The sequence below is a fragment of the Thalassophryne amazonica genome, chromosome 20 (assembly GCF_902500255.1).
Source record: "Thalassophryne amazonica chromosome 20, fThaAma1.1, whole genome shotgun sequence".
Taxonomy (NCBI): domain Eukaryota; kingdom Metazoa; phylum Chordata; class Actinopteri; order Batrachoidiformes; family Batrachoididae; genus Thalassophryne; species Thalassophryne amazonica.
Window position 1 is genome coordinate 58,558,883 of NC_047122.1, and position 72,089 is coordinate 58,630,971.

Genomic DNA, 72,089 nt, shown 5'->3' on the forward strand with positions numbered 1-72,089 from the left:
TGAAAAAATTCTGATGGAACAAAGCCCAAATCATTCCGCCATTTCCTCGCAATAAAAAAATGACGAGAGGGGTGGACCAGTGCTCACTCAAAGCCTGCCCACAGGCGAATGACGCAACCGACAGGAGTGAAAAAACTCACGCATGCGCACGAAGGTTCAAGCTTGGCTGACGTAAAAACATATGAATCAAATCCATATATTTTTTGCATATAATAAAAAGGTTGGATACTTTTCTCACAGACCTCGTAAAATACATTAATGACCACATCGGAACTTGATACGCGGTGGTGAGGCACTGCAACTGTTTGGATGACTTATTTTAAAAAAGCAATCAACACACATTGGATGTATCAGTGCAGACTTTTCTTATTGATTTTTTGACGGAACCTTGTATATTTTGCAGTATCCCTCTGGAATTTAGAAAACAGCAGCTGTAGCATAAAATGGCTTAATTTACATACAGATGAATACAGCATTCATAAATTGAAATGGCACAACTGATAAAGTCGTTTAAGGAGCAAGTGGCCATGAAATGTGGTTTGCTTTGTAAGTAGCAGAAAAGTCTGTATTTTGTTGAAGTGGATTTCAGAGGGAGTTTTATTGCACATACATTGAAAACTCCTGTATTTGAACTGTGCTGGTGGACAATGCAGACAGACTCTGAGCACATACATTTTAGTCAGTGTAAAGCCTTGAAATATAAAGCTTTGAGTACAGAAAAAAATGGCAGTATTGTTGTGTTGCAAATGTGTAATAAAACATCTGAAACATAAAAAAAAAAAACAATAACTCCAAAAGATATTCCAAGAGAAAAATACATATGCCACCAATAGGACCACAGCGGGGAAGACGGATAATAGAATAACTGAAGTACTTTTTTATTTTAGCACCCACATGGTTTGCTTCTTATCCACTCGATATTCTAAGGTGCCACAACTCTTTGAGACCTTGCTGCCTTGCTTCCTATAGTAGAGATGCTTTTTGATGTTGATTTCATACTGGATGCAACTCTGGTTGTACATTAAGAGAGTTATTCATCCTATTGATGTATCCCCTAATCCCATGACTGATGGCAACTGCGAATGAATATTATACTAAAACCTCAATTCCTCAATACAATGTTTACTGAAACATTGTACAAATAGTGGAAAATTTGTTGGCGTTATCAAAAAATGGATTTTAGCTAATATCTCCTGTGTTGTCAACATAAATTCAGTCACAAGGAACACTGACAGCATGCCTTTCACAGTAAAAGTATTTGCTGGGATGCTGACATTGAATGTTTCATTGTGAAACAATGCAAGCAACATTAACTATCTGATGTTGTTTCACTTTGCTACCAGTAACATCAGCTAGTCACGCCATCTTGGAAGTACAAATGTTACAATGTTAATCAAAATAAAGGTTTAAAAATAAAGGTTTCGAAAAGTAATCCCTAAAATTTTCATGGATGCAAATCATCGTGCCATGTGCAAGCCATATTCCAAAGCTGAGGTCAATCTGGCAAACATATAGCCTTTATTGTCATTTGAAAAGAGAGTTCAAGAGGACGTGAAACCGTTGAGAGGTAAACGGGTGATGTCCGCGCAGTCCGCCCGGGGGATTCAACACGGCAAGCCAGGGGTGGCCACATGGTGCTATACATGCCTACGTACAATGAAATTTTCCTCTTGATTTAACCCATCCTACAGTTAGACATAATCCAACCAGGAGCAATTGCCAGCCACAGTCCGGCGATGGACGACCAACTCCAGATGTAGAGCCGCTGCCTTTATTAGGGGCAGGGAAAGGAGCAGACCTTAATTAAGCATGTTCTTGACTGTGGGAGGAAACTGGAGTGCCTAACTCCAGAAAGAAAGGGCAGGAAGCCATCCCATGACCTTCTTGCTGTGAGGCATTAGTGCTGACCACTAAGCCACCGTGACACAACAAGAATAATATTCCACCAGAATAAGTGCTGGTGTGTAGCCACCTGCAAAAAAGTTAAATTACACCTCTACGTCTGACATGTTAAGGCTTGAGAGACACAATGCTTCAAAGGGGGAGCTGAAGACATCATCAAGGCATCGTCATCTGTTACAACATTGAGTTACCACCCTTGACTTCACTCGCTACACCCCCTTTTCCTAGCCAATAGGACTGACAAAATCATTTGCCAGTATTAAAGGTAGGAAATGCGATAACAAGAACTTAAATCAGTTATAACAAACCCATCATGCTCATCCTTAATAAATGGCCACTGTGGTTCAGTGGACCCAGACAACAAATGACGCCAGCTCCTCTACTGGCATCATTTGATACACTTCACGGACATTGATGTATCTTAATTATCTAGACAATGGAGTGAGGAGCAAGCAAGCTAATGGGGAAAATACTAGCCGGCCAGGTTAATTTGGGCTTCATTGATGACCCTGCACATGGCCTGGAGGGAAGAGAGGGAAAGCAAGAGTTGTCAGCTGAATACACCTACAGACATTCGGGCAGAAAAGAGAGAGGTCAAGCATCAACGCAGACAAAAAGTGGCGTTCAGAGACAAAACACCGGATAAAGGGATGGCAACAGTAGGGTTTGATCCAAAGGGTAACGTGGGAGGAGGCAGGGAACAAGATTAGGAATTGACAAGGAATGAAAAACTGCCAGAGGGGGAGAAGAAGTGAGCAAGGGTGAGACAGATTTCACTGCACCCCATTTCTCTCTGACATCCTTCAGCCCTTCGCCCGAGCCCATCCATCTTGGATGACAATAGCAATCCTGATTTGCATACCAAAAACGTTTTTCGATATGGGTCTTCGAAGCTGTGGCAAGAGATTAGAAAATATTGACAATTATTGACAAAAAAAAAACGCAAAGTCAGGACAACATTCCATCCACAGTATTGCATCTATCATTTTATTCCCTTATTTGCTTTTTTCCACCTTCTTACGCCAGCACATTATTGACTCCAACACCTGATTGCTTTTGCCGCGGCTCACGAGCACATTTGTTTGTTGGTTATGGAAGGCGGTGTTGCTTCAAATGGGAGATTGTGTCGTGATTGCTTGTTTGTTCACATTTCTCAATGACACAGACTTTAATTACAATAATCATCACTGTGACACCCCCTCTCGCCGCACCCCCCGGCACACCCGACTCCCCATGTAGCTCTACAGTGGAGGTTATCCAGATTATAGCCTGGCGTATGTGATCGGTTATCGTGCTCATGGGCGAACGTTCTGATTACGGTGATAAATATGTGACATAAAAGACAGGATGGGGATGGAGTAGCTGCGGTGCACGCCAAAATTAAAGGGTGGAGCAACTGTTGAGATATTAAGGAGCGTCGTTAGCCCAGAATTCATTCAAAGAGGCGAGGGAAATGAATGTCATTAATTGAAAAAGACAGACACCACAACGCAAGTTGGTTATTAAAATCAACTCCTAAAACATTATCGGCAACATGGGGGCAAAGCGTGTCGTCAGCATATGGCACCAATTAGGAGAATTAATTTCCTGAGGTAATACAATGCATCCGGTACTGCAAAAAGGTTTCAAAGAGGTCATCCCTCCAGATGAGGTTGCACTTATGAATAGAAATGGCACAGACCTGAATCGTAAATTTCCTTAATGTTCCTCCTGAGTGGCTTTAAAGTCACCCCGGGCTTCTCTCTGGAGGGCAAAAATCTTGTTTAGAGATAGAAGATCACGTCCGCGCTACAACACAGCAATTGTTCTGGCTATTTGTTTTTGCTTAATGAGAATGCCGGACACCCCTTTTCTTGTGTCCCATGCAGTAATTAAGGGACTTTTAGAAGAGGAGGAAGCAGGAAACAGGCAAAGGAACTTATCTTCTCTCGTGACCTGCCGGTTGCCCTGAGACCTCCCTCTCCATCACTCGCCTGTCTTTGTATTCCGATCTTGACTTGCTGAGCTTTTTTTTTTTTTTCCAAGTGAGCTGTTTGACAAGCTGCCAGTTCTAATGCCCTCAGTGTAATGTCCCTTGTCAGCTCCCATAAACTCTTAGATCTATCAGTGCTGTTGCTTAACCACAAAGGAACTTCCATTATCAAAGTGATTAAAAATGATTTTTAATTTCAGATGTGGAGGCAAGAACAATAACGTTCCAAAAACTTTATTTTCTTCTGAAATGGTTGTACTTTGTCTGTTTTTGTAATGTGTATTGAGGCTTTTTGTCCATCTTGTTGTATTTTTCTCTGCATCAATAACAAGTGTTAGGTATTAGTCATAGTGCATTTGAGTCAATTTTATGTAAACACTGTTTGATAGTGGAGGTAGCTCAGTAGGATAAGGGAGCTGGACTACCAATATGTAGACCTGACTTTGATTCCTGGTCATGCTACCTGTCTGTGTCTTTGGGCAACCCTTCATCTGCATTGTCCTAGTCCACCTAGCTGGAAATGCGTACCAGCCTGGGCTGTGGAAGTAATCTGGCATCCTATCCAAGGGGATTATTCCATTTGTGCAAGGGAATCCAGGGGTTAACAAGCTGAGCCCGAAGGTTATTTTCCTGATTTTTCCATGCCTTAAGGAATTCACCTTGTAATGTATTTTAGTATAATGCCCATGTATTGCATATCAAATTGTTCAGAACAATCTCAGCTTTTCAAATCTTTTTTCTTTTTTGAAGCTTTGTCTAGAACACTGTGTAAATATATGATTTATAAACAAAAATATGATGAAAAGTTGAGCAGGATGCATGAGAGTTTGGGTCAGGACCAGAACCAACAGACTTTACAGGCAATATAGTTAGATTAGATAGCACTATAACATTAGATAGCACTGTTAGATAGCAGCTTACATTAAAATACATCACATGGATTTATCAATAATAGCAAAAAAAAAGGTTCTGCTCAAGATATAATATAGCCTTGTTTTTACATGTATAATTCATAATATATGTTTCTTGTACAGGTAATGAAGACAGTTTGGAATTAGTAATAACTACAAGGCTTTAGAAAAAAAAAACATTGACATGCACTATGTAAAATGCACTGACGTGAACATTTAGATAGAGTACAAGGATGAATTTTAACATTCATTATCGCATTTAACAGCCAGTGGAGTTTTTTTTTTTTTTTTTTTTTGTCAATTTAATAGCCTCTTTTTGTTTGTTTATTTTTGTTGACAACTCAGGGGATGGGTACAAGAACATTTCCTAGTCACTGACTATGTCTTGGACTTCATTCACATTAATCATTAAGAAATGCAAACAGTATGGTACTGTATGGCAAATATGTCTGGAGTAGGCAGATCTCAAAAACTGAGTCACTGTGCAAGAAAGAGACAAGTGAGGGAAGCCACCAAACACATGCATGACAACCTAGAATGAGGTCATGCTGGCAAAGTGTATAATGTAACCATTCAGAGCTTCACTGTGACCAGTTTTAACACGAAAAGAGCTCACATCTAAGCTTGAATCTTGTATCTGACTTTTGACAGACTGTAGCTGAAATTTGTAGCCTCTGTTTAAGTAAATCCTTCTTTTCTTTCCCTTCCTTCTCTTTGGAAAATCCTTCTAAAGTGGAAATAACATAGTCACAACATAGATATCTGATGTCTGGGTCTGTTAGTGATGCTTAGGGCTAGGAGCCAGGGGTCACCTTTGGTATTTCAGACACAAAGGGTCACCCCTTTGAGTCTGGTCTGCTTGAGGCTTCTTCCTCAGTATCATCAGAGGGAGTTTTTCCTTACCACTGTCACCTGTGTGCTTGCTCTAGGGGTTGTAAGGTTAAACCTTACTTGTGTGAAGTGCCTTGAGGCAGTGTTGTTGTGATTTGGTGCTATATAAACTAAATAAATTGAAACTGAATTGTCACAAGTCAAAATAAAACCCTGATGAAGGGACTTTGTATAATTTTATCCAAAGCAGACATATATTGGGTGTCCCAAAAAATATGCAACATTTTATCAGCAAAGAAAATGGTCAAAGCATATGTCTAGGAAATAAATTCTTGGCTGGATAGAAAGCTGAAAAGTTGAAGTTTTCATACCAATGTCAATATTGGCCCTGCATTTTGTCAGTCTCTTAGACAACATGTTCAGTGTAGGCCCCGCGTTGGCCAATTACGGCCTGAAAACGCTTTGGGGAAAGTGTCCTGAGGAATGTTTCGGATTTCTTGGCAGATGTTTTCCTTCAATGCATCGATGCTTGGCATCAACATAAACTTCAGGGTTTCTGCAAGTAAAAAGAAACATACGTGATTAGGTTTGTAGCATTTAAGGGTCAAACTAAGTGTTTTAAATGTTGTATATTTTTGGGACACCCTATATAAGCAAGAAATGTGAACCTACTCATGTTTTCAGGATCATTGCAGGTGGCATCTTTGTTGCTGGATGACATGATGTCAAACAAACATGGGTTTTTTTGCAGTATGGAACTGTCAGAAAATATTTGAGGCATACAACTTCAATGGATTGACAATTTTGGAACTGGTGCTCAACTGGAACCAGTTCTTGATTCCCACCCCTACTACTTACCATGCATATATATATATATATATATATATACACACACAGACACACACACACACACACAGTTGCAGTATATATGCAGGCTGACAGCCCAGGGCAAGGAGCGACAAAGACTGATCCAGGAGGAAGCCTGTGCTGGCATGGAAGAAGTTCGAGCCAACAGGATGGTTGGACTTGGGCAGCAAGGCGCATGGACAAAATGGGACAATGTTCTCCAGCGGTGGATCACATGGTCTGACATCTGGCGAGCAGACTACCATCGAATAAGGTTCTTGGTCCAAGCGGCATATGACATCTTACCGAGTCCAGCAAACCTCCATGTCTGGGGCAAGAGTGACACTCCCGCCTGCCCCCAGTGTTCGGGAAGAGGCTCCCTGGAAGATCTCATCAGCAGCTGCCTGAAGGCCCTGGGAGATGGCCATTATCGCTGGTGCCGTGACCAGGTCCTAAAAGCAATAGCTGACAGCATAGCCACAGCCATCCACAGGGTTGGGGAGGATTACTTTGAAAGTATACATGTGGATTACAGGTATGTGTGTACATACATTTGGATTACATTTCAAAGTAATCCTACCCAACCTTGCCATATCAACAAAGGCCACCACCGATTGGAAAGAATCACCTTCATAGGAGCTGGTGAGAAGCCACTTTCTCAACCAAGTCACAAGGCAGGTCTTCTCACTACTGCCACCGACTGGCACTTGGATGTTGACCTCGGCAAACAGCTGAAATTCCCAGCCCAGATAGTACAATCATGTCTGCGGCCAGACATGATCGTTATTTCCTTCTCCACCAACAGCTGATCATGTTGGAACTGACTGATCCCTGGGAAGAATGGATGGACAAGGCCAACGAGAGGAAGCGTGCAAAGTACCACGAGCTGGTGGAACAGTGCCAAAGACAAGGCTGGAGGGCACGTTGCGAACCAGTGGAGGTCAGTTGCAGAGGTTTTGCAGGGCTTTCCCTCTGAAGAATATTTACGATACTGGGGATCACGGGCCAGGCTAAGAGAATTGCCTTGAGAAAAGCAACTGAAGCCACAGAAAAAGATGGCTTGGATGAAGAGGGCAGATCCATGGACTGCTGCTGCTGGGACGCAACCTGGGGTCTGATCAACCCTGGCTGGGTCACCTGGGCGAGGGTGTCTGATGTTGAACGAACCAAAACACTCAATGACCCCAGGTTACATCACAACTGCATCTGGGTCAGAAACATGTTTTGGACATATCAAGTCTAAAACTGTCAGCCGCCATGTAATGGAAACATAAAATTACATTTAACAAAAATGATTTGTGGGCTTCGATTATTGCGGTATAAAAAAAAAGATTGAGTGATGCAATTATTTAAACCTCCAATCAATGTTAGACAAAACAGCGAGGGAATAAATTTGATATAGTAGAGTGAATAAAAGTGGTGATGGTTAAATGCATTTGAATTTAACTCTGTCATGCATCAAAAGTACACGCTGTCAAACTTGCTAATTTAATCACCTAAATTGCACTGGGGATTTTGGATGGCAGAAGAGCGAGACGATCACTCTGCCAGTGAAGGCCACCTTGATGTCACCGGGCTCCTCTCGTTTTCACTCCTGCACAGACACAATGCCAGATCCTTCATAAGCACTGCTTCAATTACATTTCCAAGGGGGTGGTAATAAAGGGTGCGTAGTGGAAAGAACACACGCTGGTTGAGCTAAGTGATCAGGGTCAAAGCCAGAGGGAAGGAAAATAGTTGCCTCGATGTGGAAAGGTTTCGGGCAGCTGATTGAAATGCTGGAAATAAACATGCGAGAATGAGCTTTGTTAAGACTGTCAAAGGGTGGGGTCATCTGGGGTTTGGTGGATTGTTTTTTTTTTTCATCACATCAGTATGATTAAAACCAGCAGCCTGAGGATCGCTTATATTTAATGTCTGTAATCCCCAATTGCTCCCGGTGTGTAATGAGCGCCTTGTACGGCAGCACCCTCACATCAGGGTGAATGTGAGGCATTATTTCTAAAGTGCTTTGAGCATCTGATGCAGATGGAAAGGCGTAATATAAATGCAGTCCATTTACCATTTAATGTTGAAAAATTGCTTGAGGTTGGAACTGTGAGGTAGCCTCTGACAAGTAATGTGTTCTTAGCACAGGATAAACAAGAGTAATCCAGAACTGGATCTGGATCAGCTCCAACATTCAGTGGAGTCTTCCATGCCCTAGTATCTATTTGTGGTGACAGTTTGATGAGAATCCATGAAGTAGTTCTGAAGAAATCCTTCAAGGCCAACATAAAAGTGAAATCTTGATCCAGAATCCGGAACTGGATCCGGATCACCTCCAAAATTCAGTGGAGACTTCCATTCCCTAATATCTATTTGTGGTGACAGTTTGGTGAGAATCCGTGAAGTAGTTTTGAAGAAATCCTTCAAAGTCAACATAAAATGGAAATCTTGATCCAGAATCCAGCACTGGATCACCTCCAAAATTCAGTGGGGTCTTCCATGCCCTAATATCTATTTGTGGCGACAGTTTGGTGAGAATCCGTGAAGTAGTTTTAAAGAAATGCTTCAAAGCCAACATAAAAGGGAAATCTTGATCCAGAATCCAGAACTGTCTCCGGATCACCACCAACATTCAGTGGAGTCTTCCATGCCCTAATATCTATTTGTGGTGACAGTTTGGTGAAAATCTGTGAAGACGTTTTGAAGAAATCCTTCAAAGCCAACATAAAACGGAAATCTTGACCCAGAATCCGGAAGTGGATCCGTATCACCTCCAAAAATTCAGTGGAGTCTTCCGTGTCCTAATATCTATCTGTGGTTAAAATTTGGTAAGAATCCATGAAGTAGCTTTGACGTAATCCTTCAAAACCTATATAAAGTGATCTAGATCTGGATCACCTTCAAAATTTAATGGAGATTTCCATGACCTAATATGTATCTGTGTTGAAAATTTCATCAAAATCTGTGCAGTAGTTTTGGTATAACCCTGCTAAAAGACAGACAGACAGACAGACAAATAAATAAATAAAGGCTGATGATTTTATTACATCCTTGGCGGACGTAATAAATCACTCTTTTTCAGGGGGCCGTTCATTTAGGGATTGAGTCAAGCAGATAAAAATACAAAGTAGGATGTTTGAGGCAAGCAGCAGAAGGATGGCAAAATATTTTTTTTAAAACTCTAAGCAGACCATTTGAAGCACAGAAGCTGCAAAGTTGTCTTGGACATTAATTGAACCCAAATGTCAACTTTTAAATCAACAGCCACTGGTTTCAGCTCATGAAAGTGCTCCAGTTTGAGAAGAACCAATCACGATTACATCAGCCTTTTTTCCATTTTGGTTTTGGAACCTATTAACACCGCTGAACTTATTTATAAGACATTTTACGTAGGTTAGCATGATGACGTCCCTTCCTGGTTTATCTACTTGCTAACTGCTTCATTTCTGGTATCTTATGTAAAAGGTCGTGAGAAATAAACATTTCTAAAACCAAAAACGCTGCTCTTGTAACCTGATAACACCCCTCGCGTCATTTACAAGACATTTTGTGGATGTTAGCTTGCATGCTAACTTTTGCTAACTCAAAGCTAACGTTCTATGGAGTTAGATTTGTCTCATTATTAATTTGTGCTAATACACAGAGGGTGATCTATAAATATTCCTTGATTTCCACAACATGAACACATGATGATTTGATTTGAACATGTACAAATTGTACTTAAGACAACAGGATCTTAATAATTAATTAAACTGCAAATTCTAAAGAACACAATGCTCATATGGCTGAGTTTTTAGCTTTACATTATATTTAAAGTTTTAAACACTGCTCAGTCATATTTCTATGTAGAAAAAACACTGTTGAATATGATAAATCTAACTACTACTGTACATGCAATACTCCAAACTGCAGAGTCAATGAAGGAGAAGAAGAAAATAAAAACATAATGCATTTGCACTGCTTTTCTTTTTTTATCCCCACCCAGGAGAAATGCCCATATTATGAAACTGGTGGTTTCTTTTTGTGCCTCAGGGCTGCACTCGTCTCAGTAAGTGAACTTCCGTGTCTCCTGTCAGCGGTCCTGCCGCCAGAACGCGAGAGCAACAACACGATTTGGCACACAAGAAAATAATCCCGCAGACACAATGAAGCACGTCAGAGAACGGAGAGCAGGTGGAAAGTGACACACACATACACACACACACAAAAGTCTCGCCGGGAGAAAGACGAAGCCAGAGGAACAGCAGAAAAACGAGGAAATGAAGGATGCCCGAGTTGGCGAAGAGAGTCGAAAGGTAGCAGGGAAATACATAGACTGTGTAGAAGAAAAAGAAGTTGTGTAACAACTCGGGGCGGTGGGGGGGGGGGGGGGGGGTGACCATATAACATCACTACAAATCAGTTGGACGGGGTTCACAGGTCTGAATACTACGTCGGAGACAAAGCTATTGAGTGGCTCAGCTGTATTGTTTGGCTTGCTACTGAACGCTACCCCTCTGTAGAGGACAGTGAGGTGCGGTTACAGCTCCCGGTGATGGGCTTTACAGCATAACAATCATAACAATTCCCATCCATCTATCCGCGAACTCGGACTGTTCTGCTTTGAGGCACTGACTCAACAATTAATGTACAAGACAGATTTGAGATTGCTGTGTGTCAGTGGTGGCAACAAGGACATACAGCACATGCTGACACGCACTTACATAAACCTTGGTTTAAAGAAGATCCAAACTTCAAACAGCATCTTTGTTAAGTCGGTTATAACATCTGCTTTTTTTTTAGGCATGATCCCATCAAAGTCCTTAATACTGAGAATCTGCCTTTACCGAATTCTGGTGTGATACTTGTATTTTCTTAGTCAATGCATTCTAATTTATCATGGAAAGTTCTGCAGAAATGCGGCATGGAAATGTCTGCGGCAGCTAAGGAAGTTCAACCTGCAAAATACAATGATGGTAAACTTGTACACTGCTATCACTAAGTCCATCCTCTCCACCTCTGTCACCGTCTGGTACACTGATGCCACTGCTAAGGACAGGAGCAGACTGCAGCGTATCATCCACGCAGCAGAGAAGCTGATCGACTGCAATCTGCTATCCATACAGGACCTGTAGACCTCCATAGCCCTGAGGCGAGCAAGGAAGATTGTGGCTGATCCCTTTCACCCAGGATGCAAACTTTTTGTTACCCTCCCCTTTGGCAGACAGCTGAGGTCCATCAGGACTAAAACCTCAAGACACAAAACAGCTTCTTTCCATCCAGAGCTAGACTTAGAAATGATGTTATTTACCCTGCCCCCTACCAGTCCCACAAAGTACAGACTGATCATCGTTGTACTGTTCATCTGAATGCCTGCACAGCCCCATTCCACCATATCTATTTGACAGTAAACTTAGTTTTGCCCATTTGTCTATTAGACTCCTTTGCTTCTTACAGAAGTATTTTTCCTTTTCTTTTTACTGTTGCTCATGCACCTATTACTTCTTACAGAAGTGTTTTCTTTTATTGTTGTTTATGCACCAATGACACTAGATCAAATTCCTTGTATGTGAGAACTTATTTGACAATAAATTCAATTCTGAATAAAGCAAATGCAGTGTATAAGTTTGACAATACTACACTTAAGAGTCTTTCTGCGGAACCAATGTTCCCCCCCCCCACACCAAAGTATGAATGTGTGTGTGTGTGTGTGTGTGTGTGTGGGGGGGGGCAACAAATCTTTCCCTCACCAAACAAGGAAATCTAAATTGAATAACTTTTGTTCTCCAGGTCCACCAGAAGTTCTGAATCAAAACTAAGGAATTGAACAAAGTGTTGGAGGCACCAGATAGAAATGGGACATCATCCCGCGTTCCAACACCATGTCGTAAAAGGCTGTCAACCATACCCTAAAATCAACACAAAAATAAATAAATGTACTTGACAATAGTTTAGAGCTGTCAAAATTCCTCAGTGTTAATTTGGACATTCATCCTGAATGACAAAGACAGATGCTTGTCGCACCATGAACATTTTCAGGGAGACTTCACTTGCAGATCCCCCAATTGTGGATATTTCATCTCTGGATGCCTTGGCATCAAATTATGCCTGCCCATCATTCAGAAGCTTGTACAAGCAATTTAATACATTTTTGGAATCTTTCTAGCTGTTTAAATGTGCCTAAATTACATTTTACACTGTTAAGATATCCTGTTAAGAGATTTTGTCTGTGTTTGAGCATATAGCTCTGTATAGCTGTATAGCTGTAATAAATAAAAAAAATGGTACATGGCAGCGATTTTCCAATGTTCAAAAATCATATTTAGAGACTAAAAAGGCACACCCATCCATCCATTTTCCGTACCCACGTACACCAATCAAGGGTCACGGGGGTGCTTCAGCCTATCACAGCAGTCATAGGACATGAGGCAGGGTACAGCATAGACTCTACGCTAATCTGTCACAGCTAAAAAAAGGCCTCTGTCCAGGAATGTGTCAAAGTAGAATCCATATATCTCTGTTTGTTCCCACGGAGAGAGTTATTAGACCTGATAAAATGCAACAATTGACACCTGTTGAGCTCGGTGTGGAAGAAGGCAAAAGTAGTGCAACATTAACTGGAAGAAAAACTATTGTTCAACAACATTAAAGAGGTATTCATCTTGTTGTAGTGTGTAACGTCCAGATGTGGAAGGATGGGATGTGGTCCATTAACTAGGCAGGGTTTGTTCACACGGCGTTGAGGAAATAAACAGGCAAAACAAAGGCAGAGTCAAGAAACTGGCCGAGTTCAGGGTAATGGCGAGGCGGATGTCAGAGTACACAAGCAAGGTCAAAAAATACTAGAGAGCAAACGACGTGAACAAGAGGCAAGAGAGTGAACAAAGTCAACAATCAGGCAGTGTGCTGTGGAACGGTGAGGGCTTAAATAAGGAGCAAACTAATCAAGGTGATGTGAAGCAGCCGTGTGGAAGGTTCTGGAAAAAGGTATGGATTTGTGAATCAAAGAAGAGGGAAGAAAGCCAAGAGAGTGCGGGTGTGAAAAACAAAGCGGTGCAAAGCAAGAGAAGTAAGTGACAGAAAAACTAACTGTGAATAATGTGACGTGTTCCAGACAAACAATAATGCATGAGCAAAACCAAAGGGGCAAAACTAAGAAACAATAACTAGTCTAAAAACAATAAACCTAATAATCAACCAAACTAGGACAGAACTGATACTGGCTGAGACATAAAAGAGAATATAATAAATGATGAAGGCAAAACAAACTACTGGTTAAACAGAGATTTAACAAAACCGGTGACTACAGAATAATGAAATAAATAAAACAAGATAACTGATAAACAGAGAATGCCATAAATAATGAACGGAACATAATCTGATAAGAAACACTGAAGATTAATAATAACCAAAACCTGTGACTAAAGTGTAACACAAAAAAAAAGCAATAAACAGAACCACACTAAGATTTACATGACAAAGTAAAAACCTATGAAAAGTAAAACTGGAAAATCACAGAGGAAATTACACCAAGAATCCAGACATAAACCCCGAGTCAGGGCCGAGCAAGTAAGTCACTGTCAAGTCACTCTCGAGTCATGAATCAGCAAGTCCCAAGTTAAGTCTCAAACAGCTGGTGGTCATGATGACTTGAGACTTGACTTGGGACTTGCTGATTCATGACTTGATGGTGACTCACTCCCACCTCTGGCATAAACACTGAAATATATCTATCTTGTACAATAAATTAGCCAATCTAAATGATATAATGTGCATTGGTTTGAATAACAAGGTGTGTTTGCAGTAGGAAAAAAATTACTTCCAATTCTTTTTTTAGCCACGGTGTTTGTTAACTCTAAATTTAACATTTTTATATGACATTCAGTACTTATATATCTGTCATGTAGTGAACATTGTGCACAGCTGAATAAATCAAGAACGGCGGCAGCGAAATCTATTTGTAGCGTGTTTTTTTGTTTGTTTGTTTTTTCCTGCAATCCGTATTTGTCCTCGGCTCCTTTGTCAATGACCTACACATTTTCTAATTATCTGATTCAAAAAGGACATCAGGGCCTCAAATTGCCACGCACAATGCCCATTATTTGTCCATAAGATGTCACGTTTTTAATGGGAAGTATTATCTCATTGATCACAGCTGCTGTTGTTGTGACTGTAATTACCACTACAGGGTCATTTAAAAGGTAATGTGTGTGTTTATTGCCAAACTTTGAGCTGTTCGTCGTGTTTATGACGCTGTATGGCAGCGCCTCGTGCTCTTTAAGTTATGATGAATGTTCCGATGAATTGTGGAAGTCACTGTACAAGCTTTGGTGACACTACTAAGACTTTAAAACAAGCTGACAATTTGTTGAATGTTTTGTGTGTTTCTGCAGCCACACAGAGAAGAAAATGAAGTCACTTAAAGGGTAGTTAATGAGCTTGAAATATGGAATATTATTTAGTTGAGTTAAAATGAGTAAAATGATGTCAATACTCAAATGTTGGGTGTGTGCAGTGGTGGGCACAGATAACCAAAAAATTAACTTCGATAACAGATAATAAGATAACTGAAAAGTTATCTTTGATAAAGATAAACCACCCAAAAATGTATCAGAAGTCACAGATAATCAATAAACGATAAATTCCGGTGTTGTCTATGGGACATTTGCAGTTACTAAAGAGCTGAAATTGATTTTTAACACAATTGCTTTTGAAAGCATCAAAAGCGGTAAAAGACCTAAAGAACAAGCACGAATGTTTGACCATGCTGCCTCCTGCAGGAAGCAGCACAAACAAATCCTGAGAGCACCCACGAAACCAACTCTTTACTAATCATAATCATTTTTCTTTCAACATTCTGCCCCTGCTGGAAACTCTTGTTTACAATAAGAAAAAGGGCAACCATAAGACCCACTCGCTATCAATTTTACCACTCCGGTCAGGCAGAGGTCTTGAAAAATAAAGTCATACTAACTTATGGTTTTTTGAAAATACTGATAGAATAACTCCATTAATGTCAATTCTGTCATTTGTACAGAGTTAAAATATAACATACATCTTTTAATGTTGAATAAGGCACTAATTCTGAGGTTTTGTAACAAACACAGACCGCAAAGCATTCTGGGTAAAAGTGCTAAACAGTGATTGGTTCAGTAATCCATTATGTAAACCAACACGTTAATGTGATGTGTGTCGTGTGTTGGTTTAAAGATAAATGTGCTTTTGTAAAATATTCCATTTTTATTTGTAAAAACAGGCATTTTTAAAACTTTTATGATGTTGTAAAACGTGCACTCAGTATTAGTAAGTAAGTAAATTTATTTATATAGTGCCTTACTACGTCGTTTAAAAAAAAAAATCCATCCACATCGAACCGTATAAATGTGTTGTAATTAGTCTGCCAAACCTTTGGGTGGCGGTACTGATTAAAATTCTATCCAATCAGGAGCCTTATTCTCTTGTCGTCACTTCCACAAAAACTAAAAACATGGCGCCAACCTCCTTCGTGTGGACCGATAAGGAGTCAGAATTACTTCTAACCGTAGTTTTAAAATACAAAGTTAACATATAAGCACATAAAAAGCGCCTGGACAATGGACAATACCAACACTTTGAGAGAAGCCATGTACCCAGACGTTTAATACTGCCATGAACACTCCTGGCCAGTAGATGGCAGTAGCGGCCTTGAAAAAAATGTAAAAAAATTCCAGATAATCCGTGTCTGCTACATTTAAAATGCGTGGAATTTAACAAACACAAATACACTAACATCTATAAACCCAGAGAATATATTCATGAGAGTTTTAGGCACTAGAGTTTAATGCTGTTATCTGTGGACCCTGAACAGAGTGTCTGAAATGCATTTGTCCTGTCGTGAAAGTCTGAGATTACCTTATGCTACCCATAATGCATTGCTGCCTGGAACAGCATGTGCTCACAAAATTTTAAAAAATTAGCACATTACTTTAAAACAAAAACATATATCTGATATTTTCACTTTATAAACTTCAGACATGACAATAATTTTAAATAACTTGTCTAAAATTTGAACCATAAGTTAAACATGTATGCCTCTGGATGACTTGGTGACATTGCGATTATATTAGTATAGTGTTAAAGGAAATGACTTTTTTTTTTGTTCACGGGTTCTTCTTTGTTTGAGAGGTTTCTGTTTGTAGAGGGTAGAACAACATGTCTATTAGGAAACTTTTAACAGGTAGGTTTTAACAGTTTTAAAAATAAAGGTTATCGGACGGTAATTCATCGGAAGATAATTAGTCTGATGATGGTTTTTAAATTTATCTAAAAAGATAATCCAATAAGGGAAACATTATCTTCAATAATTATCTATTATCGGAAGTGTGCCCACCACTGGGTGTGTGCTGATACCAGTACCAATTAGAAAAATTTCTTCCCAGTCTTTAAACAACTACGACATTAATACAAATAACCATCTAACAAAACAACTCAAACTGTAAAATAAATATTTTAATTATCAAATCTAATATGTTTGTTAGCAGATTAGCTTTTCAGAAAACCTTTAAAACCATCATTGGACCAATTATCCTCTGATAAATTTAGTTCTGATAACTTTCAGTCCGATAACATTTTTTTCCTGGTAAAGTGAGCAAAGTTTTACGGTCAAAAACGTTTGTAAACCCTAAAATCAAACATTTTAATCCCTGTCCTGTGTAGATCAGTGGTTTTTGGCACGGAAATAGAGACCTGGAATGGATGTCACGTGACTAGTGACGTGCCGCGCGGCAGCCATTGCTAAGGGTGGACAGAGTGCCTTGAGCCAGTTAAGGCACCTGTTAAACAGAAGCGAAATGAGAGGAAAAAAGGCAGCCAGTGCTTCACCATCAACTGCACCAACTACAAAAACAAATTCTCGAATACTAAAATGAACTGTACAAGAGCCTTAATGTGATTATGTAAAATAAATGTCTATTTTAACGTTATGTCGCAATTTAATATTGATATACTGAGACTGTAATTCAGCGCCATAAGTTCTTTTCATTAAGTTGCATTCACATGCATACAAATACGGAAACGAAAATGTTTAAACATATTTGTCTATATATATATATACTTGCAGTTGTTTAATATATGTACATGATGGTCACAGGCAGCATTTAAATTTTAACAGTGTGGTTGGAGGGGATGAGGAGGTACTTTTTACCCTGACTGAGGGTCAAAAGTCATAAATTCTGAATGGCCTTATATCTACTTGTAATAAAATGTTAGTAAAAATCATATACGAGGTATGTGATAAAAGTAACGGACCTTATTATTTTTTTCAAAACCATATGGATTTGAATCATGTGTGATTACATCAGACATGCTTGAACCCTCGTGGGCATGCGAGAGTTTTTTCACGCCTGTCAGTTACGTCATTCGCCTGTGGGCAGTCTTTGAGTGAGGAGTGGCCCACCCTCTCGTCGTTTTTTCATTGTTTAGGAATGGCTCAGAGACTGCTGCTTTGTTTGATAAAAATTTTTTCAAAAACTGTAAGGCACAACTGAGTGAACACCATTCGATAAATTCAGCTGGTTTTCGGTAAAAATTTTAACGGCTGATGAGAGATTTTGGTCTGGTAGTGTCGCTTTAATGACGGCCCCCGGCGCCTGACGGCGATCTGCGCTTCGAGGCGGCAGCGTCTCGCCGTTTCAAGTTGACTTGCGGCGAGTCAACTTTCAGAAGAAGTCGGCATGAGGAGTTTATTTGGGCATTCCATTGTTAACGGACATTTTGTAATGAAAGAACGTGCGGGCAGAGTCGCATGTCAGGCCGGACCCGACCGCGGGGGGTCGCGACAGGAAAAGCACCTCCGTTGGAAATCTTAACGGGCAAGTTGGAACATGCCCAAGCTGTTAAACAATTTCTCAGTTACTCACTTGTTGAAAGCCATCAAAAGCCGCCTGAATTTTACAAATGGTTTTCAACACGGAGGTGTGTTTCCTGTCGCGGCGCACACAGATTTGCCGAGTCATTTCCGTGATGACTCTGCGAATTTGCGCGCACGTCTTTCATTACAAAATGTCCTTAAACAGTGGAATGTCCGCATAAAGTCCTCATGCCGGCCTCTTCTGAATCTTCTCTGTTCTCTCACGACAACCTGGGTGAATTAAGCCTTAAATTAGAATGTTTTCAGCTCAAAACAGGCCGACGATGGCGTCTGGAAGCGCTGCGCGACATCCCGCTCTGTGGGAAGTCCTTACACCGACAGAAACACCCCATAATCTCTCATCAGCCATTAAACTTTTCACCGAAAACCAGCTTAATTTTTCGAATAGTGTCCACTCGAATATCCCTCACAGGTCCAGAAAAAATGTTGATAAAGCAACGCGCGGCGTCCGCAGCGGCTATTCAGACAAAGAGATTCCGACGGTCGGGGTGGAGCACTCCTCACTCAAGGCCTGCCCACAGGCGAATGACGTCACCGATGCGTGAAAAAACTCACGCATGCGCACGAGTGTTCAAGCTTGTCTGATGTAAAAACATATGAATCAAATCCATTTATTTTTTGAAAAAATAAAAAGGACTGCTTTTTTAATCACAGACCTCGTATATGTTGTTATTAAAAGACTAGCAATAATATTACAGTGGAAAAAGCAGCAAGGTAAATGAGCACAATGGCAAGGCATACTTCAGATTTATATTTTAATACATAAGAATTTTTTATCCAGGCATGTATGGGTTCATTAGAGCTTTTAATCAGCTTGAATACAACTTACAAGGCCTTATTTATAACAATCCATCAAGAATTATGATGACAGGAAAAAATGTCACAGTAAATGAACAGAATGGCATATTTTCCCCAAATTTCCACACTTTACATAAAACTTTTTTTTACCCAGACATGTATGGGTTCATTAGAAAGAGCAATTAAAGGGCTTTAAAACAAGCCTACCTTTTTAAAATCTATTAACAAATAGCAACAATAGAGAGAGAAAAGCAGCACTGTTTGTCACCAATTTTCTGCATTTTACATAAAAGTTTTTTTTTTCACCCACACATGCATAGGTTCATTGGAAAGAGCTTTCAAAGGACTTTAAAACAAGCCTACATTTATTAAAATCCGTTAAGAAATAGTGGCGCTAGTGCAAAAAAAGCTGTCAGTTTATTATTGATGATCTGCACATCTCCACCCTTAGCAATGGCGCCTTCCTGTCCTGAGCGACGGCGCGCACGTCCATTCCAGGTCTGTATTTCCATGGTTTTAGGCAGACTGGCTGTTGCTTGCTGATGACATCATCATTAAGAGCAAAACTTGATTGGCCGGTCGACGCAGGGAGCATTGTGGGTAGTGTAGTTCAGCTTCACTTTGGACGTAACAGTGTTATCGCCTGCTCAACACAAAAACAAAAACAAAACGGACTAATTTCAACATTATACGGACTAATTATGGACTAATTTTAACATTGCAGTTCTCAATGTTACTGAGATTTCGCAGTGCGGTGACCTCTCCGAGGTTTTGAGGGAATTTGAAACCTGAAAAGGGCAGATAGGTAAAATTACCTTGTTCATATAATTTATGCAACATTCAGAGAGTGCATTTCTATATGATGATAGCAACAGCCATTTAATAACAACTAGAGCAACAACGATTATTAATTGACTATTTTATTAATTAACAGCCATTTTGACACTTGAATAATCATTTGACCTCATTATTTTCTTTCAAATTCTTTCATTTCAGTATCTTAATTGTGCACACCTGCTCTAGTACCCCTCCCACCTGCCAGCAATCAACCTCAGCCGTATTTAAACCCTGGTCCTGCCTCTCCACTCAGCTTTGCAGTGGTACCTGGCCTCATTTCATCTCTCCGGTGATGCACTATTTTGGCTGTGTTTTCTGGTTTCTTTGACCACTTTTTCCTTGTGTCCTCAGCATTCCTGCCACCTGTCAGCTCCGTCGTGGCCGCCCTGTACCATGAACTGCGTGTCAGTTTGTTTGTAATATATGAGAAGGGTGTTATATTTAGCCAAAAATGAACCAAATTTAGCAGCTAGCGACAGTAGGAAGTGACGTCACCACACTAACGTCTGTGAGATCATACCATAAAAATAGGAACAGGATGTGACTTTTTAACCTCTTACAATACGTCAAGGTTAGCTATCTTTGAACTTGTCCAAGGTCTGTGTCCCAAGAATGTTCCCTGTCAATTTGAAGACTCTGGCAGTAATAGGACTGGAGTTATGCTTAGCATGGATGGACGGATGCAAAGCCTTCGCAATACCCGAAGTTGATTTTAATGTGAAACGGTGCAAGCAATATAAATTATCTGATGTTTAACTTTTCTACCAGTAACATCAGTGAGTCACCATCACCAAAGTTGATTAAAAAATGTCAGGAAACATGTTTGCAAATGTTATTAGTCAAAACTATAAAAGTGATTTTTGCAAAAATTAATGCACAGTTAGCTCACAGTTTATTCATTAGCTTAAAGGGCAAAGATGGATTTATTCATGAGCTCATAGGTAGCACTAGCAGTTGAAACTAAACCTTTGATAACATGCTTGGTTTGTCAAAGTTTCCCCCTGTGGGAATACAGATCATCGGTGAACCTTGCTTTCTATTTTTTTTCCTCCTGGCACATGCTTTTTAACAAGTCAGATGGCATCCAGACTGGAGACAGATATGAATGATAGCGAGGCCGCCCCCTCAAGCAGTGTGGCAGATCACATATCAAGACAACCTAATTCAGATTTGAGGACATCCAGGCCGTCTGCTAATGTTACCTGGGAAGATCATACATCACGAAGGAGCTATGTCATATGCTGTGATATAATGTCCAACACCCGAGATCCTCCACCCATCACCTTGTGTGAGTTCCATTTTTACTTTTTCTGCTCTTATGCATGTGCCAATGCACTCACTGCTCATGTTTGATTAAGGTACCAGGTGTTTGGCGCTAAGTGATGGGATTGTGTGATCAATCCTCCCACAAATGTCTTTTTCACAAGATTAAAATGTCTGCACCCCTCACATCGCTCCTTCCCCATTCCGTGGGAGCACAGGCACACACATATGCTGATGCGTTTTATCACAGTGCGTGCTATTTCGGACATTTTGCACAGAAGTTATTCGAAAGAAACGGATGTCGTTATCAGAGCTAAGGAATCATTACGTTGACATTTTGTACAAACAGCCATTGCCCCCTCAAGTGTGGAAGACAAATGACAGGGTGGAGTCTAACAATTTTGCAAATGTGCTAATGTGCATTGAAGGTTTTTACAATGCGGTCGTTATTTTTGGATTGTTGGGATAATCGGGGTTGGCGGAATCCGTCATGCAGTTGGAAGCATGTCCTTGGCAGTGATGGCCACAGAGGCTGGGTGGGGGGTGGGGGGGGGGGGGTGTTAGAAGAATGAGAGCAAGTGCAGATCAAGTCTATGGTGCATTGGGTCATCAAGAAAGACTTCCAAGCCTTTACAACATTTTCCATCTCTCATCTTATCAGTACTTTTGATACATTTTGCACGTGTAACCAATGTTCATTACCCTTTAGGAAAAATACATAGAAAATTTTCACCCTAAGAAGATTTGGATGGGTCACATTTCATTTTAATTATTCTCTACCTCTTATCCAGGTGACACTGGCAGTTGTTCTGAGGTATTCCCATGCCAGCTGGGAGATTTAATCCCTCCAGCATCTCCTGGGTCTTCTCCAGGGCCTCCTCCCAGTTGGACATGCCTGGAAGACATGACTAAGGAGATGACTAGGGAGCATCCTAATCAGATGCCTGAATCACCTCAACTGTATCCTTTCAATGTGAAGAAGCAGCGGCTCTACTCAGAGTCCCTCCTGTATATTTCAGGTTGTCACCCTGTCTCTGAGTGTAAGACCAGATACCCAACAGAGGAAACTCATTTCGACTGCTTGTATCTCTAATCGTGTTTCGGTCCTTACCCAAAGTTCATTACAATAAACAGAGCCAACAGAGATACAATAGAGATACAGCCCCAGTCCATCTATCGATCTCATGCTCAATCTGGCCTCCACTCATTAACAAGACCCCAAGAATCTTGAACTCCTCCACTTGGGGCAATAACTCTCTTTTGATGCAGAAGGAACAATCCACCCTCTTCTGACAGAGGATTATGGTCGTCATCCCAGTCCATTCACACTCGGCCTGAAAACTGACCACTACACATCGGAGGTCACCCCAAGCTCATCGCAATAAATGCCTCTTATCGAGTTTTTTTTTTTTTTTTTTTTTTGCTGCAGATAGTAAAGCTAAATATGTAAAGCTGCTGTTGATGCCTCTTCACTAAACATAAAAGCAGTGGTAGCCACACAACAAAGACATCGCAACATCACCTCATTGCACCACCACTGGGAAATTAACAGAGCTTAGATGGTGTTAGCTAAGGTTTTCCTAAACCAAGCATTTAAACAAACAGCACTTTGTCTCTGAGTATTTATGGAAAAGTTGCAAGTCTGAATTAGATTCTGTCACAGATGACAAGGCATGATGAATAAGAGCAACCCAAAGGCCTCATGAACTTAACTCTGGCGCCCACTTCCTGACAAACAAGGCAAGAAACAATGTTTTTGACCAAACCCAAAGGCAATCCACAAACCATAAACATAAATATGAAAAAATTTTCATAACGTGTTAGATATAATTGCTTACCGTTAAAAAAATCACCTCATCTTGTGTGAAATTATTGATAACATAAGTTTAGCATATTTATTGCCAACATTGCTGTATTACTACTATGTTTAATTTCCATTTTAAAATGTTGATGCATTTTTACCATTTTTAGATGTCTGACTCACCTCATTATTTTTTGGGTGTTTGTGCACATAATCGTTAAACTCTTGATGATTGTTGATATCCCCAGAATTACTTTTTTTCTGACAACACATTAAAAATCACATTCAAATGTGCAAGGCAACACCAGCCTGGTGTAACAAATACCAAGGCAAATCCAGCATTTACACTGAGAATGAATTAAAAAGACAACCGTGTGGTTAGAGATACACAGGAGTGTATCTTGTATATCCAAAATGTAATTTAATTTCACATTATTTGACATCTGTCTATAAAGCAAAAACGTGTGTGTGTGTGTGTGTGTGTGTGTGTGTGTGTGTGTGTGTGTGTGTGTGTGTGTGTGTGTGTGTGTGTGTGTGTGTGTGTGTGTGTGTGGCTCGCATATCTCTCTGACTGTTTGTTAGATCGACCTCAGCTTTCGGATATGGCTTGCACATTGCACAATGATGTGTATCCTTTATTCTGAAAATTTTGTGGATTAATTTTCAAACCCTTTATTTTGAAAACTTTATTTTTTTATATATTTATGATTAACATTATAACATTTGTACTAGGGATGAGCGAGTACACCACTATCTGTATCTGTATAGCTGTACTCGTAGTGGGTGGAGCCTAAACTAGAAGTAGGCGTGGTTTAACCCGTAATGCTTGGGGCTTAAATCAGTACATTTTAATTCTGAAATTGATATGGATTGATCAGAAGTTGCTGTATTTATTGTTTATTTGAAAACTATGTACAGAACAGTCTCAAAATTGAGATTCAAATCAATGTTTTTGTTCACAAAAGTAAGAGAACTATTTACACAACATTTTTATGAACTCAGAACATGAATGTTCTTAAGTGTATGAATGAATATTTACAGAACAGCTTCAGAACTGAGATTCAACGTTTTTGATCACAATTGTATAAAGAACTATTTTACAGAACATGTTTTTATGAACTCAGAACATGAATATTCTTAAGTGTATGAATGAATATTTACAGAACAGCCTCAGAACTGAGATTCAACGTTTTTGATCACAATTGTATAAAGAACTATTTTACAGAACATGTTTTTATGAACATGAATATTCTTAAGTGTATGAATGAACAACATAACAGCCTCAGAACTGACATTCAGTGTACTTGTAGTAGGAAATTATGAACTACTAAGTATGCATGAACAAGAGTTGTCATACTCAACACAACTTTCTTTCTTTTTTTAATTTTTAATCTTCCTATTATTTACTTATTTTTACTACCTAATGTTCTTGGCATTTTTCCACACAAAGTTAAACAATATTAAGGTATCTGCATGTGTGTCTGTGTGTGTGACTGAGTGAGAGGTTGTTCGACTGACCAATTTATTTTCATGAACTGCAGTGAAAAAGTGTCAAAACACTGCATGCAGCCATATTCAATAAAAATATTAATATAGGCTACTTTGTGTGTTCAGCTATATGTATGTATGTGTGTAAGTGGTCTGTAAGACTGTTTATTTTTGAATGATCTGTGTGAACTTGGTGATTCATCCAAACATCCAGTGATGGCAAACTGGGAAATAATATGTCAGCCTTGTTCACTGTATTCTTCTCAAAAGCATCTCTTTCAGTTGGAGCAAAGTTTTCCAACTGACTTTATATCACCCAACAAAATGAAAAGCAAGCAAATGGTTAAAAAAAATCCATCCATCCATCCATCCATTTTCTTCCGTTTTATCCAGAGTCGGGTCGCGGGGGCAGCAGCTCAAGCAAAGCCGCCCAGACCTTCCGATCCACACACACCTCTACCAGCTCGTCTGGGGGAACCCCAAGGTGTTCCCAAGCCATTCGAGAGACGTAGTCCCTCCAGCGTGTCCTGGGTCTTCCCCGGGGCCTCCTCCCGATGGGACATGCCCGGAACACCTCTCCAGTGAGGCGTCCAGGGGGCATCCGGAAAAGATGCCCAAGCCACCTCAACCGGCTCCTTTTGATGTGGAGGAGCAGCGGCTCAACTCCGAGCTCCTCCCGAGTGACCGAGCTCCTCACCCTATCTCTAAGGGAGCGCCCAGCCACCCTGCGGAGGAAACTCATCTCAACCGCTTGTACTCATCATCTGGTTAAAAAAAATAGATTAATTATTAAAAAACCCGACCAGAGTGGAGGCAGTGACCGACGCAACACGAGCCTTTATCAGCTCTGTCTTGTAAAAGCACCACGTACGATCTAAAAAAAGTTCACCAACTAACTTTAAATATCAAACTGAAAAAAAAAGGTGAGCTGAAGAAAACTGTCTGACTGACAGAGCAATGTGAGGTCGAATCAAGCCAAGCACAGAGAGAGATCCTGTCTGTGTGTGTATAGCTCTGCGAGAGTGCGAGACAGGTCAGAGCGGCTGCAGAGAGACATGTCTGTGTACGGAGGGGCAGGCGCTGTGTGACTAGCCAATCACAAAGCGTGAAGACAGTCAATCAGCCAATGAGAATTTTCCTTCAGCATGAGCACAGATATTGATGAGTTTTATTCATTTCATACTCGTACTCATCAAAAATGCTTTATCCATACCGTATACTCGTCTGAAATGAGTATCCGACTCAAACCTAACTCATACTTCCAAGGTGGCGTGACTCGCTGATGTTACTGGTAGAAGTGTTAAACATCAGATAGTTTATGTTGCTCGCACCGTTTCACATTAAAACATTTAATGCCAGCATCTCAGCAAATACTTTTACTGTGAAAGGCATATAGTCAGTGTTCCTTGTTGTGACTGAATTTAACTTGACAACACTGAGGAGACTAGCTAAAATATAAAAAGCTCAAATATTCTAAATGTTCTGTTTAATTTTGTCTGACTTAATGGGAATTTAATGGGAATGGGTTTAATGGGAATCCTTTTATTTTGCTATAAATGATAATAAAACTGATTTTTTAAAACAATATGAAGTACCATATTCAAATAATAATAATATAACATAAGTACACCTCTTTCTACATCCCACCTTCAAACACAGCCTCATACAACCATCCATGGGAAATCTACTTACTTTTCTAAGGGTATACAAACTTCCTACAGGCACTGCACAAATGATTTATAGATGATGATATATTAAGACTACGAGATACTGCTACTAATAAATTGGACTGTTGACTGTACCATGTTGTCAGCATGGGAAAAATGTTTTTTTTCCTCATAGCAAACTGAACTTTAAAAATAAAATCTGGAGGTATTTAAAACTCAGTAGTGATTTCATAACCACAACAGCAAAGTTCTGTTTACAGAAAATCTGAGTTTTTGGGACAAAGCAAAAAAAAGAAAAAGATGCATTAACAATTAAACTTGTATGAGTAATATTTAATATTAATATGCAAGGTGATATATTCACATACTGGAATACATCTTTGAGACACAAACATCAGTGGCATGCAAAAGTTTGGGAACCTTGGGGCTTTTGCATATAGAAAATCTTTATGACACTTCTTTAAAAAAATAATACAGTGCTGTATTTTAAAATTTCTAAAAATAAACTATGCTCTTTAAATTCACAGAGAAAACAACTCCATGCAACCAAGTAAGTCTGATACAGTCTTTGGGGGCCAATGGGCCAGGGTTGATCCTTATACCCACAGCATGAAGAGGTGGTGTCTGTGACAATCGCTGGGCAGAACTCCAGTCCACCACAGGTTGCACAACACATTTTCCAGAAAGTGTGGCCTCGGTGGGGGTATGCACTCTCTGAGTGCCTTCTTGTTCTTGGACTTGATCTTGCAGTCATTCATTCATTCAATCAAGTGTCATGGGGTAGTTTGAGCCTATCTCAGCAGTCATAGGGTGAGAGGCGAGGTACACCTTGGAGACGATATCAGTCTGTTGCAGAGCCACATATGGACAGACAACCACATTCACACTTGCATGAACACCTACGGTCAATTTAGAGTCACCAATTCACCTAACCTGCATGTCTTTGGAAATGGGAAGAAGCTAGAACACCCAAATGGGGAGAACACGCAAACTCCACACAGAAAGGACCAGGCAGAAATCAATCATATCAATGAACAAACATACACACACACACACACACACACACATATATATATATATATATATATATATGTCAATGTCAAATTTATTTATATAGCACATTTAATACAGGAAAAACTTGCCCAAAGTGCTGGACACACACAAATCAAATCAATTTATTTATACATCGCCAAATCACAACAAACAGTTGCCCCAAGGCACTTTATATTGTAAGGCAAAGCCATACAATAATTACAGAAAAACACCAACGGTCAAAACGACCCCCTGTGAGCAAGCACTTGGCGACAGTGGGAAGGAAAAACTCCCTTTTAACAGGAAGAAACCTCCAGCAGAACCAGGCTCAGGGAGGGACAGTCTTCTGCTGCTGGGACTGGTTGGGGCTGAGGGAGAGAACCAGGAAAAAGACATGCTGTGGAGGGGAGCAGAGATCAATCACTAATGATTAAATGCAGAGTGGTGCATACAGAGCAAAAAGAGAAGGAAACACTCAGTGCATCATGGGAACCCCCCAGCAGTCTAAGTCTATAGCAGCATAACTAAGGGATGGTTCAGGGTCACCTGATCCAGCCCTAACTGTTGTGTGCGCCGCCAGAAGAGGAGGTACTGCTGGCCCACCACCAGAGGGCGCCCTGTCTGGAGTGCGGGCTCCAGGCACCAGAGGGCGCAGCCGCCTCACAGGAGCAGCCAGGGTGACAGCTGTCAGCATCACCTGCAACAGCTGTTACCAATCACCTGATCAGCAGGGGTACATCAGCAGGACAACGTCTCCACCTCTTTGCCGAGATATCGTTCTACCTGGAAGGTAACGTTCTCAGCTGACCGTGAGATCTTTTCAGTAACCTTTTGTGACTTTTGTGCATTATATAGCAGACTCTTTCCAACGAGAGGTGGAGGTAGTTTCCCTGCCGTGTGGATTGCTGGGTGTAAACGCGCCCACATTTAATTGTTTTTTTTTTGTTCCTCGCCAGCAGTACCAGGTCCGACACGCGGAGGCAGTGGCCACCTGGGAGTTCGGGACTTGGCGGCTCCAGTATTCCCAGGGTCTGGTGGCAGAGGAAATCGTGTGGTTCCGGTTCTGCTTTGGGCAGACGTCTTCTATCTTCGAGCCTGCCCACACGACACCTTCTGTGATTTGACTTGTTGTCTATTGTTGTAATCTGTTGTGTTTGTTGTGCTTCTTCACAACAGTAAAGTGTTGTTATTTGACTTCCTCCATTGTCCGTTCATTTGCGCCCCCTGTTGTGGGTCCGTGTACCTACACTTTCCCAACACTAACTATAAGCTTTAGCAAAAAGGAAAGTTTTAAGCCTAATCTTAAAAGTAGAGAGGGTGTCTGTCTCCCTAATCCGAATTGGGAGCTGGTTCCACAGGAGAGGAGCCTGAAAGCTGAAGGCTCTGCCTCTCATTCTACTCTTACAAACCCTAGGAACTACAAGTAAGCCTGCAGTGTGAGAGCGAAGAGCTCTATTGGGGTGATATGGTACTATGAGGTCCCTAAGATAAAATGGGACCTGATTATTCAAAACCTTATAAGTAAGAAGAAGAATTTTAAATTATATTCTAGAATTAACAGGAAGCCATTGAAGAGAGGCCAATATGGGTGAGATATGCTCTCTCCTTCTAGTCCCTGTCAGTACTCTAGCTGCAGCATTTTGAATTAACTGAAGGCTTTTCAGGGAACTTTTAGGACAACCTGATAATATTGAATTACAATAGTCCAGCCTAGAGGAAATAAATGCATGAATTAGTTTTTCAGCATCACTCTGAGACAAGACCTTTCTAATTTTAGAGATATTGCACAAATGCAAAAAAGCAGTCCTACATATTTGTTTAATATGTGCATTGAATGACATATCCTGATCAAAAATGACTCCAAGATTTCTCACAGTATTACTAGAGGTCAGGGTAATGCCATCCAGAGTAAGGATCTGGTTAGACACCATGTTTCTAAGATTTGTGGGGCCAAGTACAATAACTTCGGTTTTATCTGAGTTTAAATGCAGGAAATTAGAGGTCATCCATGTCTTTATGTCTGTAAGACAATCATGCAGTTTAGCTAATTGGTGTGTGTCCTCTGGCTTCATGGATAGATAAAGCTGGGTGTCATCTGCATAACAATGAAAATTTAAGCAATGCTGTCTAATAATACTGCCTAAGGGAAGCATGTATAAAGTGAATAAAATTGGTCCTAGCACAGAACCTTGTGGAACTCCATAATTAACCTTAGTCTGTGAAGAAGATTCCCCATTTACATGAACAAATTGTAATCTATTAGACAAATATGATTCAAACCACCGCAGCGCAGTGCCTTTAATACCTATGGCATGCTCTAATCTCTCTAATAAAATTTTATGGTCAACAGTATCAAAAGCAGCACTGAGGTCTAACAGAACAAGCACAGAGATGAGTCCACTGTCTGAGGCCATAAGAAGACAATTTGTAACCTTCACTAATGCTGTTTCTGTACTATGATGAATTCTAAACCCTGACTGAAACTCTTCAAATAGACCATTCCTCTGCAGATGATCAGTTAGCTGTTTTACAACTACCCTTTCAAGAATTTTTGAGAGAAAAGGAAGGTTGGAGATTGGCCTATAATTAGCTAAGATAGCTGGGTCAAGTGATGGCTTTTTAAGAAATGGTTTAATTACTGCCACCTTAAAAGCCTGTGGTACATAACCAACTAATAAAGACAGATTGATCATATTTAAGATCGAAGCATTAGTTAATGGTAGGGCTTCCTTGAGCAACCTGGTAGGAATGGGGTGTAATAGACATGTTGATGGTTTGGAGGAAGTAACTAACGAAAATAACTCAGACAGAACAATCGGAGAGAAAGAGTCTAACCAAATACCGGCATCACTGAGAGCAGCCAAAGAGAACGATATGTCTTTGGGATGGTTATGAGTAATTTTTTCTCTAATAGTTAAACTTTTATTAGCAAAGAAAGTCATGAAGTCATTACTAGTTAAAGTTAAAGGAATACTCGGCTCAATAGAGCCCTGACTCTTTGTCAGCCTGGCTACAGTGCTGAAAAGAAACCTGGGGTTGTTCTTATTTTCTTCAATTAGTGATGAGTAGTAAGATGTCCTACCTTTACAGAGGGCTTTTTTATAGAGCAACAGACTCTTTTTCCAGGCTAAGTGAAGATCTTCTAAATTAGTGAGACGCCATTTCCTCTCCAACTTACGGGTTATCTGCTTTAAGCTGCGAGTTTGTGAGTTATACCACGGAGTCAGGCACTTCTGATTTAAGGCTCTCTTTTTCAGAGGAGCTACAGCATCCAAAGTTGTCCTCAATGAGGATATAAAACTACTGATGAGATCATCTATCTCACTCACACGAGTTTAGGTAGCTAATCTGCCCTGTGTTGGTATATGGCATTGGAGAACATAAAGAAGGAATCATATCCTTAAACCTAGTTACAGCACTTTCTGAAAGACTTCTACTCTAAATAATAATAATAATAATAATAATAATAATAATAATAAAAACACAGCAGGAACAAAATGGCTAAAATGATAATCACAACCAAATCAGGAATCGGCTAGCTTGAGTCGAAAGCCAGAGCAAACAAATGAGTTTTTAACTTGTCCTCTAACACTCCGTAACGGAGGTGTTCCATTGTCTCGCTTCATCAGCGAATCGGTCGTGACACGCGAAGCCTCCGCGCGGCTTTCCATGATAAAATGGCTGATGTCCAGCTCTTGTGATAACCAGAGAAAGAGCACACGACAGTCTCGTATCCACAGAGCCATCAGCTTAGAAATGATCCAGTGGTTTGTGCCGCGTCATCGCAGCTCAGAGTGTGGCGCACCGACCGTCCTTAAAGGGGTCCTTAAAGCTGTAGTTAAAGTCCTTATTCTCTGTGAAGCCCGTAAAATTTTCACTGAAAGCCAGATACATTTTTCAAATGGTTTCCAGGTGCCAATCTCTAACAGCTTCTGAAAAAATTCTGATGGAAAAAAAGTCCTTTTCGTTCCGCCATTTCCAGACAATGAAAATCCGACGAGGGGGCAGGACCACTCCTTCCCAAGGCGTGCTCACAGGCGAATGACGTCACTGACAGGCGTGGAAAAATTCACGCATGCGCATGAGGGTTCAAGCATGTCTGACGTAAAAACATATGAATGAAATCCATATAGTTTTTGAAAAAAATAAAAAGGTACGATACTTTATGGACAGACCTCGTACAGAGAAAACAACAAAGGGCCCAAAATGGAACCCTGTGATACTCCGCATTTTAGTGGGGCAACGTCAGACGAATAAGGGCCAAGGTGTACAGCAAATGACCGATTTTCCAAATAGGATGTAAACCAACGTTTTCAAGGCGCGACAACAGAATTTTATGGTCAACTGTGTCAAACGCCGCTGTTAAATCTAAACGAATTAAAACAATAGAATGACCAGAATCAACAGTTAAAATTAAATCATTAAAAACTCTTAAAAGTGCAGTTTCAGTGCTATGGCGCAACTTAAAACCAGATTGAAATTTTTCAAAAATGCCATTAGCCTCCAAGTAAGTTTGAATTTATTTAAAAACCAAATTTTCCAATATTTTGGACAGAAAAGGCAACTTAGAAATTGGCCTATAATTTGCAAGGACTTCAGAGTCCAAATTTTGCTTTTTAAGCAAGGGCTGAACAACTGCATACTTAAAAGAACTAGGGACACAACCAGAAGTCAGCGACAGATTCATGATCTTCAGTAAATAAGGGCCAACCACATCAAATGCATATTTGAGCAGTTTGGGAGGACGACAATCAAGTGGACAGTTAGAGGGTCGGAGCAACAGACAGATCACTGAGAGTAATTTGCTCAAAACGCTCAAAAGCCGTAGAACAGACTATGTTCATGGAGGGATTTGTCTCAAAAGAGCCAGAGGTTGAAGCCCTGATGGCAGATATTTTATCAATAAAAAAGTTAAGAAAGCTATCACACAATGCTTGAGAGTAAACAACACTGTTTAACTCCACAGGATTCACTAATTTGTTTAAAACATTAAACAGGACCTGGGGTCTCTTAATATTTGACACAATTAAATTTGACATGTAATCAGCTTTCGCAGATTTGACTGTTCTCTGATAATTTGACAAACAGTCCCTTAAAATGTCCAATGACACACGAAGCTTATCCTTTTTCCACCTCCTTTCAGCCCTTCTACATTCTCACCTCAGTGCACAAGTGGTGTCATTTAACCAAGGCTCAGCTGCAGACTTAGCCTTTTGGATTTTCAAAGGTGCAAGCAAATCCAAATAGAGATGCAAGTTGAATTAAACATTTCCATAGTCTCTTCAACTGAGCTAGTTGACAAATCCAAAGTCAGCACCAGGGAAATAAATGCGCTCGAGAATTTCTCTGCCGTTGAAGAGTTAATTACGCACTGCATACGCGTCAGGGCGCACGGCATCGATGGAGCACAAGGCAATTTTACCGAAAATAAAACAGGAAAGTGGTCTGAAATCTGCGTTGTACAGAGGTCCTCAATATAAACATTCATGCCATAAGACAGAACAAGATCAAGAGAGTGCCCCTATATATATATATATATATATATATATATATATATATATGTGTGTGTGTGTGTGTGTGTATTGAATAACAACCCCAACACTGCTGTCCACCCATTAAAAAAACAGACACACATACAACATTACATCCTGTAAGCCACTGTATGTACTGTACATAGTGACAAGACCTTAAAATAAAAAGTTAAAAAAATAATACTGTCCTGATGCTTTCCGATTGTGCTGTGCAAAACCATAATGTACTGCGAAATATCCACTGACTTGATCTAATTGGGCTAACAAAGCTATATTAGTAATGTCATGCCAAATTCCTGCCTATCTCCTCTTCCACCACGGTGAATTATATCAGTGTGCTAATAAAATTCTGATTAGGAAGCATACAATTACTTCATTATAGTGAAATCAGTTACAGGCCAAAAGATGATGATGGATCGGAGATTTTTGCAAAATGCATTTCCTTCGTTACGCAACTGTTCCCAGACATGCGTTTTGAATGTGATTATGTCGACCTGGTTCCAGGAACTGCATGCATTATCTCAGATTCATCTGTTTTAACTGCCGTCCAAAGGAGGTAAATGCCTCTTATGCTGGGGAATGGGGCAGCACGCGTGCACATATTGAAAATGGCAATATCTGGGTTCGTTGTGCTGCCATAATGTCTCCAGCGAGACCTTGATGAGCAAAAAGGAATTGGATCAACTTGATAATTGTGCTGGGATTTGGTGGTAATTCTGTTCCATTTGAATTACAGATGCCAGGCTGAGGTCTGCTGTTGTTTTACGGTGGAAACCAAGAGTGCAGTTTTTTTTTTTGTTTTTTTTTCATTCGCAATGTGGGACAAAATGTGAGAAAGCCAAATGTTAAGTCCAAATAGTTTATCAAATATATGATTTTACAATGCAGCATAGCAGTGATGGGCACAATTCAGCTAGCAGTTAGTTGATTCATCGACAGCTAACTTTGAAAAGCATTTACGGATTAATTTAACTTTCTCTAAATTTACTTCCACAAACTTTCAGTCAGCTAACATTTTTTTAATAGAGCTAAATGGTCAAATATGTTTGTGAACCATAAAATCATATGTCCCCGTTGGAGCTAATATGCTAATCCAGTTAGCGTAGACAACAAGCATCACCTGTATTTTGATTTCTTCACATTTCAATTTGTTAAATGCCTTCTACACTGTGACAAAACTGTATGTTACTACTGTTTGTTTGTTTGTTTGTTTGTTATCATCTTGATCATCATCTGACTTTGGCATTCTAAATGTTTTTGGGAACCACCCCAGATTGACAATACAACTTATTAAAATTCCAACTTTTTTGGTCTGCTTCGGGGATTTCAAACTGAAAACCAAAGTTAAAGCTAAACTCACTTCATAAAAGTTAGCAGGTATCTGTAGCTTTGGCTAAATGTTTCAGGGCTACTCCACAGAGTACTCTGTTCCTTCCTATTTCGTCCTTTAGACTTAGAAGATGCAAACATCATAACTGTATCTGTATGTGATGAAAATGTCAAACTTGGAGAGATAATCACTTGTTTCAGTAGTGACATTGATGTGAGACCTTGTGAAGAGCTTATTCACGGTTTTACAGTATCCCAGAATCCTCTGCGCACTGGGGAGGGAGGCTTGGTCATGGCTCATCTTAACGCTAACTTTAACATCGAAAATGCCATAGACATGCTAACGCATTAGCATCAGTCCCGTTTTAAAGTTATAAAATACATCGGTCAACTGTTTCAGAAGACTATACAGGTCGGTTTAACATAAAAAAGGTAAATATTACTCACAATAATATGCCCTTTAGGGTTTCAGCAGGGAAAAATTAAGATAAAGCAAAATAAAACAAAGAACCAACAAAGCAGCAGATTGAAGATCGAAGCACTGCTTCATTGGTTCAAGGTTCAAAGCAAAGCCGCGCTGCAGAAACGGGTGATTACAGACCCTGCAGCGGGTCTGTAATCAATGTAGAGAAATTATCATTTTCCTGACAAACACCCCCAAAAACACCGGCCACTCTGAAGGACCGATAAGGGAATCATTAAGCAAAAAGGCTATTGACACTGATGGACCGAATCATTTCTTAAGGATACCCAGAAAGAACCGGTTCCCGACACACAACCCTAAGAACAACACACTTTTTTTTTTGTATTATACGAGGTCTGTCAATAAAGTATAGGTCCTTTTTATTTTTTTCAAAAACTATATGGATTTCATTCATATGTTTTTACATCAGACATGCTTGAACCCTCGTGCGCATGCGTGAGTTTTTCCACGCCTGTCGGTGACGTCATTCACCTGTGAGCACTCCTTGTGGGAGGAGTCGTCCAGCCCCTCGTCGGAATTCCTTTGTCTGAGAAGTTGCTGAGAGACTGGCGCTTTGTTTGATCAAATTTTTTTCTAAACCTGTGAGACACATCGAAGTGGACACGGTTCGAAAAATTAAGCTGGTTTTCAGTGAAAATTTTAACGGCTGATGAGAGATTTTGAGGTGATACTGTCGCTTTAAGGACTTCCCACGGTGCGAGACGTCGCGCAGCGCTCTCAGGCGCCGTCATCAGCCTGTTTCAAGCTGAAAACCTCCACATTTCAGGCTCTATTGATCCAGGATGTCGTGAGAGAACAGAGAAGTTTCAGAAGAAGTCGGTTTCAGCATTTTATCCGGATATTCCACTGTTAAAGGAGATTTCGCCATTTCCCGTCTTGCTTCCGCGTAAAATCAACCGAGTACTCCATCAAGCATCCGTCTATCATAAGTTTCAAAGTTGGGCGCATGTCCCTTTTCAGTGACGTACTTGCGAAACAGGTTGGCTGCTGACTTTGTATTTCTGCGGGTGTTCTTCGCATCTTTTTCCTGTAAAATTCGTTTTAAGTCAGTGTCGCTGACAGACGCTAACCTGTCTTCTGGCATCTTGTCAACAAACTGACAGGCAAAGTAGGTGTTGTATCACGTTATCTGATTGGTTGTTATCGCTAGAAGGCGTCGCTCAATTAGCTAGCGCTATGCTGCACACGAGGTGTACTCGTTTCACACGCGTGGTCTACTCAGCTCCACCAGCGGTCAACTCAGAATGTGGTACAGTTCAGAAATGTTATGTGTCGGACGCAGCCCGGAGAACCGACCAGCATTTGAAGGACCCAGTCTAAAATAAGCAGAGCACGGTACAAAGGATAACAGAGTTTAATAAACATAACAGTGATGTGATAAATATACAAACAAATAAGTGCGCGGTCTGGCGAGGTGGTAAACGGTGCGCTCCCAGCAGCACAAAACGGTCCGGAGCTAGAACCAGTTCGGACCCAAGGACCCCGCCGACACCCCTCAGGTGGCCGCGACAAACCGAGTCTGTGAATGAAGAAATCATCTTGTGAGTCCACACTCAACACACAGAGAGAATGCTCAAAGGTGTACAAACAGCAAACACTTCCTGGCTTAATTACTAATCAGCTTCCCACCCTGCAGGCATGGAACATCCTGTTCACAAACTCACTGCAGTGGAAGCTGATTAAAAAGGACTAACATAACAGCTCAATATAACAAGGTGTGAGGGACACCACATATACTGACTGTATAAATGTTAGTCACAAAATCTAACGTACCTCAGGAAGTGTGCTGACGAGCGTGAGACCTCACCCCCTCCTCTTTCACAGACCATGCATCAAACCTGGACGTTCTCTGCATCCACTGATGATGAGATGGCTCTTGAGATGATGATCTCACCCGTCTGGTCACAAGGTCGAGTCTCTGGCAAATACACACTGTGTACTCCAGTCTTAAATGCCACCATGTTCCAATCCATGTAGATGCACCACAGCTGTGAGTCCTGACGAGCCGCAGGTGATCAGCCTCAGGTGATCAGGGTGAGGTCCTGATAAACTCAGCTACACAGCCACTCAGTCCCAAATGCAAGCCACCTGGAAGGAAAAACAAAAGACAGAAACAAAAAGGCAGCCAGGCCCCCCCCCCAGCCATACAACAGTACCCCACCCTCACGGGAAGCCTCCCGGCGACCACACGAACCTGGCCCAGGAGAAACACCCCCCTCCAGGGACCATGGCTGGAAACCGTATCCGCATTCATTTTCCAACATAATCTTCATCTTAACAGAACGGTAGATGTCTTCTCCTCTGGCTGCATCTTTGCCCTTGTTCCTATCAGTCAATTAGCACAGGTGTGGCCAGGAGTTCTTGAACCTGTGCGGTCAGCCTTTGTCCAACCATGTTCACAGTCTGATTAGTCATAAAACAAAAAAGACAAACACAAACAACCAAAACACCCCCCCCTCCCCAGAGGCCCGTTCCATCAAACCCCGGGAAGGGGAGAAAAGAAAAACAACCCAAACTTAAGCTTGCAAATAAAAATGCTAACACCCCCCCCCCCTCCCCAGAGGACCGTTCCATCAAACCCCGGGAAGGGGAGAAAAGAAAACCCCAAACTCAAGCTAGCAAATAAAAACACTAACACCCCCCCCCCCTAACGACATGTAGGGACCAACACCCCCCAGAGGACATCCCGCCAGCTCCAGGAGTAATAACCACAGCCGAGGTCCCTCTGGGATCCAATGTCACCCACGGGGACTCCCAGCGCCTCCCAGAGGACCATTCCATCAACCCCAGGAGACGCCTCCCCTCATGACCAACGGACCCAGCCCCGGCCGTCTATGGCTAGATGGACCCACAGCCCTTTCCCCCCCAGAGGACACCACAGTCAAACCCTGAGGGCGGAAACTGGGGGGAAAACAAAAGGAGAAAAAAAAACATACAAACAAAACAACCCCACCCCCTTGGTGCAGTGGAAACTGGAAGCACGTCCAGTGTCACCAACCGTGACTATACCCCAGAAGCCAACCGGGAGGAGTGGAACAGCGGTTATGGCAGACGGCACAAAACGGCGCCACTCCTCCGACTTCCAAACCAGCCACCCGCTGCGGGTATATCCCACTGCCCCAAATCACAGCCACGCCGATGGCAGACAGCTCAAAGGCGCGCTGAAGCCGGAGGTGGAACAGGGAATCAACAAACAAAAACACCCCCCCCCCCAGGCGCAGAGGTTACCTGGGAAACGCCCAGCATAACCAAACTGCACCACTCCAGCAACGCCGACACTACGGCTCACACGGCTGGAGCCAGAGGAGAAGAGAGGGCATAACAAAAAACAAAACAAAAAAAAAGAAAAAAGAAAAAACAACCCAATTACCCCCCCCATGACCCCCCAGGGGACCGTCCCATCAAACCCTGGGAGGTGAAACTGAAAGAAATAAAAAGAAAGACTAACAGACTAACATAAATTTGCTTGGGTCCTTTTTTTTTTTTTGCTCCAGACAGAACTGCAGGGTCACGACCCCAGACACTAAATAGTGTACAAAAAAAAACCCCACACAAAAACCAACTCAAAAAACACCCACACAAAACTAATAAGTGATTTATACCGTCAAGCTCAAACAAATGGAACACACCTGTTCCAACTTAAGAGCTTGACGGTAATGTGACTCAGTCACCACAAGAGGGAGCCAGAGTGCTAAAAATGAAAAACCCCCTTTGGTGACAGAGAAAACAAACGAGCTGCTTTTCTGTGCGCAACACACAACCAAATATGTGATTCAACTAAATAACGCCGGAGCTGACACAACAGACGCAGTAGCTATATTCATCCGGGGAAACGGGGCTACAACTGTAACACGGGAAGCTCAGCAACCCGTGCCACAGAGCTCCGCCGTGCGCGTTCACCCATTACAGACACACTCTTGCAGCTCCCGTTTAAACCTCTTATCCGGTCGGAGCGTGACGCGAAGCCGTCGCTGGTCACACTCCACCACGTCCCACGGATAAGGCACAAACACAGGAAACACGGCTGCAAGAGAGCACGAATCAGTATTCAGTAATGGGTTCTCCAACGCGCACCATCCGGGCGGAGAGCACCCGCAACTGATCCGGATAACTTCTGAACGTCTGCTGCCGCCTTCCCGGCGCGTTACCATCTCTGCTACCGCTGGGTCCGTGATGTTTGGCCAGAGACTACTGTTATGTGTCGGACGCAGCCCGGAGAACCGACCAGCGTTTGAAGGACCCAGTCTAAAATAAGCAGAGCACGGTACAAAGGATAACAGAGTTTAATAAACATAACAGTGATGTGATAAATATACAAACAAATAAGTGCGCGGTCTGGCGAGGTGGTAAACGGTGCGCTCCCAGCAGCACAAAACAGTCCGGAGCCAGAACCAGTTCGGACCCAAGGACCCCGCCGACACCCCCCAGGTGGCCGTGACAAACCGAGTCTGTGAATGAAGAAATCATCTTGTGAGTCCACACTCAACACACAGAGAGAACGCTCAAAGGTGTACAAACAGCAAACACTTCCTGGCTTAATTACTAATCAGCTTCCCACCCTGCAGGCATGGAACATCCTGTTCACAAACTCACTGCAGTGGAAGCTGATTAAAAAGGACTAACATAACAGCTCAATATAACAAGGTGTGAGGGACACCACATATACTGACTGTATAAATGTTAGTCACAAAATCTAACGTACCTCAGGAAGTGTGCTGACGAGCGTGAGACCTCACCCCCTCCTCTTTCACAGACCATGCATCAAACCTGGACGTTCTCTGCATCCACTGATGATGAGATGGCTCTTGAGACGACGATCTCACCCGTCTGGTCACAAGGTCGAGTCTCTGGCAAATACACACTGTGTACTCCAGTCTTAAATGCCACCATGTTCCAATCCATGTAGATGCACGAGCCGCAGGTGATCAGCCTCAGGTGATCAGGGTGAGGTCCTGATAAACTCAGCTACACAGCCACTCAGTCCCAAATGCAAGCCACCTGGAAGGAAAAACAAAAGACAGAAACAAAAAGGCAGCCAGGCCCCCCCCAGCCATACAACAAGAAAGTTGCGAATGGGCCAATCAGAAGTTGACAAAATCCCATACCATATAATGCTCTTAGTTAAACAACTAAATACATATTTTGGTTGAACTCACCTCCATAACGACGCAGTGTTGCAAACAAGTTGCTTGTTGCTTGTCTAAACGCTGGTTTACACTGACAACGAAATCTCGGCCTCCCCAGCGAGAACGTGATTACGTGCGAGATTTGACACCGTAAAGGCATCAATAGACTAATGAGCAGTGGTGGGCACAGATTACCAAAAAATTAACTTTGATAACAGATAATCAGATAACTGAAAAGTTATCTTTGATAAAGATAAACCAAAACCACTCAAAAATGTATCGGAAGTTACAGATAACCGATAAATTCCAGTATTACATCTGGTACATTTGCACCTACTAACAAGCTGAATTTGAGTTTTAACACCACAATCGCTTTTGAAAACATCAAAAGCGACAAAAGACCCAAACAATGAGCCTGCACTTTCATGTTTGAACATGCTGCTCTCTGTTGGAAACTCTTGTTTACTACACAGTTTACAGCAAAGCAACAAGCTAAGAGCAGCCACAAAGCTAGCTCTCTACCAATCACAACGCTCCGGTCAGGTGGAGGTCTTGGAAAATAAAGGCATGGTGACTTATGGTTTGGTGTGAATACTGATAGAATATCTCCATTAATGTTGATTCTGTCATTTGTACAAAGTTAAAATATAACATATATCTTTTAATGTTGAATAATGCACTAATTCTGAACACAGACAGATTGCAAAGGATTCTGGGTAAAAGTGCCTCTGCTAAACACTGATTGGTTCAGTCATTCATTATGTAAACCAACACGTTAATGTGACATGTGTCGTGTGTTGGTGTTTACAGATAAATGTGCTTTTGTAAAATATTCCATTTTTAATTTGTAAAAACAGGCATTTTTATGGAGCCCTGGAAGTGTCATCGCAAAATGTTTTGCATGTGGAGAGAATGTGCTCACGTTTTATTAGTGCCATGCGCACGTTTGATAATGCTGTAAAACGTGCATTCAGTATTGTCTTGACACATAAATGTTGGCTTTTCACTGTGCAAGTTTTGGCCCTTTTTCAGATGATTTTTCATTTGTGCGAGAATTTTTTGGACCGAGTTTCAGGTTAATTGCGCGTCCTGCATCGTGTAGTGTACATGGAGTAACAAGCTGCGTTTAACATCTCACGACCACCCCCTGATCGCCGATCGTATGGTTGAATGAAACCTGTTTGATATTATTCTGGTCAACAGTCGTGAGGGTATCCTGCTGCTGAAGAGCAACAAGCATCCAACCGCTCGCACTGTGCATGTGCAAACACTGCAGAGCTGCTTTGTAATGTTTTTTGTTGTTGTTTTGTTTTGTTTTTAAACTTTGATGTCTCCCATCGAGAGTTTTTGTAAATTAAGTTTGAAAAAACAGTGTCTGTTCAGCTTCAGGACGAATACTGCCATGAACACTACTGGCCAGTTCATGGCAGTAGAGGCCTTGAAAACTTGCCAAAGCAAAATTCCAGATAATCTGTGTCTGCTACATTTGCGTGGAATTTAACAAACGTAAATACAATAACATCTATAAACCCAGAGAATATATTCACAAGAGTTTTAGGCACTAGAGTTTAATGCTGTTGTCTGTGGAGCCTGAACAGAGTGTCTGAAATGCATTTGTCCTGTCGTGAACGTACTGAGATTACCCTATCCTACTCATAATGCACTGCTGGGCACAGCATGTGCTCACTAAAACCTTAAAAATTAGCACATTACTTTAAAACTAAAACATATATCTGATATTTTCACTTAATAAATCTTCAGACATGACAGTAATTTTAAATGACTTATCCAAAATTAGTTTGGTTAAAATTTGCCAGCATATCAGTATGGTGTTAAAGGAAATCATTTTTAGTTTGTTTTTTTTTCTAACCAGTTCTCCTTTGCCTGGAGTGGATAGAGCAGCTCCAACGCAAGAGCCAACGCTGTGTACGCCGCCGACCTGAGCTCCACGACGGGGACGCCTACAGCCATCAGCGTAGGAAGCGTAAGCACAGGGGAAAGCGAGCGAGAAGGTCTGCTCGTTAAACTCCGCGGATGCCCCTGCAAAGTCCCGCTGCCGTCTATTTATTTGGCGAACGTCCAGTCTCTGCCAAACAAGATGGATGACCTGCTGAGCCGCATCCAGACCCAGCGATTGCTCCGTGTACTGCTTGTCGGAGACATGGCTCTGCAGTGAGGTGCCAGACTCTGCCATTCAGCTGCCGGGCTTCTCTATTTACCGCTCCGACAGAGTGAGAGAATGCACCGGGAAGTCAAAAGGAGGAGGTGTGTGTTTTTTATTAATGAATGCTGGTGCACGGACACCGTTATAATGAATCAAACTTGCACAGCTAACCTGGAGTGCCTTGTCATCAAATTTCGCCCCTTTTATCTCCCCCGAGAGTTTTCTGTAATGTTTTTATGCACTGTCTACGTTCATCCACGGGCTGACACTTCTGATGCTCTTAGTGATTTGAGTGACATCATACATACTTATGAAAACTCTCACCCAAACTCAGTGATTATTGTGGCTGGGGACTTTAATAAAAGTAACTTTAAAACGGTCTCACCTAACTATTATCAGCATGTGAAACTCCCCACAAGGGGGGCACATATTTTAGACCACTGTTACAGTAACGTTAAATCAGCTTATAAGTCCCTACTTAGACCCCCCTTCGGCAAGTCAGATCACTCCTCCATTCTTCTGCTTCCTTCATACATTCAGAGGAGTAGACAACTGAAGCCAATAACCCGCACTGTACAGTGTTGGACCAGGGACAGTGAGGTTCAACTCCAAGGCTGCTTTGATGCGACAGATTGGTCTGTCCTCCAGTCAGAGGATCTGGACGAATACTGCGATGCTATTATTGGATATATTAATTTTTGCATCGATATATGTGTCTCGCAGAGGGTTATCACACATCATCCTAGTCAGAAACCTTGGATTAATGCTGATGTGAGACAAAAATTAAAGGAGCGTGCTGAGGCTTTTAAATCTGGTGACCATGCTGCTTGCAAGCAAGCCAGGTACTCTTTGGAGCGGTCTATTAGAGCCGCAAAATGCTCCTGGGGTGACAAAATGGAAGGTTACCTCAATGCAGATGACCCACATCTAATGTGGGAGGGACTGAATGCTGCAACCACATGGAAACCTTTGCCAAATGATCTTAATCAGTTTTATTGTAGATTTGAAACTGGGAACACTGAGCCTGTTGTCTTTTCATTTGAGCAGAGTGGACTTACCATCACTCTGGACGAAGTCCAAAGGGTTTTGTCCAGGACCAAGGTGAGGAAGGCCCCTGGACCGGACAGAATCCCACCCCGGGTGTTCAAACTGTGTGCAGAGCAACTAGCTCCTGTTTTAACAGGCCTTTTTAACTTGTCACTGCGGTACTGTACTGTTCCTTTATCTTTTAAAAAGTCAGACATAATAATAATAATTATCTGTTATCGGATTATTAGAACTGTGCCCACCACTGCTAATGAGTTTGCTGGATAGAGATGATTGGCAATGCCCATGTCTTTTCAAGAGAAAGACTTACTTGAGACATGGGACTCCATCTGGATAGTAAGTGTATAACATTGTGCAAATGCTTTTGGGGTACAAAGGGGCTGAATCGTGTCTTCATTTGTATTGGGCAAGTTGTTGGAATTATATAAAGCCAACCATCACAGCTACACCTGCTGCTGGCTTCACGACCTGGAGTGTGTATTAAGGCACACAGTGCACTGCTGCTGTGTGTCTGACTGCAAGGTTATGATACACATCACAGTCTGCAGCAAATAACATCCATCCATCCATTTTCTTCCGCTTTATCCGGAGTCGGGTCGCAGGGCAGCAGCTCAAGTAAAGCCGCCCAGACCTCCCAATCCACATACACCTCCCCCAGCTCCTCCGGGGGAAACCCAAGGCATTCCAAAGCCAGCCGAGAGATGTAGTCCCTCCAGCGTGTCCTGGGTCTTCCCCGGGGCCTCCTCCCAATGGGACGTGCCCGGAACACCTCTCCAGTGAGGCGTCCAGGGGGCATCCGGAAAAGATGCCCGAGCCATCTCAACTGACTCCTTTCGACGTGGAGGAGCAGCGGCTCGACTCCGAGCTCCTCCCGAGTGACCGAGCTCCTCACCCTATATCTAAGGGAGCGCCCAGCCACCCTGCGGAGGAAACTCATCTCGGCCGCTTGTACTCGCAATCTCGTTCTTTCAGTCATGAGCCAAATCTCATGACCATAGGTGAGGATCGGAACATAGATCGATCGGTAAATCGAGAGCTTTGCCAGCAAATAACAAAAAAGGTTAATGTGTTATGTATAATATGTTTTGAAGATCCCTACCTTCTTCCACCAGATTTGTTGTTCTCACATCCTTATAATCCTCTGGCTAGTGGTGGCACTGACTACAGATGCAATGAACGCACCTGCATAAATCAGTATTCTTCACTGCTTTCGCCTTCTGCATTCCGGCCATCTACTTCTTTCACTTTGAATCGTAAGGAAACATTGCAGATGGCTACCATTTTCTTCTTTTTTGCCCCAATACAAAACAGGCAAGGACATGGGGTACACATTGTGACCACCATATTCTCCTTGAATTGCTGGCTGTCTGAGTGGTGTCCAAAAAATGAGGTGGGCTTCATAGATAATTGGCAAAGCTTCTGGGGAAAACCTGGTCTTGTTAGGAGAGACGGCATCCATCCCACTTTGGATGGAGCAGCTCTCATTTCTAGAAATCTGGCCAATTTTCTTAAATCCTCCAAACCGTGACTATCCAGGGTTGGGACCAGGAAGCAGAGTTGTAGTCTTACACACCTCTCTGCAGCTTCTCTCCCCCTGCCATCCCCTCATTACCCCATCCCCGTAGAGACGGTGCCTGCTCCCAGACTACCAATAACCAGCAAAAATCTATTTAAGCATAAAAATTCAAAAGAAAAAATAATATAGCACCTTCAACTGCACCACAGACTAAAACAGTTAAATGTGGTCTATTAAACATTAGGTCTCTCTCTTCTAAGTCCCTGTTGGTAAATGATATAATAATTGATCAACATATTGATTTATTCTGCCTAACAGAAACCTGGTTACAGCAGGATGAATATGTTAGTTTAAATGAGTCAACACCCCCGAGTCACACTAACTGTCAGAATGCTCGTAGCACGGGCCGGGGTGGAGGATTAGCAGCAATCTTCCATTCCAGCTTATTAATTAATCCAAAACCCAGACAGAGCTTTAATTCATTTGAAGGCTTGTCTCTTAGTCTTGTCCATCCAAATTGGAAGTCCCATAAACCAGTTTTATTTGTTATTATCTATCGTCCACCTGGTCGTTACTGTGAGTTTCTCTGTGAATTTTCAGACCTTTTGTCTGACTTAGTGCTTAGCTCAGATAAGATAATTATAGTGGGCGATTTTAACATCCACACAGATGCTGAGAATGACAGCCTCAACACTGCATTTAATCTATTATTAGACTCTATTGGCTTTGCTCAAAAAGTAAATGAGTCCACCCACCACTTTAATCATATCTTAGATCTTGTTCTGACTTATGGTATGGAAATAGAAGACTTAACAGTATTCCCTGAAAACTCCCTTCTGTCTGATCATTTCTTAATAACATTTACATTTACTCTGATGGACTACCCAGCAGTGGGGAATAAGTTTCATTACACTAGAAGTCTTTCAGAAAGCGCTGTAACTAGGTTTAAGGATATGATTCCTTCTTTATGTTCTCTAATGCCATATACCAACACAGTGCAGAGTAGCTACCTAAACTCTGTAAGGGAGATAGAGTATCTCGTCAATAGTTTTACATCCTCATTGAAGACAACTTTGGATGCTGTAGCTCCTCTGAAAAAGAGAGCTTTAAATCAGAAGTGTCTGACTCCGTGGTATAACTCACAAACTCGTAGCTTAAAGCAGATAACCCGTAAGTTGGAGAGGAAATGGCGTCTCACTAATTTAGAAGATCTTCACTTAGCCTGGAAAAAGAGTCTGTTGCTCTATAAAAAAGCCCTCCGTAAAGCTAGGACATCTTTCTACTCATCACTAATTGAAGAAAATAAGAACAACCCCAGGTTTCTTTTCAGCACTGTAGCCAGGCTGACAAAGAGTCAGAGCTCTATTGAGCTGAGTATTCCATTAACTTTAACTAGTAATGACTTCATGACTTTCTTTGCTAACAAAATTTTAACTATTAGAGAAAAAATTACTCCTAACCATCCCAAAGACGTATCGTTATCTTTGGCTGCTTTCAGTGATGCCGGTATTTGGTTAGACTCTTTCTCTCCGATTGTTCTGTCTGAGTTATTCTCATTAGTTACTTCATCCAAACCATCAACATGTTTATTAGACCCCATTCCTACCAGGCTGCTCAAGGAAGCCCTACCATTATTTAATGCTTCGATCTTAAATATGATCAATCTATCTTTGTTAGTTGGCTATGTACCACAGGCTTTTAAGGTGGCAGTAATTAAACCATTACTTAAAAAGCCATCACTTGACCCAGCTATCTTAGCTAATTATAGGCCAATCTCCAACCTTCCTTTTCTCTCAAAGATTCTTGAGAGGGTAGTTGTAAAACAGCTAACTGATCATCTGCAGAGGAATGGTCTATTTGAAGAGTTTCAGTCAGGTTTTAGAATTCATCATAGTACAGAAACAGCATTAGTGAAGGTTACAAATGATCTTCTTATGGCCTCGGACAGTGGACTCATCTCTGTGCTTGTTCTGTTAGACCTCAGTGCTGCTTTTGATACTGTTGACCATAAAATTTTATTACAGAGATTAGAGCATGCCATAGGTATTAAAGGCACTGCGCTGCGGTGGTTTGAATCATATTTGTCTAATAGATTACAATTTGTTCATGTAAATGGGGAATCTTCTTCACAGACTAAAGTTAATTATGGAGTTCCACAAGGTTCTGTGCTAGGACCAATTTTATTTACTTTATACATGCTTCCCTTAGGCAGTATTATTAGACGGTATTGCTTAAATTTTCATTGTTACGCAGATGATACCCAGCTTTATCTATCCATGAAGCCAGAGGACACACACCAATTAGCTAAACTGCAGGATTGTCTTACAGACATAAAGACATGGATGACCTCTAATTTCCTGCTTTTAAACTCAGATAAAACTGAAGTTATTGTACTTGGCCCCACAAATCTTAGAAACATGGTGTCTAACCAGATCCTTACTCTGGATGGCATTACCCTGACCTCTAGTAATACTGTGAGAAATCTTGGAGTCATTTTTGATCAGGATATGTCATTCAAAGCGCATATTAAACAAATATGTAGGACTGCTTTTTTGCATTTACGCAATATCTCTAAAATCAGAAAGGTCTTGTCTCAGAGTGATGCTGAAAAACTAATTCATGCATTTATTTCCTCTAGGCTGGACTATTGTAATTCATTATTATCAGGTTGTCCTAAAAGTTCCCTAAAAAGCCTTCAGTTAATTCAAAATGCTGCAGCTAGAGTACTGACGGGGACTAGAAGGAGAGAGCATATCTCACCCATATTGGCCTCTCTTCATTGGCTTCCTGTTAATTCTAGAATAGAATTTAAAATTCTTCTTCTTACTTATAAGGTTTTGAATAATCAGGTCCCATCTTATCTTAGGGACCTCGTAGTACCATATCACCCCAATAGAGCGCTTCGCTCTCAGACTGCAGGCTTACTTGTGGTTCCTAGGGTTTGTAAGAGTAGAATGGGGGGCAGAGCCTTCAGCTTTCAGGCTCCTCTCCTGTGGAACCAGCTCCCAATTCAGATCAGGGAGACAGACACCCTCTCTACTTTTAAGATTAGGCTTAAAACTTTCCTTTTTGCTAAAGCTTATAGTTAGGGCTGGATCAGGTGACCCTGAACCATCCCTTAGTTATGCTGCTATAGACGTAGACTGCTGGGGGGTTCCCATGATGCACTGTTTCTTTCTCTTTTTGCTCTGTATGCACCACTCTGCATTTAATCATTAGTGATCGATCTCTGCTCCCCTCCACAGCATGTCTTTTTCTTGGTTCTCTCCCTCAGCCCCAACCAGTCCCAGCAGAAGACTGCCCCTCCCTGAGCCTGGTTCTGCTGGAGGTTTCTTCCTGTTAAAAGGGAGTTTTTCCTTCCCACTGTAGCCAAGTGCTTGCTCACAGGGGGTCGTTTTGACCGTTGGGGTTTTACATAATTATTGTATGGCCTTGCCTTACAATATAAAGCGCCTTGGGGCAACTGTTTGTTGTGATTTGGCGCTATATAAAAAAATTGATTGATTGATTGATATCACACATCAAGGTGGTCAGTGGAGATGCATTCATATGAGGTATAAATGTAATCAGGTTAAAATGGGAGCACATGTGGCTGTTGGTGTGCACCAGTGGAAAGTGGCCAGTAAACCTCCCTGAGGTGATTTACTTTCTGGTCCTCATTCCTTCGATCCTATAATTGTGATCTAAGGTCAATGGTCAAAATAAAAGGTAACCAATCAGAATCAAAGCTCAAATATCACTATAAAAAGGCCTATTTAGTACATATGCTGCGGACAAACAAAACAAAGTGAAGAAAAGACAAATGGCCATTAGGATCTAAGACCAGTGGTACGAATCAAAGATTGAAATCAAAATTCGACAATCAGGAGCTAAGTTCAACAGTCGGTTTCAGAGGTCAGGAACATGATCAAACAGGAGGAAGCAATATCAGAGGTCAGTGATTGGGATCAAAGTGATCAGGATCACAAGTCAGTAATCAGGATCAAAGGTCAGAAAGCAACAAACCCATTGTCATCAGACAAGCTCTATCCTTGCAGTAAAGGTGAAAATTGGCAGCATTCATAGGATAAATGGACGCAGTTGACAAAATAGGAAATAGACAGTCGTTAATCAAAGAGCTCAGTTGTTTTGATGAAAATGACAGTTGGACCATTTCATGCAAGGAGAGTACTGCATCTTATGAGTGGGGAATATATATATATATATATATATATATATATATATATATATATGAGGGCTATTAGAAAAGAAACAGACCATTTTATTTTTTTGAAAAACTATATGGATTTGATTCATATGTTTTTACGTCAGCCAAGCTTGAACCTTCGTGCGCATGCGTGAGTTTTTCCACGCCTGTCGGTGACGTAATTTGCCTGTGAGCATGCCTTGTGGGAGGAGTGGTCCAGCCCCCTCATCAGATTTTCATTGTCTGAGAAGTTGCTGAGAGACTGGCGCTGCGCTTAATCAAAATTTTTTCGAAAACTGTGAGGCACATCCGAGTGGATACCATTCGAGAATTTAAGCTGGTTTTCTGTGAAAATTTTAACGGCTGATGAGAGATTTTGGATTGTTTCTATCGCTGTAAGGACTTCCCATGGAGCGGGACGTCGCGCAGCGCTCTGAGGCGACGTCGTCATCCTATTTCAAGCTGAAAACCTCCAAATTTAAGCCTCTGTTGACCCAGGACGTCGTGAGAGAACAGAGAACTTTCAGAAGAGGTCGGAATCAGCAGTTTATCCGGACATTCCACTGTTAAAGGATATTTTTTTAATGAAAGACATGCGGACGGATTGGCGCATCGGCTCGCAGCCGGTGCGGCGTGCCCGCCACAGGAAAGACACCTCCGTGTTGATAACCATTTGTAAAATCCAGGCGGCTTTTGGTGGCTTTCAGTTGAGTGAGTATCTGAGAAATTGTTTAACAGCAGGGCATGTTCCAACTTGTCCTTAACGCTTCCAACGGAGGTGTTTTTCCTGTGGCGGGCGCGCCGGCTGCGAGCCAAGGCGTCAATCCGTCCGCATGTCTTTCATTAAAAAAAATCTACTTTAACAGTGGAATGTCTGGATAAACTGCTGATTCCGACCTCTTCTAAAGTTCTCTGTTCTCTCACGACGTCCTGGGTCAACAGAGGCTTAAATTTGGAGGTTTTCAGCTTGAAACAGGATGACGACGTCGCCTCGGAGCGTTGCGCGACGTCCCGCTCCGTGGGAAGTCCTTACAGCGATAGAAACAATCCCAAATCTCTCATCAGCCGTTAAAATTTTCCCTGAAAACCAGCTTAATTTCTCGAATGGTGTCCACTCGGATGTGCCTCACAGTTTTCGAAAAAATTTTGATGAAGCACAGCGTCAGTCTCTCAGCAACTTCTCAGACAAAGGAATTCTGACGAGGGGGCTGGACCACTCCTCCCACAAGGCGTGCTCACAGGCGAATGACGTCACCGACAGGCGTGAAAAAACTCTCGCATGCCCATGAGGGTTCAAGCTCGGCTGATGTAATCACACATGATTCAAATCCATATGTTTTTTTAAAAAAATAATAAGGTCGGATACTTTTCTAATAGACCTCGTATATATGAGTGCACATCCACCAAAAAATGGCATTGTAGCTTAGGCAGTTTTTATTTTTCAGGCCTTTTTGCTAATGCTGTATTATGTCATATTATGCCTGAAAGCTGTAGAATCAAAGTAAAACCCTACAGGTGATGTGGGTTACTTGGGTTATTTAAAGTCTGACACAAAACAGTGGCGCTATGCACTGTAAAAGCTGTAAAAGACAATGTTTTTTGACTTGCCATCTTCGGACATTACAAAAAACTAAGTTCCTTGTTGCCTTGTTTGAACTCAGGGCCGCCAGAACAAATTCAAGGTGGACCTGCATATTGAATTGGGAATTGGCACAAGTTTTACACTGGATGCCCTTCCCGATGCAACTCCACATTACATGGAGAAATGTGGTAGGGGACCCTAGTGCACTAACCACTTGACCCCTGCCCCTGTACTTGCCCATTTTGGACATTACGTTACACTTCATTATTGTATTTTTTTTATTTATTTTTTTTGGTTGCTTGAGAGTTGCTTTATTGAGTTGCTCTATTTATCACCAGGAGCTTAATGTTTGCCATATAGCATCCACTCATTTCCTTATTAACAAATAAGGCATTTGAGGTGCTCTCTATTTAGAATGGTCATTATTTTGCTCCATCATGCAGTGTTGCAAACTATTTAGACAGTTGTATCACTTTAATAGTGAGAGGCTCACTTGCTTCATTTGTGTTTGGCACCACCTGTTGTCGCAGCTATATGTAACATCTAAAACACTACGGGCTGCCCAAATCTGTTCCTGGAGTAATTTTGAGGAATGTTTGTTTTGACTAATTTAATCAGAAGTAAAGCCGTTACAGTGATACTGAGTAAAACAAATGTGGACCCAGAAGACAGCATGTTCCCTGTCTGAGTAATGCTTTTTAACTTCTATTTCAGCCAACCAGATCACAAAAGAGCCAAATTCACTGATGTGTGCTTCTAAAAAATATTGGTTATTGACACTTTATTTGAAATTCACACACCCTTTTGCATAAAGCATATGAAAATGCCTGATAACATACATTAAATGCATTTCCCTTCTGCAAGAAGCAGGGGGAATGTCTTTCCTTTATTTCTTTTCCCCCCTATGTTACAAAGTTGTCAATATGGGTGAACCTTGTAAATATGCAACATAATAAAGCATGAAGACTTCACTGCTGTAAGGGATTGCTTGTACTCTTTGTGAAACCTGGGACTTTGACTATTTTCCATAATTGAGTCACACCTAGCTGCAGACATTTGAATAGATGACTGCAGAACACCATTCTATATTAATATAATTGAGATATTCAGGAAATGACACAATCAAGACAGTTTCAGAATACAATTTCCAGTGAATTTGTCCTTCCTACACTTATTTACCTAATGGTCTATCACATGAGGCATTCTTCCCATGGTCTTTAATCACATATAGTTATGCAGTGGTGGGCACAGTTCTGATAATACAATAATTATCGAAGATAATGTTTTCATTATTGGATTATCTTTTCAGATAACTTTAAAAACCATTATCGGACTAATTATCTTCCAATAAACTTTTGTCCGATAATTTTTAGACCATTAATGTGGTAAACAAAGCTGAACAGCTACAAACATTCATAAAATTTAAAATCAATCGAGCACCTGCCTGTTAAATGTTTTGTAGCAAATGTGTAGTTCTGCTCTCTGCAAACAGAAGAGAACTGCTTCTAGAAGAAACTACTCTATCCTCTGCAGTCAAAGGAGAACTGGTCACAAACACACACACAAAAGAAACCTAATTTCTTTTAACCCCATCCTGATTTGCAGGCAATATCACCCAAGTCATCCAGAGGCATACATTTTTAACTTATGGTTCACATTTTAACCAAACTAATTTTGGACAAGTTATTTAAATTACCATCATGTCTGAAGTTTTATAAAGTGAAAATATCAGATATATATTTCAGTTTTAAAGTAATGCGCTAATTTTTAAGGTTTTAGTGTGAACATGCTGTACCAAGTGCATTATATGTAGGATAGGGTAATCTCAGTACGTTCACGACAGGAGAAATGCATTTCAGACACTCAGATCAGGCTCCACGGACAACAACATTAAACTCTAGTTCCTAAAACTCTCGTGAATATATTCTCTGGGTTTATAGCTATTGTTATTGTGTTTCCGTTTATTAAATTCCATGCATCTTAAATGTAGCAGACACGGATTATCTGGAATTTTGTTTTTTAATTACTAGGCTTTTTTTTTTTGAACAAATAAAAAAATGGAATATTTTACAAAATCACATTTATCTGTAAAGACCAACACATGACACACCTCACATTAACGTGTTGGTTTACATAGAATGAATGAGTCAACCAGTCAGTGTTAGCGGAGGCACATTTTACACAGAATCATTTGCGATCTGTCTGTGTTTGTTACAAATTTCAGAATTTGTGCATTATTCAACATTAAAAGATATATGTTATATTTTAACTTTGTACAAATGACAGAATTGACATTAATGGAGTTATTCTATCAGCCTTCATTTTATTTATACACCAAACCATAACTCAGCACTGCTTTATTTTCCAAGACCTCCACCTGACGGCAGCATTGTGATTGAGTAGACAGTTGAGCTTCATGGCTCCTCTCAGCTTGCTTCTGTGCTTGAAGCCATGTAGTAAACAGAAGCTTCCAGCTGGGTGCAGGGCGCTCAAAGACAGAAGTGCTGACTCATTGTTTGGGTCTGTCATTGCCTTTGATGATTCCAGAAGCGTTCATGGTGTTAAAACTCAAAATCAGCTTGTTAGTAGTTGCAAGAGTACCGGAGACAGTAGTAGGTGCAAATGTACCAGATGTAATACTGGAATTTATCGGTTATCTGTAACTTCTGATACATTTTTGGGTAGTTTATCCTTTTAGCTTTATAAAAGATAACTTTTCAGTTATCTGATTATCTGTTATCAAAGTTAATTTTTTGGTTATCTGTGCCCACCACTGCAATTATGTATGTTGTTTTTACTGTTTCTGCTTTTTTTGTGACATTTAACAAATAAAAACGAGACAAACTGAAAAACCAATGTATCCAGCTGCAAAAGCCAATGAGAACATCTTTTCTACAAGTACATGCTGAGCTCAGTACTCACTGATCGTACTTGTAACAGCATCCATCAAATGATGTTTCATTCCGTATTTTTGGAGTTTGAAATCTATAGCCAAGAAACCAAAGTAAAGAAAGACCTGACCAATTCATTGAAATTTTAAAACGCTTTCTTTGAATGACTCTTGCAAGTCATTAACACAATAAGCTGCAATAAAATTAAATGAATGAAGTCATGAATGAAGGAATTTATTTATTTGGCACACACTCAAAAATAGCAACCAAAAAAAGCTCATAAAGAACACATTAACAACGTACCCATGTGCCTGATAGGGTGTAGGCAGAAGCAAAAGCTTATAAACACCCACCCCTTTAACCATAGAAATAAAAAAAATGTATACATATGAATATATAAATATACATACACCCATGATAACAAATACAAAGTATGAATTAATCACTGAACTAAAACTTCAAATACAACCATGCAAACAACTTTGCAGAATGCACAAACCCAAAAAACAGAGCAAAATCTATAAACCTAATTCATCTTGCTACAACAAGTAATTAAATGATTTTATATAACAGCTGAGTGGACCATACGTTTGGTACCATTGCACTCTGCACACACACACACCAACACACGCACACACTCACAAAACAAATGCACTGCCCTGTAAGCCGTCTGGAGGCTGTTAGCAGGACGTTGGAATGAAAACCTGGACTTTTTGCGCTGCACTGAGGAAGTACAGTCTTTTTTTTTTCTTTTGGTAGTACACACACACACAAGCACTGTCCAGGGCTTGCGGGACAACAGCACAAGCGGGACAGCGATTTGATTGACAGAGATCAGTTGCTAGTTCATGTAGTTCCTCAGTCCAGCCAAAAATCATGTCAGCTTTTCATCTGAACAGCTCCAGACGGCATCCAGACAGCTTACAACAGAGTGGATTATGTGTGTGTGTGTGTTACAAGAAGTCTTTTTTTTTTGGTGGGGGGGGAGCACGAAGTCAGTGCACAGCATCACCGGACTAAACGTCACAATTAAGACTCCTATTTAAAGTTTGTGTTGGACCTTATAGCTTTTTAACTTTAAACATGATTTGTATTATGATGTAATCAATCAAATCCAAGAATTTTAAAATATGTGAACAAACAAATAATGGGCTTATTGGCTTATGATATGATTTATTACTAATAATTCTTATTGCTTTCTTTTGTAGTAAAAAATACTGGATTTGTATTAGTTTTATAAGTAGTTCCCCAAACGTCAATGCTATAGGTCATATATGGAACAAGTAAGGAATGATATAAGGTGGTTAATGAGTGCTGAGAGAGGAAATCTTGTGCTTCATACAAAACTGCATTGGCTTTTGACATTTTAGATTTAACATAAGTCATACGTGTTTTCCAACTAATTTATTGTATAAAAACCCCAAGAAATTTTGTTTCAATTTCAGTATCATATACAAATAAATTCTGCAGAAATTCCTGGGCTTATTTCCAAATTTGATACACTTAGTCATATGTATAAAGATTAAAACAAAAGCAAAACACTCAGAACAGAGCTGAATGAAGGCATGGTTTGAAAAAAAAAAACATCATACCAATGGAAAGAGCAGTCTTTAACAGTCTTTAATTAGCAAACACAAACAGTCTTTAATTAGCAAACACAAAATATGAAGTGTTTTAATAAAAGTCCCCGCATTCAGTGCGCAATAAGAAAAAAAACAATCTCATATTCCTCATTAGTAGAAGTGTTATACTGTGGCAAAGGGGGGGTGCTGATTACCTGAGCAATACAGTTTGTTAATCTGATCATGTTTGTGTTTGGAGCCAAACAAACAAGCCGTTCCAAACAAGCTGAAACATTAAGCCAAATCTTGCTACTGCAATAAACCACACACACATCAGCTTCTTCTCCGAGGCAAAATAATAAAGAACAGAGGCACACCACTTGGGTGATTAAGTATCCATGTCACCAGATTGGACGAAGAAAAAAATAATCACCTAACTTTTTTTTTTTCCTTGAATGTATTTCAGAGTGAGGATTCGATTGCAGTAATGACAGCCACATGGATGGATGAACACAAGGTTTTATTAATCAGAAAATACATGTGGGATGTTACCAGATCAGAAGACTGTGTGCACGCAAATGTGAGTGCACGGGCATGGACGAGCATGCACGGGCACACACGGGCATGGACGTCCCTTCTGCTGCTATCATTAGATATCCAATCACACATTTAATTAAAAATATCCAAATTAACCATACTGTGAATGGCATTGGCCACAGTGGTGGTGGAAAGCAACTAAGTGGGTAAATTTTGAAGAAATTGTACTTTACTTGAGTATTCCTATGTTCTGCTGCTTTGTTTTTCCAGCCCACTTCATCTCAGAAGCAAATGTAAGATGAAAAAAATGTAATCTTGAGCTTGAGTAGTGCCTGGCGTTTTTTTGTTTCAGTCAACTTAGTGGGGGTCGTACATAATAAAATCACCAGTGTAAAACTAACACTGACAGTGATAAATTAACACCACCAGTGTACATATGGTCCCACTCTGGTCACCCTGCACCCATGTACCACATCAGGGCCCCCAAGTGTGGTACACTGCTAAAAAAGTTAAAGGAACACTTGTTAATCAGAGTCAGTTGAACTTCTGGAATATTGATCTGGTCAGTTAAGTAGCAGAGGGGGTTGTTAATCAGTTCCAGCTGATTTGGTGTTCATGAAATTTAGAACAGGTGCACGAGAAGGGCAGCAATGAGATGACCCCCAAAACTGATAAGATCTGGAGGGAAAAATATCACTGGCCACCACCTGTAAAACCATTCTTGACTGATTTTTCAGTAGTTTTGCATTTGTCTCGGGTCAGTGTCACTACTGGTATCATGGTGTGGTACCTGGACCCTATAGAGGTTGCACAGGTACTCCAATTCCTCCAGGATGGCGCATCAATATGTGCCATTGCCAGAAGGTTTGCTGTGTCTTCCAGCACAGTCTCAAGAAGACGGAGAAGATACCAGGAGACAATCAGTTGCTGTAGGAGGGCTGAATAGGGTTGTAAAATGTCCTGAACCCATCATCAGGACCGGTATCTGCTCCTTTGTACAAGGAGTCATTCGATAATATCTGTGCTAATTCCGTATTTTATGTTAGTGATCAAGTATTTGCCTTTGTTATTTGATTGGAAGTCTCTGAGATCTGGTTTAAAGTTTAAACATAAGAGTTAAGTTTCACTTCCAGCAGGCATGTACAAGTTTCAGATACAGTGAGAGCTCCCCCTGTTGGTGAAAGCCAGTAACATTAGAATTGTGAGACTAAACCACACCCACTGTAATGCCCACAGTGTATAAATGTGCTGTGTGAGGCATCCTCTGGGTCCTTCACAAAGTGGTCGCCATCTGTGAGGACCCAAACCTGGTTTTCAATGTGACCTTCAATAAATTCAAAATGAGGACTATATCGATGTGGTTCTTTGTAAGGACCAGTAACTTACATAAAGAACAAGCACTGCTAGAGCCCTACAAAATGATCTCCAGCACACCACTGGTGTGAATGTCTCTGAACAAACCATCACAGACTTCATGAGGGTGGCCTGAGGGCCTGGCATCCTGTAGTGGCCTCGTCCTCACTGACTGGTACCTTGGAGCTCGATTGGCATTTGCCACAGAACACCAGAAATGGCCGCTTGTGTCCTGTGCTTTTCAAATGAGAGCAGGGTCAACCTGAGCACATATGACAGATGTGAAAGGGTCTGGAGATGACGTGGAGAATGTTATGCTGTCTGCAACATCATTCAACATGACTGGGTCAGTGATGGTCTGTGGAGGTGTATCCCAGAAAGGACGCACAGACCTCTACAGGCTAGACAGTGGCATCCTGACTGCTGTTAGGTATGAGGCTGAAATCCTTGGACCCATTGTCAGACACCTGTGCTGTTGCAGTGGGGTCTGTGTTCCACCTGGTGCATGACAATGCCCGGCCTGATGTAAAGAGACTATGCAGGCAGTTCCTAGAGGATGAAGGAATTAATACATTAACTGGCTTCTACACTCTTCTGACCTAAATCCAATAGAACACCTCTGGGACATTATGTTTCTGTCAATATGACACCAGCAGGTTGCACCTCGGACTGTCCAGGAGCGAAGTAATACCCTGGCCCATATCTGGGAGGAGATCCTCCAGGACACCATCCATCATCCCATTAGGAGCATGCCCCTACATTATCAAGTATGCATACAAGCATGTGGGGGCCGTACAAAATACTGAGTACAATTATGAGTTGGCAAAATGGACAAGCATGCCCCATCATTTATTTATTTATTTATTTATTTATTTATTTTTTCATTTTGATTTTCAGAGTGTCTTTGAATTCGGTCTTTATTGGTTGACAATTATTATTCCATTAAACAATGTGGCATCCTTTCATTCCTAACATTTTTTAGTCCATAACAGATAACAGGAAAAGACATCCAACATAATTTATTTCCATTGAGACCTAATTTGTTTTCAAAGTGTTCTTTTAATTTTTTTTTTTGAGCTGTATGTGTGTGTCTGTACAACTGGAGTTACCACTTTTTTAGGTTTCTTACATGACCCCAAAACACAATCAGGATGTTCCCAAAAATAAAAACTGGCCTTAAGCCAGTTATCCAAGATGGCCGCCAAAATAGGGTTTTTCACTAAAACACCTTTAAACAACATATAAACAACTTAAATATCACAGAGATTCACTGGGAAGACCATTGCAGGTCACATCAAACTCATTTGTGCCTAAACTAAATTCATTCATGGGTTTAAGATTCAAGATGGTGTCCAAAATAGCCACCAGTAGACCAGTATCATTGAATCTCTCTGATATTTAAGTTGTTTATATGTTGTTTAAAGGTGTTTACACTGGCTTATTTCAGATTTATTCATGCAACATGCCACTACAGCTTCCTAGAAGAAGCAAAGTGAATTTAATTGCTACACTATTTAGTTAACATGCAAACGCTACAGTAGCAAGCAGAAGCTAGTGGGCTAATTTGTGTTATTGTACAAGTCACAAAGAAGTCAAGAATAAACTGCTTCTCACAAGTGAACACAGAAAATGTCAATGCAGAACTAAAGCTGTGTACCATTGCCTCATAAAATTTTAACTTTTTAAAACAACTACACATTTTAAAACAGTTAGCCTTACCTTAGCCTAACCATCTTCCTCATTGCAACTGTCTGACAAAGTGTAAAAAAGTGGAGTGCCGATTAGTATGAAGGTTATTACCTCCACCAAGGATGTTATGTTTGCAGTCGTGTCCATTTGTTTGTGTGTTGCTTGGTTGGTTTGTTAGCAGGATTACTCAAAAAATCCTCAACGGATTTCAATGAAATTTTTTTACCAGGGTTGTATCTTGGCTAACTTAGAAGTCATTAAATTTTGGTAATGATCCGGAACACGATCTGGATCCAGTAATTTTTTTAAGGATTCTTTATCATTGCAGGATAGGCCCAGTTTCAGCAATTTTGCAGGTAACTTCATGAAGACGGGTGACAAAGGCTGAATAAAAATTAAGTTACGACACAACAATAATTTAGCATTTGTTTCTCCTTGTTATTAGAAAATAAAAAAATAAAAACTTGTGTAGTTCATGCAGTTTTTCTTTATAAATATACATATGCTGAAGATCTAAGGGTTTAACCCTCTGGGGCTGACGCCATCGTATACGATGGCTGAGACCAAGCTTTACTAAATTATACATAAATTTTTAATGATATGAGATAGAAGTTTACTTTTATTGCTGAAAAGTTAACGCTGCAGACTTTCAAGCCACCTCGACCATCTTTATACTCCTCATAGAAGCTGTCTGATGACGTGAGCAATGTGAGTGTCCAATCGGAATTGGTTTACCATCACATGGTTTTCCAAAATCCAATCGTAGGGCAGATTTACCTCACGTGACACACAAATGATTGTTTTTAGGAGTGATGTGTTACTAGTTTATTATAGTTTGCTGTGTGTGGAAAATTATTTCCCGCTTTACTTTTTCCTTTCTTATTTCAGCGTGACCACCTTACAGTTCATTCCAAAGTTGTTTACTGCACTCTAAAGACAAATTATAAAGGTTGAGTATGAGGATATGAAGAATGGTAAATGGACTGTATTTATATAGCGCTTTTCCGTCTGCATCAGACGCTCAAAGCGCTTTTTTAGATTCTGTCTCTGACAGTTGAAGTGTACCTACGATAAAAAAATGCAGACCTCTCCATTCTTTGTAGGTGGGAAAACTTGCAAAATTGACAGTGGATCAAATACTTATTCCCCCCACTGTACAGACAGAGAGAGAGAAATCAGACAGACAGACCCATGTGACCTTCTCCAGGTTCTAGGATTGATTGTGATGCAAAGCGTGTCTACAACAAGGATTGAAATATGAAAATACACTCTGTAGTTTCAGAAAGTGGTCACCTGAAATTCCTGTGACATTTTTTCTCTGATCTATTAATAGAAACATGAGGAAAATCAGAGTGTGACTCGCCCACGTGTTCATTGACTCCAGAGGGTTAAAGTACAGACTTGCCAGTGCTCAACTTTATTTCTGGGAAAAACACCAGTAGAAACAAATAAATACATTTTCTGAGGTTGTGGAGTCCATCGCCTCAGGAAAGTAGCTTTCAGACATAATTCTACCTGCTGTAAATTGTTTTAACCGGTGAAAACATCTGACGATTTTATATCATGTAATAAATAACACGTGCCCCACAAGTTTAGTTCTGTGTCTTGGCACAAGTGTTGCCCACTTCAGGATGCTTGTCCAGAACCGGGGAGTAATGGGGTACCTGAAAATGTGTCAATGTGACACTTTAATGTTAAATCTACCCAACAATTAACCAATGCCAGAGGGTTTCCCAGAGCCCCTCCACACACGATTAACCCTCTAACTGGGCCATTACTCTGAGAAACTGAAGGATATGTGAAGCAACAAATATGTGTGTACAACCATAAATATGTCCAGATGTGCACAAGAGTGTGTAATACCACATCTGCAGAAACAAGCTCATGCTTGAAATGTGCATCAGCATTCAGGGAGATGAATAAAGTCAAGGAGTTGGAGTTAAGATAGCAGCAGCCAAATTTCATTAGGTTTTATTGTTTCTTGCTCAGTTTCATTTCCAATTATTTTCTTTTTTGCCCAGTGCTTGTTTCTGTTTGAACAAATGATTGAGTCCATATTGAAAAGTGCCTCAATGGCTTTTGACATGTTTTTGTGAGCTTTAAGACACAACTGTTTGTCTGTGACTATTTGTAAATTATTTTTATGACTATTTTTGTTATGGTTAGGGGTCCGGACGGGACCGTTTCAGGCAATGGACCCAAATGCAGGGAGGTGGACACAGGAAGGAGTACAAAGGAAAATATATTTATTTATAAACAATAAATAAAAGGTGCTGCACTGGGGTGCCTGCAGTATGGAGTGATGGCCCACTTCCTGGCAGTGAAAATAGAGAGCTGCAGTATCTCAAGCCAGTTTTTGAAGGAGAATAACTGCTAAGGTTCAACAACCAGGACCAGGTGGAACACTCACCTCCGAAATCAGGAGCTATGGGAAATAAAGACACACAGCGTGAATGAATGCACTCGTAACACTGGCGCCACAAAACAGTCACAGTTCACAAAGGGCTTAACAAAGGTTGCTTCGGAGGTGAGGAAATAATGTTCTCTTTTTAAGAAATAAGGTTTACTGTTTAGGAATTGTTCACAGTTCATAAATTGTATCCAGAGGTCAGAGGTCAAGTGCTGCGCATTGTGATGCAGTTCCAATTAAACAGGACTGTAATTGTTTGATATCAGAGTTCATGCAGTTCTTAGGTAGAGTTCTTGGAACAGTTCTTTATCATCGCACAGTCACAGACAAGAACGAGTGAGAACGGGATCCCACTAAGACGAGGAGGAACTTAACTGGCGTGTAGTAGAGTCACGCTCTGAGCAGAGAGCTGAAGAGTTCCAAAGTGACATAGCTGTGCAGGTGGCCAGGAACCAGGGCAGCATGGGAGCTGCGCAGGAATCATCTAAAACACCAGGAAGGACAGTTAGTTTGCTGTAAATCAGGAATTGGAGGGGAGGCCAGGTTACCTGAAGTTTAGCTGCAGGAAGCTCTAGTGTCTTAAGGACACAGCAGGAAGATGCGGTCAAGGTCACAGAGAGGCAATCAGGCTTGGTCCTCCTGGTAACGGTCTGGATCATGGATCGTGGCTCTGGAAGAAGTTGGAAGGTCTGCAAGAGTCTGGCAAAGTCTGGCAATGCTAACAAGTATCTGGCAACTACTGAACGTAAAGTCACGATTTAAATAGTCTGTCAATAATCAATCACTCATCTGATCCAGGTGTGAAAAAATAACTGAGGGTGCCATCTGGTGGAGAAACTAACACATGGCACTGGTTAAAAGAGTTAAAACCAGGATCCCCAATAGGTCTAGATGCAGACTAAGAGCCAGGCTTTCATTGAGTTCCTGGACTTGATCATCAGTATACAGTTTGTAGTGGAGAACTTATAGAGACATTCATTTGTGTGCAGATATCTGAAGTCTTCTGTGCAAGACACACTTGGACACAAACCACTGACCTAAGGTGGTGACTGAGTGTCTTTGGTACAAGATCTCTCAGATGTTCCTTTGGTATTGATTTTATGCCAAACAAACACTTAAGGATGTTCAGATGAGGATTATCATTTGCACTGTGAGGGAAGACCATCTGGCATTTTGAACATGTGACATATTTCCCTGGACATGATCCAGTGCAAAGTTACCTCGATGTTGTGGGATCCAGCAGCTGGAGAAGGCCAAGGAAACAACCAAGTTTCACAAGGCTGTGGCCAATCAATAGTTACTTTTAAGAGTTGTCTACCTGGGTGGTGCCATCCAAGACCTAAAACGGTCCAGTAGTGTAGTCATTGTGACCACATACAACATCAGTGCTGGCTGCCTTGCCTGACCTGACACAGGGCGGTGGAATGCCCACATTCCTTCTTGCTAGAACTAAAACCCTTGCATGATAGTCTGACTTCCCCTGGACAGGACGCCAGTCAGACAAAAGTTACTTCCTATTGACAACTGGGTGGACTGAGATGATGCAAATTGTGTCTTGTCCAAGGACAGATGGTGTGACTGGGCATCAAACCCAAGTCATCTTAGCGTAACCCCCCTATCTCACTGAGTTATCTGTTCCACCACCATACTTGTGTCAAGTCAAGTCAAGAACATCTTATATAGGCCTAGAGGTCCATTGGTGCTGGTGCTACTCTGGGGATTCAGTAGCATGAAGCAGCTGACGATGTATGACTCACCGTGAATGGGATGCCAAGGCTGGTACCCGTTTACAGCTGGGTGGACTGAGACAATGCAGATTAAATATCTTGTCCAGACAAAGACAGGTAGCATGAGTGGGAATCAAATCAAAGTCTAGATATTGACAGCCAACTCTGATCTTACTGACCTAACTGCTCTACTACCATACGTATGTCTGAAAAAACAAATACAGAGAATAAGCCACAGAGGAGACGTGATGACGTCAGTGAATATGTGAGAATATGTGTGTACATGGAGACAGCAAGTGAGCTTTTGAATTTTTTGTGGAAGTGACACAAAGCCCAGGAGATACAATAAAAGAAAAGAATGCTGATATGGAGAACTCAATGAACTCAAAATAAAATTCATTCCTTGCAGACCCAACTTGCTGATGCTCACTGCACTTTACTCCTTTTCCCATCCATACCCCAATGTCTCAGTTTTGGTTAAAATAGAGCTGCATAACGGATGCAAAGTGGCGAAAAAGATTTCTTACTAAACTGCAGCTCAGTGAGGTATCATTGGCATAAATATGCACGCGCCTTCACTTTCGAGATCCCTGCAGCATCAGATTTGCTGGATACGATTTCTGATGAGGTTCAAATCCAACAGCAGGAGATGTGTCACCTCGAGGCTGTTCTCAGACTCCGTAAGGCCCAATAAACCACAATAAGGAGTCATCACTGACTTCCCCTTTATGGCTGTATATTCTGTTGCATGAGTTACACATCACATCATTTCCACCTCTGTGTGTGTACAACTGCGCTGAGAGCCGAACTTCTGACATTTGGATATAAATCAAAGATGATTATACCATTTGTATAAAGATGATTGGATGCAAGCTCTTGACACATACAGAACAGGTGCTGATCAAGAAAATTCCTGATCACAGACTGTGCAAACCAGAGGCTTAGTTGACTGAAAGATGACTGAATGTGCCCCCCCCCCCCCCCACAACACTCTTAGAATAAAAGTACACATTTGAATGCATTTTTTTTTTCAAACTACTACTACTAATAATAACATTTTTGAGAACTAAACTATTTTCTATTACGCTGTGGCTACATTTTAGCACAATATTGCACTAAGTGGAAATGATTCACCATATAAAAATGTTTACTTAATTTAACTATTTTTATGACTAAATTACGATGTGAAGCAATGTCTTTTTTTAAGTAATATCTAAGTGAGGGCATAACTTGGGTCTGTTTGGCCTTCCAGCTTTAAAATCACATCAGTTTGCCATGAATAGCCATGAATAATAAAATTATTATCGTTGTTGGTGTTAGTAATCTTGTCAAACAAACATATGTATAGTGTGATGCCAATTTGGGATATGGTAAAGGCAAAGAAAACGTGAAAATGTGAAAAGGAAAAGGCTAATACAACACAAATAAAGCAGTGTGGCAAAGCTATTAAAAAGCTGGGTTACAGACCAACACCATACACTAGAATTTATGAAATTATTTCAATAAAATTTATATAAGCAGTATTATATATATGCACAGTGGGGAAAGAAAGTACTTGATACACCTGCAATTTTGCAAGTTCACCCACGTACAAGTTATGGAGGAGGCTGAAATTTTCAGCGTATGTGCAGTTCTACTGTAAGAGACAGAATCTAAGAAAAATCCAGGAAATCAGACTGTATGAGTTTTAAATCATTTATTTGCATTTCATTGCATGAAAAAGGTATTTGATACATTAGAATTCTGGCATTCACAGAGCTCTTAGTGTTGTGGCTGGCGTGCCTGGCTGGCTTTTGTTGGTCTTCTGTTTCTGTCTTTTGGTTTTCCTTCCAGGTGGTGCGCATTTGGGACTGAGTGGCTGTGTGGCTGAGTTATTAGGACCTCACCCTGATCACCTGCGGCTCGTCAGGACTCACAGCTGTGGTGCATCTACATGGATTGGAACATGGTGGCATTTAAGTCTGGAGTACACAGTGTGTATTTGCCAGAGACTCGACCTTGTGACCAGACGGGTGAGATCGTCGTCTTGAGAGCCATCTCATCATCAGTGGATGCAGAGAACGTCCAGGTTTGATGCATGGTCTGTGAAAGAGGAGAGGGTGAGGTCTCACGCTCGTCAGCACACTTCCTGAGGTACGTTGGGTTTTGTGACTAACATTTGTACAGTCAGTAAATGTGGTGTCCCTCACACCTTATTATATTGAGCTGTTATGTTAGTCGTTTTAATCAGCTTCCACTGCAGTGGAGTTTGTGAACAAGGTGTTCCATGCCTGCAGGGTGGGAAGCTGATTAGTAATTAAGCCAGGAAGTGTGTGCTGTTTGTACACCTTTGAGCGGTCCCTCTGTGTGTAGAGTGTGGACTCACATGATGATTTCTTCATTCACAGACTCGGTTTGTCGCGGCCACCTGGGGGGTGTCGGCGGGGTCCTTGGGTCCGAACTGGTTCTGGCTCCGGACCGTTAGTGCTGCTGGGAGCGCACCGTTTACCACCTTGCCAGACCGCGCACTTATTTGTTTGTATATTTATCACATCACTGTTATGTTTATTAAACTCAGTTATCCTTTGTACCGTGCTCTGCTTATTTTATACTGGGTCCTTCAAACGCTGGTTGATTCTCCGGGCTGCGTCCGACACATAACAGTAGTCTCTGGCCAAACATCACGGACCCAGTGGTAGCAGAGACGGTACTGCGCCGGGAAGGCGGCAGCAGACGTTCAGAAGTTATCCGGATCAGTTGCGGGTGCTCTCCGCCTGGACGGTGCGTGTTTGAGAACCCATTACTGAATACTGATTTGAGCTCTCTTGCAGCTGTGTTCCTGTGTTGTGCCTTATCCGAGGGTCGTGGTGGAGTGTGACTGGCGACAGCTTCGCGTCACGCTCCAACCGGATAAGAGGTTTAAACGGGAGCTGCAAGAGTGTGTCTGTAATGGGTGAACGCGCACGGCGGAGCTCTGTGGCACGGGTCGCTGAGCTTCCTGTGTTACAGTTGTAGCCCCGTTTCCCCGGGTGAAGATAACTACTGCGTCTGTTGTGTCAGCTCCGGCGTTATTTAGTTGAAGCACATTTTGGTTGTGTGTTACACAGAGCTGCTCACAGGAAAGGCAGCATGAGTTTGTTTTCTCTGTTACCAAAGGGGGTTTTTCATTTTTAGCACTTTGGCTCCCTCTGTTGGTAACTGAGTCACATTACCATCATAGCTCTTAAGGTGGAGCAGGTGTGTTCCATTTGTTTGAGCTTGACGGTATAAATCACTTATTAGTTTTGTGTTGGTTCATTTTTTGTGGGTGTTTTTTGAGTTGTTTTTTGTGTGGGATTTTTTAACACTATTTAGTGTCTGGGGTCGTGACCCTGCAGTTCTGTTTGGAGCATGAAAAGGACCCAAGCAACTTTATGTTAGTCTGTTAGTCTTTTTTTTTTATTTCTTTTAGTTTCACCTCCCAGGGTTTGATGGGACGGTCCCCTGGGGGGTGATGGGGGGGTAATTGGGTTGTTTTTTCTTTTTTTTGTTTTTGTTATGCCCCCTCTTCTCCTCTGGCTCCAGCCGTGTGAGCCGTACGTGTCGGCGTTGCTGGAGTGGTGCAGTTTGGTTATGCTGGGCGTTTCCCAGGTAACCTCTGCACCCGGGAGGGGGGGGGGTTGGGGTATTTTCTTTTTATTCCCTCTTCTCCTCTGGCTCCAGCCGTGTGAGCCGTACGTGTCGGCGTTGCTGGAGTGGTGCAGTTTGGTTATGCTGGGCGTTTCCCAGGTAACCTCTGCACCTGGGAGGGGAGGGGGGGGGTTCGGGGTGTTTTTTTTTGTTGGTTCCCTGTTCCACCTCCGGCTTCAGCGCGCCTTTGAGCCGTCTGCCATCGGCGTGGCTGAGGTTTGGGGCAGTGGAATATACCCGCAGCTGGTGGCTGGTTTGGAAGTCGGAGGGGTGGCGCCGTTTTGTGCCGTCTGCCATAACCGCTGTTCCACTCCTCCCGGTTGACTTCTGGGGTATAGTCATGGTTGGTGACGCTGGACGTGCTTCCAGTTTCCACTGCGCCGAGGGGGTGGGGTTGGGGTTGTTTTGTTTGTTTGTTTTTTTTTTCCTTTTGTTTTTCCCCCCAGTTTCCGCCCTCAGGGTGTGACTGTGGTGTCCTCTTGGGGGGGAAAGGGCTGTGGGTCCATCTAGCCATAGACGGCCGGGGCTGGGTCCGTTGGTCATGAAGGGAGGCGTCTCCTGGGGTTGATGGAACGGTCCTCTGGGAGGTGCTGGGAGTCCCCGTGGGTGACTTTGGATCCCAGAGGGACCTCGGCTGTGGTTATTACTCCTGGAGCTGGCGGGATGTCCTCTGGGGGGTGTTGGTCCCTACATGTCATCGGGGGGGGGGGGGGTGTTAGCGGTTTTATTTGCAAGCTTAAGTTTGGGTTGTTTTTCTTTTCCCCCCTTCCCGGGGTTTGATGGAACAGTCCTCTGGGGAGGGGGGGGGGTGGTTTGGTTGTTTGTGTTTGTCTTTTTTGTTTTATGACTAATCAGACTGTGAACATGGTTGGACAAAGGCTGACCGCACAGGTTTAAGAACTCCTGGCCACACCTGTGCTAATTGACAGACAGAAACAAAGGCAAAGATGCAGCCAGAGGAGAAGACATCAACCGTTCTGTTAAATGAAGATTCTGTTGGAAGATGTATGCAGATACGGTTTCCAGCCATGGTCCCTGGAGGGGGGTGTTTCTCCTGGGCCAGGTTTGTGTGGTCGCCGGGAGGCTTCCCGTGAGGGTGGGGTGCTGTTGTGGCTGGCGTGCCTGGCTGGCTTTTGTTGGTCTTCTGTTTCTGTCTTTTGGTTTTCCTTCCAGGTGGTGCACATTTGGGACTGAGTGGCTGTGTGGCTGAGTTATTAGGACCTCACCCTGATCACCTGCGGCTCATCAGGACTCACAGCTGTGGTGCATCTACATGGATTGGAACATGGTGGCATTTAAGTCTGGAGTACACAGTGTGTATTTGCCAGAGACTCGACCTTGTGACCAGACGGGTGAGATCGTCGTCTTGAGAGCCATCTCATCATCAGTGGATGCAGAGAACGTCCAGGTTTGATGCATGGTCTGTGAAAGAGGAGAGGGTAAGGTCTCACGCTCGTCAGCACACTTCCTGAGGTACGTTGGGTTTTGTGACTAACATTTGTACAGTCAGTAAATGTGGTGTCCCTCACATCTTATTATATTGAGCTGTTATGTTAGTCGTTTTAATCAGCTTCCACTGCAGTGGAGTTTGTGAACAAGGTGTTCCATGCCTGCAGGGTGGGAAGCTGATTAGTAATTAAGCCAGGAAGTGTTTGCTGTTTGTACACCTTTGAGCGGTCCCTCTGTGTGTAGAGTGTGGACTCACATGATGATTTCTTCATTCACAGACTCGGTTTGTCGCGGCCACCTGGGGGGTGTCGGCGGGGTCCTTGGGTCCAAACTGGTTCTGGCTCCGGACCGTTAGTGCTGCTGGGAGCGCACCGTTTACCACCTCGCCAGACCGCGCACTTATTTGTTTGTATATTTATCACATCACTGTTATGTTTATTAAACTCAGTTATCATTTGTACCGTGCTCTGCTTATTTATACTGGGTCCTTCAAACGCTGGTCGGTTCTCTGGGCTGCGTCCGACACATAACACTTAGTTCTCCTTTAAGAAGCGCAAGTACGCAAGGTACCCCTGCTCAAGCCTGTACATGTCCAGGCCCATCTGAAGTTTGCCAGTGACCATCTGGATGACCCAGAAGAGTCATGGGAGAAAGTCATGTGGTCAGATGAGACCAAGATAGAACTTTTTGGTTGAAATGCCACTCACCGTGTTTGGAGGAAGAAGAAGGATGAGTACAACCCCAATAACACCCTCCCTACTGTGAAGCATGGAGGTGGAAACATTATGCTCTGGGGATGCTTTTCTGCACAGGGGATGGGACGTCTGCACCACATTGAGGAGAGGATGAACGGGGCCATGTATCACGAGATCTTGGACAAAAACCTCCTTCCCTCAGTCAGAGCACTGAAGATGGATTGTGGCTGGGTGTTCCAACATGACAATGACCCGAATCACACAGCCAAGATAACCAAGGAGTGGCTCTGAAAGAAGCACATCAAGGTCTTGAAGTGGCCTAGCCAGTCTCCAGACCTAAACCCAACAGAAAATCTCTGGAGAGAGCTGAATCTCCGTGTTGCCCAGAGACAGGCCAGAAACCTGAAAGATCTGGAGAAGGTCTGTATGGAGGAGTGGGACAAAATCCCTGCTGCAGTGTGTGCAAACCTTGTTAAGACCTACAGGAAACAAAGGTTTCTGTACCAAGTATTAAGTTCTGTATTTCTAATGTATCAAATACCTTTTTCATGCAATGAAATGCAAATGAATTATTTAAAACTCATACAGTGTGATTTCCTGGATTTTCTTTTAGATTCTGTCTCTTACAGTAGAACTGCACAAGCGCTGAAAATGTCAGCCTCCTCCATAACATAAAATAGCAGGCGTATCAAGTACTTTCTTTCCCCACTGGATATATATATATATATAGAGAGAGAGAGAGAGAGAGAGAGAGAGAGAGAGAGAGAGAGAGAGAGAGAGAGAGAGAGAGAGAGAGAGAGAGAGGTTAAAATGTGATTACACACATTAGCAATGGAGCACTGTTGTCACTTAGATAAGAAGGTGCTTGTGTGTAAACACAAATTTAACTTTTTTAATAAAATAAAATTTTCAGTGCTGCAGCAGAGTATTATTTATTTATTTATTTATTTTGCATTCACAGACTTGCAGTAAAAATTGGGCTGTTCTGTGGGTTGTTAAAGCCCCATCACACATAGCAAGAATGTGGAGGAGCCATTCCGACATGGCAAATATTGCCATAATCCAAAGGAGTCGGGAAGAAAAGAGGCATGGCCAGCCGAAAGCATCTGGACTGCCTCGTCCACACCTGCACAATGGCATCCAAAGCAGATGTAGACAGCAGGTGGATGACACAGATTGCTGTCAGGCAGCCATGAAAGGCGCTACAGACTGCCTGATCTCCAAATGTCTGCGTGGACAAGTGGACAGCTTTGCTCCAAAGTTTGTTGTCAGTGTGCCATGCAGTCCCTCACACGGAGCACCTTTCCACTTCCAGGGAACTTTCTTTTTTCTTGTCTGCACACTTCATCAACACAATGCAACTCTGAACACCGCGATGGTTGGATTATAACATGGAATTAATTTTTTTGTTTTGTTTTGTTTTGGGTGAGAGGATTCTAACCGCAGGCTGCTGTCCCAGCTTCATGTCCATCTGTGTGCTGTGAAACTATCCTGGACCGCTGTTGGAGGTAAGATGCTTTTTTATTAATGGTGTAATGGCCTGGCACAAGCTCCATGTTATATGTCCTCCAGAGTTAGAAGGTGAACATTTATTACAGCGTGAGATCAACATTCAGCTCCGAGCCTGACACATGCAATGATGCAAAGCTGCCCGTGTTATGATGGAGACAATAGTTCACATTATTTACATTACCGTGGGAAGGAATGGACAAATATCTGTACTGTAAGGTCTATTGTGGATATAACAGGCTGCTCAGATTTGCGGCGGAGCCATCAGCAGCGCACGGAGCTCTCAGTTTGATAGCTGCTGTTCACATTCACTGTGCATCATAATAATTCATAATTATTATTGTGATGAAGCGCGCCACATACAATTCAACAGTTCCTTTGTGCTCCGGGGAGGTGGGCATTATTATACGTGGCACCGCAGGTCATACCTGCAGGCATACCGTGCCAGAGTCATCTCGAGGTTCATTCATATGTGCTCAAATCATTTTGGATCCTGTTTTGCCACCATCAGAATATGTAAATTGTGGTTAGATGGTCCTCAGATAACACATGGACCGCCGTCGGATAGGTGTCCCATCTCGATGGCACCCGGAGAATTATGAACATGTGTGTCACACTCTGGGCTGCCGGCTGATTTTGACCAACTGTGTCGACTTCTGCAGATGGCTGTCAGAACGTTTTGGAACTGAAATCCAACACTTTTCGCATGTGAGCCGATTCACAACTCCGACGGCACTCTGCGTGATTCTGGCTATATGTGACAGGGGTATAAGAGAAAGCAGTAAAAAAGACAGTGTGTACCTCTCCAAGCTCTGTTTTCCTGACCTTAATTACATATACAAAGTTCTCCATTTGTTACAGATGACAAAAAGCCAGTATGGGAGTAACAACTAGCAAACAAATAGGAAAATAAATCATCTGTATTGGATCCGTCCCTGTTATTGTGATTATGTGTTTGCAATATTTTTCTCTGTCCTCCACAGAGGTTTTGTGTCATCCTTTGGGATTCCACTGCATAAAATGACACAGCACTTCATATTGCAGTTTCATTTCAAGAGCTACAGGAAAAGCACTGTAACCGGCCGTGACTTATACACCCAAACATACTTTTGCCCGAGTCAAAATAATTGCACAGCATCCATCAAGAAAAAAAAACACTATCCCCTGAAACTCCTCTTTGTCCCTCAAAGTGAAAGCCAAGAAACCAATAAAGTGGCGATAATAATAAAAGCACCTCCCTGTTACTTATTCGCAGAGAAAAAAATGTGTTTGTCTACATCCTGTATCCTTCCAAGCTGATAGGATTTGTAGAAAATGCAAGCTCACCCCTCGTTATCAGTATTCCACATGAACAAATGCTGCTCATTTATCAAAGAGCTGGTTTCTTTTCTTGATCGACGGTTCTGCATATTATAGCTTTTACCGCCAACATCCTTAATGGTGAGCAGAAGTACGGTCACTGTGATCTTCTTTGACCCATCTCTTCACGGTCAACCATTAATGGGATGTTGCCATGAGCAACAACAACAGCAAAAAAAAATTTAAAAGCTTTTGCATTGCAAGGAGAGGGGAGGGGAACAACAAAGTTTTTGTGCATCAGGCACAATGGATGCATCCAGAATCCTTCACTGCCATCAGGTGCTGGTATGCATGTTAGTTTTCTTATTAACAAGGTATACGTTTTATTGTTGCCTCAGAGTACAAGGTTATATATTGTATATTGCTTTTAGTTGAGGGTTGTCATTATTATTATTTATCCTTCAAGCTTCTATGTGTCTCTACCGTTCTATCTTGAGACGTGCAGATGATCTCTGAGGCAGCAAAGTTTTGTGTTAATGCATCACTACCACTTGTCAGGCTTGTTGGACTCAAGCTTGAAGAGGATTTGAATGAACACAAAGCCAAAGGAAATGATGGTCCAGAGCATAAACTATGGGTTTATTGGGAAAGTACAAGCACCTCGCTTGTTCATTTATTCTATCTACCACCATACCCAACCCTACCCAATGAAAGTGACACTCCACATCTGAGTCTCACTAAGTACATGTCAATCCAGAGGTACCTACAGATACTCCAAGGAGGCCTAGTTCCAAAGACATCTATTCTTCACCTTATTTCACTGGTTAGCATCCACACACTCAGACAGAAAGAACCAAACCTGTAAAGATTTGGACTTTGGCTCTTCTGCAAAGGTATCAGGGATGACAAACGCTTCAGTCCAGCAGCATCATGAATTCATAAGGTCACCCCATCTCTTGATCTGAAAGACCATTGGAGCAAGAAAATATGACTGAGATGAGTGAATGTTTATGAGTTGAACACTTTTATCAGTTATACATGTGTATACAAGTAAGGGCCAAGTCCAGAAAGTCACTGAAATCTTGGACCTTAATGTTGGTCCAGGATAAGTGCATACCCGGACACTCCAGTT

General features: G+C 41.7%; 1 long non-coding RNA gene across 1 annotated transcript; it reads left to right on the forward strand.

Annotated features, from left to right (window-relative positions):
* The first annotated feature begins 20,403 nt into the window (after window positions 1-20,403).
* Window positions 20,404-34,429, forward strand: LOC117502361. The gene is made up of 4 exons (XR_004558278.1): window positions 20,404-20,480; window positions 25,537-25,546; window positions 25,921-25,923; window positions 34,419-34,429. It is a non-coding gene; the product is annotated as an uncharacterized LOC117502361 (long non-coding RNA).
* The last annotated feature ends 37,660 nt before the right edge of the window (window positions 34,430-72,089 follow it).